Raw genomic sequence first — 72,089 nt, forward strand, 5'->3', positions numbered from 1 at the left:
CTATTGATCAATGTGCTAGTCAACTAGAGGCTCACTAGGGACATGTTGTGGTCTATGTATTCACACATGTATTACGATTTCCGGATAACACAATTATAGCATGAACAATAGACAGTTATCACGAACAAGGAAATATAATAATAACCATTTTATTATTACCTCTAGGGCATATTTCTAATAGTATCCCACTTGCACTAGAGTCAATAACCTAGTTACATTGTGATGAATCGAACACCCATAGAGTTCTGGTGTTGATCATGCTTTGCACGTGGAAGAGGTTTAGTCAACGGATCTGCGACATTCAGGTCCGTATGCACTTTACAAATCTCTATGTCTCCATCTTGAACATTTTCACGAATGGAGTTGAAGCGACGCTTGGTATGCCTGGTCTTCTTGTGAAACCTGGGCTCCTTGGCAAGGGCAATAGCTCCACTGTTGTCACAGAAGAGAGTCATCGGGCCCGACGCATTGGGAATAACTCCTAGGTCGGTAATGAACTCCTTCATCCAGATTGCTTCATGTGCTGCCTCCGAGGCTGCCATGTACTCCGCTTCACATGTAGATCCCGCCACGACGCTTTGCTTGCAACTGCACCAGCTGACTCCCCCACCATTCAAAATATACACGTATCCGGTTTGTGACTTAGAGTCATCCAGATCTGTGTCGAAGCTAGCATCGACGTAACCCTTTACGAAGAGCTCTTCGTCACCTCCATAAACAAGAAACATATCCTTAGTCCTTTTCAGGTACTTCAGGATGTTCTTGACCGCTGTCCAGTGTTCCATGCCAGGATTACTTTGGTACCTTCCTACCAAACTTACGGCAAGGTTTACATCAGGTATGGTACACAGCATGGCATACATAATAGACCCTATGGCCGAGGCATAGGGGACGACACTCATCTTTTCTCTATCTTCTGCCGTGGTCGGGCATTGAGCCGTGCTCAATTTCACACCTTGCAATACAGGCAAGAACCCCTTCTTGGACTGATCCATATTGAACTTCTTCAATATCTTGTCAAGGTATGTGCTTTGTGAAAGACCTATGAGGCGTCTCGATCTATCTCTATAGATCTTGATGCCTAATATGTAAGCAGCTTCTCCAAGGTCCTTCATTGAAAAACACTTATTCAAGTAGGCCTTTATGCTTTCCAAGAATTCTATATCATTTCCCATCAATAGTATGTCATCCACATATAATATGAGAAATGCTACAGAGCTCCCACTCACTTTCTTGTAAACACAGGCTTCTCCATAAGTCTGTGTAAACCCAAACGCTTTGATCATCTCATCAAAGCGAATGTTCCAACTCCGAGATGCCTGCACCAGCCCATAGATTGAGCGCTGGAGCTTGCATACCTTGTCAGCATTCTTAGGATCGACAAAACCTTCGGGCTGCATCATATACAATTCTTCCTTAAGGAAGCCGTTAAGGAATGCCGTTTTGACGTCCATTTGCCATATTTCATAATCGTAGAATGCGGCAATTGCTAACATGATTCAGACGGACTTCAGCTTCGCTACGGGTGAGAAGGTCTCATCGTAGTCAACTCCTTGAACTTGTCGATAACCCTTAGCGACGAGTCGAGCTTTATAGATGGTAACATTCCCATCCGCGTCCGTCTTCTTCTTAAAGATCCATTTATTTTCTATCGCTCGCCGATCATCGGGCAAGTCTGTCAAAGTCCATACTTTGTTTTCATACATGGATCCTATCTCGGATTGCATGGCTTCAAGCCATTTGTTGGAATCTGGGCCTGCCATTGCTTCTTCATAGTTTGAAGGTTCATTGTTGTCCAACAACATGATTTCCAGGACAGGGTTTCCGTACCACTTTGGTGCGGAACGTGTCCTTGTGGACCTACGAAGTTCAGTGGTAACTTGATCATGATCGTCATCATTAACTTCCTCTCTAGTCGGTGCAGGCACCACAGAAACATTTTCTTGTGCCGCGCTACTTTCTGGTTCGAGAGGGGTCATCTCATCAAGTTCCACTTTCCTCCCACTTACTTCTTTCAAGAGAAACTCTTTCTCTAGAAAGGACCCGTTCTTGGCAACGAAGATCTTGCCTTCGGATCTGAGGTAGAAGGTATACCCAATTGTTTCCTTAGGGTATCCTATGAAGACACATTTTTCCAACTTGGGTTCAAGCTTTTCAGGTTGAAGTTTCTTGACATAAGCATCGCATCCCCAAACTTTAAGAAACGACAGCTTAGGTTTCTTTCCAAACCATAATTCATACGGTGTCGTCTCAACGGATTTCGACGGAGCCCTATTTAAAGTGAATGCGGCAGTCTCTAAAGCATAACCCCAAAATGATAGCGGTAGATCGGTAAGAGACATCATAGATCGCACCATATCCAATAGAGTGCGATTACGACATTCAGACACACCATTACGCTGAGGTGTTCCAGGCGGCATGAGTTGTGAAACAATTCCACATTTCCTTAAGTGTGTGCCAAATTCGTGACTCAAATATTCCCCTCCACGATCTGATCGTAAGAACTTTATTTTCCTGTCACGTTGATTCTCAACCTCACTCTGAAATTCCTTGAACTTTTCAAAGGTCTCAGGCTTGTGTTTCATTAAGTAGACATACCCATATCTACTCAAGTCATCAGTGAGGGTGAGAACATAACGATAGCCACCGCGAGCCTCAACGCTCATTGGACCGCACACATCAGTATGTATGATTTCCAATAAGTTGGTTGCTCGCTCCATTGTTCCGGAGAACGGAGTCTTGGTCATTTTGCCCATGAGGCATGGTTCGCACGTGTCAAATGATTCATAATCAAGAGACTCCAAAAGTCCATCTGCATGGAGTTTCTTCATGCGTTTGACACCAATGTGACCAAGGCGGCAGTGCCACAAGTATGTGGGACTATCATTATCAACCTTACATTTCTTGGCATTCACACTATGAATATGTGTAACATCACGTTCGAGATTCATTAAGAATAAACCATTGACCAGCGGGGCATGACCATAAAACATGTCTCTCATATAAATAGAACAACCATTATTCTCGGATTTAAATGAGTAGCCATCTCGCATCAAACGAGATCCAGATACAATGTTCATGCTCAAAGCTGGCACTAAATAACAATTTTTGAGGTTTAAAACTAATCCCGTAGGTAAATGTAGAGGTAGCGTGCCGACGGCGATCACATCGACCTTGGAACCATTCCCGACGCGCATCATCACCTCGTCCTTCGCCAGTCTCCACTTATTCCGCAGCTCCTGTTTTGAGTTACAAATATGAGCAACCGCACCGGTATCAAATACCCAGGAGCTACTACGAGCGCTGGTTAGGTACACATCAATAACATGTATATCACATATACCTTTGGTATTGCCGACCTTCTTATCCGCTAAGTACTTGGGGCAGTTCCGCTTCCAGTGACCGTTTCCCTTGAAGTAAAAGCACTCAATCTCAGGCTTGGGTCCATGCTTTGGCTTCTTCCCGGCAACTGGCTTACCGGGCGCGGCAACTCCCTTGCTGTCCTTCTTGAAGTTCTTCTTACCCTTGCCTTTCTTGAACTTAGTGGTTTTATTCACTATCAACACTTGATGTTCCTTCTTGATCTCCACCTCCGCTAATTTCAGCATTGAATATACCTCAGGAATGGTCTTTTCCATCCCCTGCATATTGAAGTTCATCACAAAGCTCTTGTAGCTAGGTGGGAGCGACTGAAGGATTCTGTCAACGACCGCATCATCCGGGAGATTAACTCCCAACTGAGATAAGCGGTTGTGCAACCCAGACATTTTGAGTGTGTGCTCGCTGACAGAACTAGTCTCCTCCATCTTACAACTGTAGAACTTGTCGGAGACTTCATATCTCTCGACCCGGGCATGAGCTTGGAAAACCATTTTCAGCTCTTGGAACATCTCATATGCTCCGTGCTGCTCAAAACACTTTTGGAGCCCCAGTTCTAAGCTGTAAAGCATGCCGCACTGAACCAGGGAGTAATCATCACTACGCGACTGCCAGGCGTTCATAACGTCTTGAGTTGTTGGGAAAACAAGTGCATCACCTAGCGGTGCTTCAAGGACATATGCTTTCTTGGCAGCTATGAGGATAATCCTCAGGTTACGGACCCAGTCCGTGTAGTTGCTACCATCGTCTTTCAGCTTGGTTTTCTCTAGGAACGCGTTGAAGTTGAGGGCAACATTAGCATGGGCCATTTGATCTACAAGACATATTGCAAAGTTTTAGACTATGTTCATGATAATTAAGTTCATCTAATCAAATTATTTAATGAACTCCCACTCAGATAGACATCCCTTTAGCCATCTAAGTGATACATGATCCGAGTCAACTAGGCCGTGTCCGATCATCACGTGAGACGGACTAGTCATCATCGGTGAACATCTTCATGTTGATCATATCTTCTATATGACTCATGTTCGACCTTTCGGTCTTCCATGTTCCGAGGCCATGTCTGTACATGCTAGGCTCGTCAAGTCAACCTAAGTGTATTGCGTGTGTAAATCTGGCTTACACCCGTTGTATGTGAACGTTAGAACCTATCACACCCGATCATCATGTGGTGCTTCGGAACAACGGACCTTAGCAACGGTGCACAGTTAGAGGGAACACAATTCTTGATATTTTAATGAGGGATCATCTTATTTATGCTACCGTCGTTCTAAGCAAATAAGATGTAAAAACATGATAAACATCACATGCAATCAAATAGTGACATGATATGGCCAATATCATTTTGCTCCTTTTGATCTCCATCTTCGGGGCGCCATGATCATCATCGTCATCGGCATGACACCATGATCTCCATCATCGTGTCTTCATGAAGTTGTCTCGTCAACTATTACTTCTACTACTATGGCTAACAGTTTAGCAATAAAGTAAAGTAATTACATGACATTTATGTTGACACACAGGTCATAAATAAATTAAGACAACTCCTATGGCTCCTGCCGGTTGTCATACTCATCAACATGCAAGTCGTGATTCCTATTACAAGAACATGATCAATCTCATACATCACATATATCATTCATCACATCCTTTTGGCCATATCACATCACACGACATATGCTGCAAAAACAAGTTAGCCGTCCTCTAATTGTTGTTGCAAATTTTTACGTGGCTGCTATAGGTTTCTTAGCAAGAACGTTTCTTACCTACGCCAAAACCACAACGTGATATGCCAATTTCTATTTACCCTTCATAAGGACCCTTTTCATCGAATCCGATTCGACTAAAGTGGGAGAGACAGACACCCGCTAGCCACCTTATGCAACTAGTGCATGTCAGTCGGTTGAACCTGTCTCACGTAAGCGTACGTGTAAGGTCGGTCCGGGCCGCTTCATCCCACGATGCCGCCGAATCAAGATAAGACTAGTAACGGCAAGTAAATTGACAAAATCAATGCCCACAACAACTTGTGTTCTACTCGTGCATAGAAACTACGCATAGACCTAGCTCATGATGCCACTGTTGGGGATCGTTGCAGAAATTAAAAAATTTCTACGCATCACCAAGATCAATCTATGGAGCTTACTAGCAACGAGAGGGGAGTGCATCTTCATACCTTTGAAGATCGAGATGCAGAAGCGTTGCAAGAACGCGGTCGGTGGAGTCATACACGAAGCGATTCAGATCGCGGCCGAATCCGATCTAAGCACCGAACAACGATGCCTCCACGTTCGACACACGTGCAGCCCGGTGACGTCTCCCGCGCCTTGATCCAGCAAGGAGAGAGGGAGAGGTTGGGGAAGACTCCGTCCAGTAGCAGCACGACGGCGTGGTGGTGGAGGAGCGTGGCACTCCAGCAGGGCTTCGCCAAGCACTGCGAGAGACGAGGAGGGAGAGGGGTAGGGCTGCGCCAAGAGAGAGGGAGACTCGTGTCTCTGGCAGCCCCAAAACCCCCACTATATATAGGGAAAGGGGAGGGGGCCGGTCCCCTAGATCCATCTAGAGGGGGGTGGCGGCCCCTCGGGGGGGGGCAGCGGCCCCCTTAGGGTTTCCAACTAGGGGGGGCGCCCGCCCCGCCGGGGGGCAGCGGCCCCCTAGGGTTTCCAACCCTAGGCGCCTTGGGCCCTTGGGGGGGTGCACCAGCCCACTAAGGGGCTGGTTCCCACCCAACTACAGCCCATTAGGTCCTTCAGGGCAGGTGGACCCTCCCGGTGGACCCCCGGAACCCCTTCGGTGGTCCCGGTACAATACCGATAAACCCCAAAACCTTTCCGGTGACTGAAACTAGACTTCCCATATATAAATCATCACCTCCGGACCATTCCAGAACTCCTCGTGACGTCTGGGATCTCATCCGGGACTCCGAACAACATTCGGTAACCATGTACATCTATTCCCTAAAACCCTAGCGTCATCGAACCTTAAGTGTGTAGACCCTACGGGTTCGGGAACTATGCAGACATGACCGAGACATCTCTCCGGCCAATAACCAACAGCGGGATCTGGATACCCATGTTGGCTCCCACATGTTCCACGATGATCTCATCGGATGAACCACGATGTCAAGGATTCAATCAATCCCGTATACGATTCCCTTTGTCTACCGGTATGGCACTTGCCCGAGATTCGATCGTTGGTATACCGATACCTTGTTCAATCTCGTTACGGCAAGTCTCTTTACTCATTCTGTAACACATCATCCCGTGACCAACCCCTTAGTCACATTGAGCTCATTACGATGATGTCTTACCGAGTGGGCCCAGAGATACCTCTTCATCATACGGAGTGACAAATCTCAGTCTCGATTCGTGCCAACCCAACAGATACTTTTGAGGATACTCGTAGTGTACCTTTATAGCCACCCAGTTACGTTGTGACGTTTGGCACACCCAAAGTACCCTTACGGTATCCGGGAGTTGCACAATCTCATGGTCTAAGGAAAAGATACTTGACATTAGAAAAGCTTTAGCAGACGAACTACACGATCTTGTGCTATGCTTAGGATTGGGTCTTGTCCATCACATCATTATCCTAATGATGTGATCCCGTTATCAATGACATCCTATGTCCATGGTTAGGAAACCGTAACCATCTATTGATCAACGTGCTAGTCAAATAGAGGCTCACTAGGGACATGTTGTGGTCTATGTATTCACACATGTATTACGATTTTCGGATAACACAATTATAGCATGAACAATAGACAATTATCATGAACAAGGAAATATAATAATAACCATTTTATTATTGCCTCTAGGGCATATTTCCAACATAGTAATGGCGCACCGTTGGACATAGTAATGGCGCACTACCAGGTGCGCCATTATTATCTGATATACTAATGGCGCACCAGAGGTGCGCCATTAGTATTTGTTACTAGTGGCGTGGTAATAGTGGCGCACCTATAGTGCGCCATTAATGGCCAAAATAGGTGTGCCACTAACATGCCTTTTTCTAGTAGTGACTTTCCGCGCCCACTTTCTTTGGCAACAACACAATTAGTGCACAGTTTAGTTTAGAGAATCATCGTCCATCTCCCATGAAGAGTTTGATGAGAGCCGCCATGATGTCATTTTTTATAATGCCCCACGCCCTCTGAAAGAAGGCGCCGATGTATCCATCAGAACCTGGAGCTCGATCTGGATGTAACTCTTTAATTACTGACCACACTTCCTCTTTAGTGAAGATAGCCTCGATGCCCTGTAGATCTATCTGTTGCATGCCCAACTACTCCAGATACAGGGTGTGCTCTCTAGCGCGGGCCGTCCCAATGAAGAAGTAGAAGGAGTCAGAAAAGACCTCCTCCATCCTCTCCTGATCTGTCACTATCTCTTCACCATGCTTAATATGTGGGATGAATTTTTTTGCTCTCCGCCCAGCAAATGCTTGAAAGAATTTAGTGTTCGCATCTCCTTCCTTAAGCCATCTGAAGTGTGACCTCTGTCTATCAATGATACGCAAGCCCAAGAAGTGCCAGTTTCAAGGTGCGCCTCAACCACCCTTCTAGTTTCATAAGTTGTCTCACGTCTGAAGCCTTATCCAATATGAAAATGATCCATGTGGCATGGCCATTTGCAGCTTGATATTGCTGTTTTTGTGTTGTCCTAGTGTTTCTCATCAGCGTGTCCAGCCTCTTAAACGGGTCAGTGATGCGGTCATCACATACCCATGCATCACGAACGGCCTCTTCGAACCCCTCCAATCTAGTCCAAAACAGCTCGAACCGGAACCTTTTTCTATGCATGAATGAAGCATTAGTGGTGAGATGTAGCAGAGAATGATCCGAAACTCCGGATGAAAGGGCTTGGAGAAGACTCTCACTATGCTTCAAATCCCAATCCATGAAAAACTAGAATGCGATCAATCTTGGTCAAGGTAGCCAGCTCCTCTTCATTAGACCAAGTGAACCTTCTCCCATAACATAGACTTTAGATATGCAATACTTAGAGCAATGTGATTTAGCAAAACTGTTTAAAAAAAAACCCAAACAGCCGAGCCGAGCCGAGCCGAGCCGTAGTTTCTGCTGTTCCGTCTCGTGCCGCCTCCTCCTTCCTCCCTCCTTTCTTCCTTCTCTCTCTCTCTCCTCTCCTTCCGCTTCCTTCTCCGCCACCTCAAACACCAAAAAATTAGCAGCGACCCCAAAAAACCAGAGATCTTTTCGCACCAAAAAATTTGAGGAAAAAAATACGAGGGCGAAACCCTAGCGAGGGGCGAATTCCTCCGCGCATTGCCTCCCCCCGCGCGCGTCGCGTGCCGGAGCTGGGTCGTGGGGTCGCCGGCGGCCGCGGCGGCGCGGGCGAGGCGTCGTTGGTAGTGCTCCTCGGTCGCTGGTTGCGCTTGAGCAGGCGGACGCGATCAGGAAGGGGGGTGCCGCAGCCTAGGCCGCCGGAGACGGCGGCAACGGGGAGGAGGAGGAAATGGCGCTGTTCCGGAGGCTGTTCTACCGGAAGCCGCCGGATCGGCTCCTCGAGATCGCAGACCGCGTCTACGGTAACCCCGCCCGCCTCGTCCTCTTGAAATGTTGGGGCAATTCGCCAAGGATACAAGGGGGCATGGAATTGCTCGCGATTTTTTTCATTATAGCTCTTTTAGCCTCATAAATTTAGCTGTTTTACGTAATAATTTGGTCTATACGGGAAGAAACTGCTAGTACAAGATTTTATTCTTTTTCCCCACATTTTATCACCAATGTCTACATTATGTACGTGCTGCATTAGTTACTTTTTTAAACACCATTCTAGTTTACTTAGGCCAATGCAAATGAATGTGCTGTTCTAACCTATGGAAAAGAACAAGTAGCTGTATAGCTAAGGCAAAACAGGCGCACGATCACTATCGTGCAGTTATAGTTTGAGAACTAGAACAAGACTGAAGCGGGGAGACAAAACTACGACATGAATGTGCTGCTCCTTTTTCCAATCACAACACTTAAATCTTGTGAATCGTATAGGTTTTCAATATGTTACTGAACTGTGCGAACAGAGGCTCCAAAAATTATCATGTAGTGCTGCTATTCCCATATCTGATTGTTTTCAACAAGTAGTGCCTGCCAGCCTTGCACCATGCTGCTAAAATCTTCGTGAATATGCTTACAGTTACAAGTCCAGTTTGACATGAAGAGAAAATGACTGGTCTGTTCAATGCTTGCAGTATTCGATTGTTGCTTCTCAACAGAAACCATGGATCAATTCAAATACAAGAATTACCTGGACAGCATTGTGTTGCAGCTCCGTGAGCAGTTTGCAGATTCTTCATTGATGGTATTAAACTTCAGAGATGAAGGAAAAAGTCTGGTTTCAGGCTTGTTCTCCCTGTACAGAATTACAGTCAAAGATTACCCCTGCCAATACTTAGGATGTCCATTGCTTCCTTTGGACATCGTCATCCACTTCCTCAGGCTGAGCGAGAGGTGGCTTATGTTTGAAGGGAAGCAAAATATTCTGCTAATGCACTGTGAGAAAGGCGGATGGCCAGTGTTGGCATTTATGCTTGCAGCTCTTCTTCTGTACCGGAAACAATACAATGGGGAACAAAGAACTCTGGACATGGTGTACAAGCAAGCACCGAAGGAGCTTCTTCAGATGTTAACAACATTAAATCCACAGCCTTCTCATGTTCGATATCTACAGTACATATGCAGAATGGACTACGAGTTGGGGTTGCCCACACAACCTATTCCTTTCACCCTGGATTGTGTAATTCTTAGAGGAGTACCAAATTTCGATGGAGTAGGTGGTTGTAGGCCAATAGTTCGAGTGTATGGGCAGGATATTCTAACGCTTGATAGAGGTCGCAATGCTCTTGCAACACCATTCAAAGCCAAGAAACATGTTAGGCGTTACAGACAGGTACCATCAAGCTCAGCTTAGATCTTGATCATTCTGCTATTTGTGTTAGTTACTTGTTAACTATCGCTGCAGGCAGACAACATGCCGGTGAAGTTAAATGTGGGATCATGCGTCCAAGGTGATGTGGTCCTTGAATGCTTGCATGTGGATGATGGCCTAGAAAATGAAAGGCTAATGTTTAGGGTGATGTTCAATACTTTCTTTATCCAGTCTCACATTTTACAGTTGAACTTTGAGCACATTGATGTCTCTTGGGATGCTGATCACCGGTTCATAAAGAACTTCAAAGCAGAGGTAGGCCGTGCTTTTTTCTTACATGTCTGGGGCAACTTATTATCAAATCGATTAATGTTAATTGCAAGTGCATGCCTGAACCAGGTACTCTTTTCAGAGTTTGATGCTGAATCTGATGCGTCTTCCGAAATTGCATCTGGTGATGATGATGATGACGACGACGACGACTGTGGTGATGAGATAGAAGTTGGCTCTGCTGATGAGTTCTTTGAAGCAGAAGAAATCTTCAGTAGTCTTGACTTACATGATGGACACAAGGATGCTGATTTTCGTTCCATAGCTTCTTCAGATCGTACTTCAAGCATTGAAGCTAGGAAAATCTCACCATTTTCCAGTCTTGAGCTGAGCAGTGATGATATTGATGGATCACCAGAAAGTAAAACCGATGACATGAATATGTCATTTGGAATACTAAATGATGAAAATGCATGCACATCTGTTGACACCAATATTATGCATGAAGATATAACGAGAGTAGTGTCAAGTTTGGAAAGTACAACAGATGGAGGCAGAGACAACATCAATTCGAGTTCTGCTACCTACATAGATAAAGATGATGGCTGCACAGTTGAAAACAGTGATTCAAGGCAGGACAGGACAGTGGATCCCAAGCAAGACTTGAGTCATACTGATAACGTGCTGGTCAAAGAGGTGATTATATTGGAAACCAATAGTCCAAAGGACATTCAGATGATCAAAGAAGTAATCATATCTGAAGTCACCACTCCAAAACAAGTGCTGGAGGGCGAGATTGAATTAGGCAATGCAGTCCACAATTCAGAAAGCATCATATTGACGGAGGCTGATAGTACTGAAGGACTTAACATTGACATTGCTCTCAAACAGGATGAGGGAGATAGTCCAAGAGAAGAATGCGTTACTTCTGTCAATGGCACCAAACAAGAAAACAACAGTAATACGGATCAGCCTAGCATCAGTGAAACAAACGTACTAGTGATTGAGCCCGCAGATCAGAATAACAGGATGGAGCCTCCAGTGGTAGGGAGGCCACACCTGCAGAGCACAAGTGCTACCCTGATTTTAAATTCTGGTGAGCAAAAGATTAAGCAGTCTGATGCTTCCAATAACAATGGAACTGCAGAACAAACAGAGGGAACGGAAGCTTCCGTATCCAACTCGACAGGCCAACCTTTGAATATTTCTTCTGTGAATATGCTACCTGAAGGTTTTAGCCTGGAAGCAAATGGCGCTCTAACTCATGCCAGTGCAAGTACAGTTACAGCTGACTCGTCTCGACTGGCGCTAAAGAAAAAAACTTTTCTTCCTTTGTCAACACAACGTATTTTTGCTCCATTTTCTCCCAGGCGTAATGTGCTCCGTTCAGCATCGACAGATTTGTCCTTTCTATCTCCATTGCAAACAGAATCTAATCAGAACTCTGTTCCTTCTACAAGCGGGAGGGATGTTGTTGCTACACCTTCAGTGTCTCCACCGCCCCCATCCTCTACATCTCTGAGATCATCCCTAGTAAATCCCCCTCTACGACCAATCAAAACTGTTTCATCTTTACCTTCATCTTCATCATTGGAAGCATATATAGAGATGTCAGCTTCCTATTCTCCATTATCACATGTTAACCCTCATCGTCCCTTGATACCATTATCACCACCTCGACAACCTTACCCAGCAAAGACACATGAAAAAGATTTACATCCAGGTAGTCTATCTTTTCCTGTTTTGCCTGCTTCCAACAGGTATGCATCTCACCCTCCAGCGCCATCCCCACCTCCTCCTTCACATACACTTTGTACTAAAATTAATTCAAGCACCTCAATATCTCATCATGCACAAAGAAGAGAAAAAGGGTCTTGCTCCTCTAGTCCTCGTAAACAAACTATTCTCAACCTAGGTTTTTCCTCTCTAACTTTACCATCCAAAAGTAGTATAGTGATGACAGACTTTATCTTAGGAGCCTCTGATTTTATAGACACGGAAGTAACAAACAGAAGAAATATACCAACTGACATGGATGTTCCAACTACCAGTGAAGATACAAAGTATTTCTTTCACATGCCTCATTCTTTATCTCCCAAAACTTCTCAACATAGTACACCACAGTCTCCACCTCTGCTTCCTCTACTGCCACAACTACCATTGCCAATTACAGATAGTGAATCAGTACCACTTATAAGCTCAAAGTCTTCTTCAGATTGTTCATATAAAGAAGCAGCAACACCACCAGGAAAACAACCCCCCTCTCAACCTCCACTTCTTGGAGCAAATGATCCTTCAAGTTCAAAATTTAAAGAGGAAGTACCTCATGAACAGCCTTTAGATCCTCCTTTGGAAGCATGCAAGGAGTTCTCGCGGCATGAACTGATCAATGAAACCCCACCCTCCGCAGTTCATATAAAAGAACATGGAGCCATTCCAACCCCACCACATCCACCCAGCTGGCATAGGGGAATTTCACCTGTTCATATACTTACACGTCAACCCCGTCACCCACCTTCAACACCACCTGCAGCCCCGCCTTTGCCACCACACTTGTCTTTACTCCCATCTCTAGAACCTTTGCCCTCACCTTCAGTTACACCCTCAACACAATCCTTGTCATCTCCCCATTTACCTCAAACACCAGCTCTTCATATAAATGATATATCATCCCCGTCTGCCCCACCGCCTCCTCCACCTCCGCCTAGAGAGCATGAAGTAATTTGCCCTTTGCCTCCAATTTCACCTAAAAGGCATGATGTACCCTCACCTCCACCACCACCTCCTTTTGGACAACATCAAGCACTTTTGCCTCCTTCCATTTCCCAGGATCATGTAATAGCTCCACCTCCACCTCTAACAAGGGATGCTGGAATTCTGCAGCCACCACCACCTCCACCTAGAGAGAGTGCTGGGAATTTCCCTCCTCATCCTATTGAAGGAAGCCCATCTCCAGCTCTACTAGAATGTCAAGTTGGAGCTCCAATTCCGCCATCACCTCCTTTTTGTGAAGGAAAGGAAAGAATTCCACCTCCAATTTCTCTTGAAGGAAATAAAACAACTCCACAGCCTTCTCTTATTAGAGGACGAGAAGGAACTCCACTGCAAGATGGATTTCAAGGTGGAGCTCCGCCTCCAACACCACCTCTTGGAGTGCATGGAGGGGCTCCATCGCCACCGCCACCACCTCCTGTAGCATGTGGAGTGGCTCCACCGCCGCCGCCACTTCCCGGAGGATACGAAGGGCCGCCTCCACCTCCTCTGCTACCTCCTGGTGCACATAGTGGAGCTCCACCGCGGCCACCACTTCCCGGAGGATACAAAGTGGCACCTCCACCTCCTCCGCTACCACCTGGAGCCTATGGTGGGGCTGCACCACCGCCGCTGCCACCTCCCGGAGGATATGGAGGGGCACCTCCACCTCCTCCACCTGGAGGAATCGGAGGAGTTCCACCTCCACCACCGCCTATTGGAGGGATAGGAGGTACTCCAACTCCTCCACCTCCTGCAGGATTTCGAGGTGGAGCTCCGTCTCCTCCTCCTCCTCCCGGAGGATATGGCGGGACTCCTCCACCACCTCCTCCTAGAGGGCATGGAGGAGTAGGTGCCCCCCCTCCCCCACCAGGTGCACCTGCTCCTCCAATGCCCCCCGGAATACCTGGTGGCCCCCCTCCACCTCCTGGAGTACCTGGTGGCCCCCCTCCACCTCCTGGTGGACGAGGTGGCCCCCCTCCACCTGGTGCAAGAGGTCTTCGTTCCTTGGGCGCAACCTCACTTACTGTAGCACGGAAGTCATCTCTAAAACCACTGCACTGGGTCAAAGTAACAAGAGCAATGCAAGGAAGTGTATGGGCAGAAATTCAAAAGCAAGATGCTGATAGGTACTCTCTGTTATTTCAATTGTTTGTTTGCCAGAAGATATAAATTCTCGTAACTTGCTCTGATGATCGAATGTCGCTATCAGCTCAATTCTCGCAAAATATATATTTAGTGCATTCTTATTCTGCTAACTGATAGCACCATCTATGCAGCGATTCTGAGTTCGATGTGAGTGAACTGGCATCTCTTTTCACTATTGCTCCAAAGGCAAAAGGTGGCGCAAAATCAGAAGGGGCTGGAAAATCTCTTGGTTCCAAAACTGATAAGATTCACCTGGTAACTTGTTCCAACAATTTCATCCAGCTCTGCTATGCTATTGGATTCTGTAGTGGCATCAAAGTTTATAGTGCATAGCATGTCAGCATCAAGAAATTTCCTATATTTTTCTGCACTAAAAAAACTGTAATATCCTTTCGGAAGGCAGGTCCATACAATGTAGACAGAGTGCAGCACTCTATTCAATTTTATAGAATGTTAATTACTTTAGGTTTAAACAAGCATTATACTATGCTTGCTCTTTAACATACTCGCTCCGTCCCAAAAAGCTTGTCTTAGATTTGTCTAGATACGGATGTATCTAGATACGGGTAACATGATATATCACATGTAAGGTCGCACAGAAGTAGTGTAAACTGTCTCCAAGTTACCATGTGAGACTGAAGTCATGGTAATGTTGAGACCATGCAAGCTGCAATGGCCTTTTTCGTGAACTAAACTTAGTGTAGGGAAAGAACATAGATGGTGTTTACACTTGGTTTTGCTTTTGTAGCATGTCTTAATTTTTAGCTACCTCAAAGTATGCTTAATTTTCTGACTCTAAGCTGCTTGCATTGGACTTTTTTAGTTATATTTCCTTTCTGACAACAAAACTTATGTCCTTGTGGTGCAAATAAAAACCCTGAAAGTTTTGTTCATGTCCTTGGAAAATCCGCAGATGGATATAAGACGGGCAAATAACACAGAGATCATGTTGACGAAAATCAAAATGCCACTCTCCGAAATGATGGTAAGTATCTCGCTACTAGCTGACGTCTCTTTGTTTCTAGAGAACATGCAAACAGCACATGCACATATTTTCACCGAGTAGGGAGCAGACATGCGTACAAGGGAGCTTAGCGGCAAAGTCGGCAAGACAAACGCCATAAGCAACCCTGGTAGGTGGTAGCAAAGAGGGCACATACTATCATTGGAAGGGCAAACCTGTTGATTGCTCAACTTCCTTCTAGTTAGTGTAGAAGATCCAGCATAGTTTGTTTTCATCAGTTTTATTGAAGTGTTAGCATGAAGATTGGGTATTAACTCAAATAAATTATCAGTGATGTAGAATAGAGGAGGGGCGTACCAGCCAGTGGCTCAATGTAGTGTGTGTGATGCTGTGCAGCTCACCAGACATGTCTGGCTGCCCTCTTCTAGGTCAGCCCCAATGGGCCTGGGCCACTTGGGCCAGCAATACATGGCCACACATTCAACACTCCCCGTCAAGAGGGGTGATAGATATCTATCATTCCCATCTTGTCACACGCTAAGCTGCATTCTCTGGTTCCCAGTCCTTTAGTCAAGCAATCTGCAATTTGTTGTCCTGAGCTCACATACCCTATCTTGATAATCTCAGCATCCAGCTTTTCTTTGATAAAGAATCTGTCAATCTCCACATGTTTGGTTCTATCATGTTGAACCGGGCTGTTTGCTATATTAATTGCCGGCTTGTTGTCACACCATACATTCATGCAACTGGTCTTCAATATCTTCAGCTCTTCTAATAGATTCCTTATCCATAACAACTCACTCAGTCCCTGAGACATGGCTCTGTATTCAGCCTCTGCAGTTGATTTGAAACAACAGGTTGTTTCTTGCTTCTCCAAGACACTAGATTTCCTCCTACAAAGACACAATAGCCTGAAGTTGATCTCGTGTCATCCAGGCAGCTAGCCCAATCAGCATCACAATAACCATCTACAACAAGGTGTCCATAACTCTTGAAAAACATTCCTTTCCCAGGAGTACCTTTCAAGTATCTCAAGATTCTATGTACCGCCTCAAGATGTTCACTTCTAGGCTCATGCATGTATCTGCTCACAACACTTACTGCTAATGCAATGTCTGGTCGTGTATGACTATGACGCAAGTACAACAATCTCCCAACTAATCTTCGATATCTCTCCTTATTCACTGGCTCTCCTGACTGGGCTGTCAATTTGTGGTTTTGATCTATTGGAGTTGATGCTGCCCGACATACTAGCATTCCTACATCGCTTAGGAGATCTAAAGTATACTTCCTCTGAGATAGCGCAATCCCCTTCGCAGACCCGACCACTTCTATGCCCAGGAAGTATTTGAGTCGGCCCAGATCTTTGACTTCAAAGGCCTTACCCAAACACTCTTTCAGTCTTGCTATTTCTTCTTTGTCATCCCCTGTGATAATAATATCATCCACATATACGGCAAGTATAGTGATTTTCCCTTGTTTATGTCTGTAGAACAGTGTATGATCACCGTTACACTGCCCATACTCCATACTACATACAACACGTCTGAACTTGTCAAACCATGCTCTCGGAGACTGTTTCAGACCATACAGAGATTTCCTTAACCTGCATACCTTGCCAACAGTCTCAGACGTAGAGAACCTGGGATCTCCATGTAGACCTCCTTCAGGTCCCCATGCAAGAAAGCATTCTTCACATCAAGTTGATGTACGGACCGCCCGAAATTCGCTGCACAAGAGATCTGGATCCTCAGTGTTCATCTTTGCTACTGGAGCAAAGGTCTCATCATAGTCAATGCCGTAGGTCTAGCTGTACCCCCCTCGCCACAAGCCTGCTTTGTACCTTTCAATCTTCCCTTCTGCATCCTGCTTCACAGTGTATACCTACTTGCAGCTGACTGCCTTCTTTCCTGTTGGAAGAGGTGTTAGTACCCATGTCTTGTTCTTACATGATGCCTCCAGCTCCTCTATCATAGCTGCTCGCCACTTTGGATCCACTTTTGCTGCCTTCCAATCAGTTGGAAGAGACACCAGCTGAAGAGAAGCAACAAATGCTTTGTGGCTCGAGATAATGCTTCATAGGAAACATGATTTCCAATATATTGGCATGAACCCATACTTTGGCGCTGGTATCCCTGATTTTGCTCGAGTACCTTTTCTCAAAGCAATTGGCAAGTCCTCTGTGTCAGATGAGCTTGCATTGCTACCTTGCTGCTCCCCCCTGCATCTGTGTTGGTTGCTCCCCCCTGAACATGATGCTGTCATCTTGAATATACTTGAGGATTACGCTCCTCATTCACCTTCTGCCACCTATGAGAAGCATCACCTTGCTTCCGTGAATACACCTTTAGCTGCTCCTCTTGCTCTGCTGTCCACCTCGGTACACAACCGATCTGGGTGGGAGTACCGTCTGCCTGACTCGGCACCCCATCAGTCACAATCGGTCCTTCACTCTGTGGTGTTATCATTTTCTGGGGCTGCTGCTCGCTTCGCTGTACCGGAATATCACCCTCAATTGGTTGCTGCAGCACCGAATCGGCACCACCACCACTCTCCCCCTCTTGACCTGTCACAGTAGACTGGGTATTTTTTTTCGAGAAAACGCAAAAGGCCTTTGCGTTTCATTTCATTGAAAAGGTGGGGTGTACAAGTACAATCCTCCTAGGAGGCTGGAATTACATAGCAGGCGCTAGGATCAGTGGACATCCCATGACTGCAGCAAGACGACCCTGAGTCCTTGGGCCCCTGCTGTGACCCAGGAGCTGATCTCTGCTTTGATCTTGTCCAGGATCTGTTCGGGAGATGGTCTAGCTTGCTCGAAGACACAATCATTTCTGTGCTTCCAGAGCATCCACGGCACTAGTAGGGCGACGGACTGCAGGGCTTTGCGCAATCCTGGTGGCGTGGCCTCCTTCGCGCAGCCACCAGTCCATGAGGTTGGCCTCGTGCTTCGGGACAGGGGCCGGGATGCGTGGCCATGTCAGGGTTGCGTGCCATGTCTGACTGGCAAAGGGGCACGCGAGCAGCAGGTGTTGGATCGTCTCGGGTGCTTGGTCGCAAAGGAGGCAGCGGGGGTGGTGCTGTAGCCCTCGACGAGCAAGCCTGTTTGCGGTCCAACACCGGTCTTGGTTAGCCAACCAGTGAAAAAATTTCACCCGCGGTGGCGCCCAGCTCTTCCAAATGAGCTTCCAGGAGTGGCAGGCAGTCGATCCCTGGAAAGTGGCCAAGTAGCATGATTGCGTGGAGTAAGTCCCGTTTGCAGACCATTTCCAGCGCAGCTTGTCCGGCTCGTTGGAGAGTGTAGTGCGCATCACGTCCTGCCACAGCAGCAAGTATTGCCTGATCTTGTGGACCCCGAGGGTGCCATGAATGTCGCGCGCCCACGCGTTCCCGGCGAGGCCGGCAGCCACAGTTATCGACTTGCGGCGTCGCTTGGGGATACACTCGTAGAGCAGGGGCGCGATCTCTCGGACGGATTGCCCGTGCAGCCATCGGTCCTCCTAGAAAAGGGCAATCGAGCCGTCTCCAAGCACCATGGATGTGGATGCGAAGAAAAGGGCTCGCTCATCGGCGGTGAACTGCAGGTCTAGGCCCTGCCACGCGCGCTCGCTGTCCGTGCGGGCAAACCAGAGCCAGCGCAAGCGCAGCGCCAGCCTGACACGCTCCAGGTCGCGAACTCCGAGTCCGCCATATTCGACCAGACGGCAAACATGTCTCCAGTTGACGTGGCAGTGTCCCCCGTTTGCAGCCGCGCGTCCTGCCCAGAGAAACCCTCGCTGGATCCTTTCGATTTGTCGTAGTGTTTTCTTTGGGGGCGCTAGTGCCAGCATTTGATGGACGGGAATGGCACTTAGCACTGATCTCACCATGGCCAGCCGCCCGGCTCTATTCATCAGCCACGCCTTCCAAGCTGGAAGTTGCCCAGCCACCGAGTCGACAAGGGGTTGCATCATGGCAACCGAGGGACGGCGCGTCGTCAACGGGATGCTGAGGTATTTGATAGGAAGGTCCGCAACTGGGCATCCCAGCTGCTCTATCAGTGTTGTGGTCTCATCGGTGCCATGAAGGACCGTGGCTGAGCTTTTGGCATAGTTCACCTGTAGGCCAGAGGCCATGCCGAACAGGTGAAGTATCCCTTTGACTGCGTCGACATCCCCAGGTGTGGCGTTGCAAAATAGCATCACGTCGTCGGCGTAGAGTGAGATAGCCGGGATGTCGCGTCGAGGGTAAAATGGTTCGGATTCCCTAAGATCAGTATGGTCAAGACTTTCAAGTAATCCACTAAGATCAGTTTTCTCACCATAAAATGGTTCGGATTCCCTAAAGGTGACATCCATGCTCACAAAGGTCCTCCGTTCAGAAGGACTCCAACACTTGTAGCTGCGCTGCCCAGAAGGGTACCCAGTGAAGATACACTTGACAGCTTGTGGATCCAATTTGCCCACAGATGGCCTGTGATCCCTGACAAAGCAGACACAACTGGACAGCTTGGGAGGAACCACAAAATCATTCTTTCCCAGAAGTAACTCAGAAGGTGACTTCATACCCAATATTCTCGATGATGTGCGATTGATCAGGTGTGTCGCAACCATCACTGCTTCACACCACAAGAATTTTGGCACATACATTGTAAACATCAGTGATCGAGCAACCTCCAGAATATGTCGATTCTTCCTTTCTACCACTCCATTCTGAAGAGTGTCCGGACATGAGGTTTGATGCAAAATCCCTTGCTCTGATAAGAAAGTCCCAAACACTTTGTTCACATACTCGGTGCCATTATCACTTCTTATCACATGTACCTCAACATTGAAGTGATTTTTCACATAGGCATAGAAAGTCTTGAAGCATTGGAAAGTTTCATCCTTGTGACGCATTTAGATCCATGTCATACGTGAGTGGCAATCAATAAAGGTCACAAAATACTTTGCACCACTAACTGACACCACCGGACTTGTCCACACATCCGAGTGAACAAGCATGAATTGGGATATACTTCTAAGAGCATCTCCAGCCGTTCGGCCCCCTGGGGCTTGAAATAGCGCCGCCTGGGGGCGAACTGGCGATAAATTCGGCTTGGGGGCCGTGGGTTTTCCAGCCGCCGCCCCAAGGTCGCCCCAGGCGCCGTTTTTTAAAAGCATACTCGGCCAAAATTCGGCCAAACACGACGCAGAATTGGGCGAAATTTAGGCGTTCCATTGATTTTTGTACATATTTAAAACATAATTTGAAAAAAAACAGCATTGACTACTACTACTACGCCGCGCCGCCTTGAGCCTACACGCCGAAGATCTTGCAGAAGGCGCTGTAGTCCCCGCCGTCGTCGTCCTCCTCCTTCACGCCTCCGCCGTCCTTGCTACACCCCTGCCCTGGGTCGCCTTGGCGGATGGGTTTGGTTGGCGGCGGTGCCTCGTCGTCGCTGTCCTCAAGGACGTTGACGCCGCCCTCGTCGCGACCGCGGCGCCAGGCGGCGATCTCCTAGAGGGCGCGGCGCTGGTGCTCCATCTCCAGCTGTACGTAGTCCTCCCGCGCCCACTTGAGGGAGGTCTCGTCGGCAGCGGCCATGTCCTCATGTTCCTTCACAGCGACGAGCCCTGTCTCCATCTTCGGCTAGGCGGGAGGAGGGAGCAGGGGGGCCACGACCGCCCTCATTGATGACGAGGGCGCCGCTGCGGGTGCGTCGCCCGAGCGGCGTCTCCACGGGCTCGGCCTTGACGTTGGCGAGCGCCGGCGACCCGGAGGAGCGGGAGGAGGAAGAGGACCCGCCCGCCATGCGCCTCGGCAGCCAAGAGCTGCCGCTCCGGCGGGGGGCCGGGGCCGGGGCCGCCGGGTACTCGAGCGGCGGCTCGTTGCCACCCTTGAGGTACTCTAGGACGGCGTGGAGCGTGCGTCCGGGGGTGCCCCACCACAGGCGGCACCCGTCGGTGTTGAAACGGCCCCTCACCGGCGCGTTGTTGGTGGAGGCGAGCTGCTCCTCGTGGCGGCGTTGGAAGTACGCCGTCCAGAACGCGTGGTTGCTGGCGGTGTACTTCGGAAGGTCCCGCACCTCCTCTGGCAGAGATGCCCGAACGCGCTCGATCTTGGCGGGGCGGCGGTCGTCGCTCGGTGTCGGGGGGACGGGGATGCCTCCGGCGCTGAGCCTCCATGAGCCCGGCACGCGCATGTCAGGCGGCGCTGGGTAGTTCGCCTCGTGGAGGAGGTAGGCCTCCCACTCGTGCAGGTGGCGGTGGCCGAATCCGTTGGCCGCCGCTCCATCGCCGTTTAATCGCTCTCCCATCGGTGGTTGTAAACGCGGCAGCTGTTGACGGGGAGAGAGAGGCGAGATGTGGGGCGCCGGCAGCGAGAGAGGGGCTGTGAGCGAAGGAGTGTACGTCCACCGGCGAGGAAGGGGGCGGCTTTTATAGTGGCCGGTGGCGGCGAGCGGGCGGAAGACGTGTGTACGCGTGCCGGGATGGGGCAGGGCGTGCGTCGGCGCGTCTTCATTGCGCCGCCCGTGAGGAATCAATGGAAGGCTGATCGCCGGCAGCCTTGGCAGATTCCCCGCGGGAAAACGAGGCGATGAGGACGACGAAAAGCGGCTGGTCGCTGACTCGGCGGGTCCACCGGGCTTTGGCGCCAAAATTGTTTCCCCCGGCGCCCCCGCGTGCCGGGTTCGGCCTGGGTCCGCCGACGCCAAATTCGGCCCTAACCGGCGAAAAGTGGGCTTCTGGGGGCGCGACTGGGCCCTTTTTTTAGCGCCGGCGATAAAAAAGGGCCTTGGGGGGGGGGGGGGGGGAGTGGAGATGCTCTAAGTCCCTTACTCACATAAGACGTCCTCGTGTGTTTTGCAAACTCACACGCATCACATTGCAGCTTGTTCTTATCTACTCCATGCATTACATCAGGGAACAACTGGAACATTTTATCAAAGGATACATGACCCATTCTGTAGTGATGTTTCATGGCCCCGGACTCTCTTTCTTCCACAATTGCCGCAAACACTGGGCTGCCCATCTGACCAAGCCCCTCACGGTCCATGTACCACAGTCCCCTACACCTTATTCCAGTCCCCATCCTCCTTCCAATCGGCCTGTCCGTAAGCAAGCACATTCCTCTGTCAACTGTTATCGGTCCACCTGGTCAATTAGAGCACTCATAGACAACAGATTGACCGGGAAAGCTGGCACATGTAGGACCGAAGATAACTTAATATCAAGTGTAGATTGAACTGTCCCAATGCCCTTAATAGGTTGCGATGTCCTGTCAGCAGTACATATCGTGTTACTCTGAGAGGGAGTGAGCTGATCATATGACTCAAATTCTCTGAAGTCCCCTGCAACATGTTTAGACGCACCAGAGTCAAGAATCCACTCCGGATCAGTTCTGTGAGTAGCAATTGTGGCCTTTTCAGTGTCACCTTCATTTGTACGGAAAAAAGAGGCCGAACTTTTCCTCTCCTCGATGACCTCCGCCTCTTTGACATCCCTGATAAAGGTTGTCGTGTTCCTCATGCGAGCCACCCTTGCGCGTGCAACATCAAAGGCCGCTTCGGCGGAGGCCAGATGTGCACACAGCACAGCTTCCTCCTTGATGGCGGCGAGCAGGGCATCCTCCAAGTCTCTGCTTGGCACATTTCCTCCTCTCAGCTCTTCATCTCCGACGTGCCTTCCTCCTTCCTCTGCACCACACGAACATCTATCATCCGACCGCACCGAATCCATGACCGTGACCTCACCACCTGTCGTCTTCCTCCCTCAACTCTGCAAACAATAGCAGCAACAAGCAACCTCCACAGCTTTCCTCTCCTCTGCCAACAACCACAGCAGCACTAGCAGCCCTCAAGTGCAAGCAGCAGCTGTAGCAGATCAGCAGTGCAGACCACCACCAGCAACAACAGCACAATATTCAGCAGTGCCACTATTCAGCACTTCAGCAACCAGCAAGCAGCAGCACCAAGCACAGTCGCAGCTCGCCATCTTCCTCTGCCACAGCAGCCTCCTTCTCCTCAAACAGCAGCAACAGCAGCACTCAGTCTCCTTCTCCCCTGCTCCTCCCGCAGCAGCTCCCCCTCAGCGCAGATCCCCGCACCTCGGTCCTGACCCGCAGCATGGACCCGCACCTCCTCTGCAGCCGCACCTCCCGTGCAGCAACCACCCGAGCAGCCTCTCTTCCTCTTCAGCCGCCCGAGGACGAGGAAGAGCTCGAGCAGGGGTTCTGCCTTGGGTCCAAGAAGCAGCCACCCACGCAGCCCTGCCTGGCCGCTCTCCGCGTCACGCGCGCAGCACGCCGCCACCGCCGCCGCCGATTTGAGCCCCGCCGCAGCCTCCTCGCCGGACCCCACCGCCGGCTAGCTACTAGACGACCGTGGCGTCTGATACCATGTAGAACAGAGGAGGGGCGTACGAGCCAGTGGCTCAATGCAGTGTGTGTGATGCCGTGCAGCTCACCAGACATGTCTGGCTGCACTCTTCTAGGTCAGCCCCAATGGGCCTGGGCCACTTGGACCAGCAATACATGGCCACACATTCAACAAGTGAGTTATAGGGAAATTTAGTTTTGCCACTGGGTTCTTTCACCCGAAAATTTGCTTGGAAGTTCTTTGCATATTTGTTTTTCAGAATCACATTCTTTTGGTGAACTTGAGAACTCAGTTCATGGCTAAAGCTGCTTCATTTTAAAAAACCATCTCCCTGTTTTTTATGTGAACTTTACACCAATTTAATTCTGGTTTTTTAGCGAGTTGAGTCAATAGTCAAATAAGTTTAAAGTGTGCTGTTAATTCAGGAAATCTTCCCGCAAAAATAATAATCAGAAAATCATTCTTTTTTTCATAATTAAATCACGTGACTGCATATATTTTTTACATAGTAATTGTACTTTCTCTACCGATATGTCTTTACTTTCTCTGCTCATAATAGAGTGCTGCTCTGGCCTTGGACGATTCAATTTTAGACGCTGATCAGGTTGAAAATCTCATAAAGTTTTGCCCAACAAAAGAGGAAATGGATCTTCTAAAGGTTGTTTCCAAACTAACACTTCCTTGAATTTTCCCCTTGTCTCTAGTATAATCATGAACAATTTTTTTTCTACGTATTTTGTAAATTTGGCTGGCAGAACTTTACAGGAGACAAGGAAACTCTTGGAAAGTGTGAACAGGTAAATCTATATCTTTTGGCTTACACGCATTACTCTAATGCAAATATCATGTTTCATCTAAGTTTACCTGCTTATCACATAATTTATAGCTTCCTTCTCTTATATATTTCTCTGGTCATATTTTATCTGAATTGAAGTTTTAAATGACATTTTACATTTGTACCTCAGTTTACCTTACTATTTATCTTTTTCCTATATATGCAGTTCTTTCTAGAATTGATGAAGGTGCCAAGGATTGAATCTAAGTTTAGGATATTTGCTTTCAAGATTCAGTTTCAGACACAGGTCATACACTGTTAAGTTTTAGAGATTAAGGTCATTTGTGTTGCTCATGGCTTTCTCACTCTCCACTTATTTATTTCCTGCTTAGATTAGGGATGTTAGAAAGAATTTGCTGACCGTGGCAGCGGCTTGTGAGGAGGTAAACATTCTAACAACTAAGGTTTCTCACATTCAGTATTCATGTTTAGCACGCGAGAACTCATTTCTGATATGCCAATCAGCTCAGAGGCTCTGAGAAGCTGAAGGTGATCATGAAGAACATTCTGTTAATTGGGAACACATTAAATGAAGGGACACCAAGAGGTAATGTCTTCGCTGATTTCTAACTATCCTATTAGACTATTAGTTGGGAAGAATGCTCCAACTATCTATTGTACGGTACTATTTTGGGGAGTAGATTGTGTTAGAGTTATAATATAAGTCATGTACCCCTTTGTATTTATCCCGTTGTATAAGGGGTTTCCTGCATATGTTCCACACCTGTACATGTATATATATCGGCCTATGGCCTCATGGGAATATAAGTTGCTTATTCCTAACATGGTATTAGAGCTAGGTCAACTTTTTTTTGCACGTTGCAACTCGTGCTGTTGATCCACCTCGCGCCGTTACCCTCGTCTGTGGTCGCCGCTGGTCCTTCGTGCCTGCTCCTCTCCCCCTGCAGGTCAACGCCAGGACGGCGTGATCCCTCGTCCCGCCCGCTCACTGCTGGATCGCCAGGACCAGGCTGACCCGTGCCGCACTCGCGTCCTCATAGGATCCCAGTCGCCGCCCGATCGAGCTGTCCCTCTGTTGCCGATCTCCGCTGCACTCGCGTCCTCACCGGATCCCAGTCGCTGTCCTCGCCGGATTCCGCTGCCGATCTCCGCTGCTCGCCGGTTCTAGTCAGCCGTCCGCCCGATCTACTGATTCCCTAGTTGCTCTGCTCAGCTTTGCCGGCGTCCCGTCCGACTGTGCTCTCGATCTGGCCGTTGGGCTCGATCTGTTGTTCTCCAGCCGGATCAAGCTCTCGCGTCAGATTCTGTAAAAAAAAAATGTCTGCTGCATCGGGCTATGTTGCTGTCCCTCGCTGTCCGGTGATCTTCGATGGTACTAACTACACCGAGTTCGCTGGCTTCATGCGCATTCACATGCGTGGCATCCGTCTCTGGGGTGTTCTTTCTGGCGAGGTCTGCTGTCCGCCACGTCCGGTTCCTCCGGTGGCCCCTACTCCGCCGACTCCACTGGTTCTTCCTACGGATGCTAATCAGGTCGCCAAGGATGCGGCTAAGCTTGCTGATGAGGCTGCTGATCGTGCTTATGATGAGAGGGTTTTGGCTTATGAGGAGGCTCTTCAGACGTATCATGGTGCTTTGTCTGTTTACACCCAGTGGCTTGATGATGATGCTTGTGCTGCAGCTGTTCTCACTGCTAGTGTTCTGCCTCAGTTTGCTTCTGAGTTTCTGGGTCTTCCTACTGTCTTTCAGATGTGGACCTGTCTTCGTCAGCGCTATGAGCCCTCTGGTGATGCCTTATACCTTTCTGTGGTTCGTCAGGAGCATGCTCTTCAGCAGGGTGACTCTACTGTTGATGACTTTTATGCATAGAGTTCTGCTATCTGGCGCCAACTTGATTCTCTCCGCAGTGCTGGTTGTCGTACTTGCCCCTGCTGTCAGGCTGTCCAGGCCAATTTGGAGTTTCATCGCGTCTACGAGTTCCTGTCTCGGCTCCGTAAGGAGTTTGAGCCCCGGCGTGCTCAGTTGTTTGCTCGTGGCCGTATTTCTCTCATGGAGGCGCTTTCAGAGATTCGTGCTGAGGAGACTCGCTTACGTGGTGCTGGTTTGCTGGAGGTTCCCTCTGTGCTCGCTACTCGGGCTTCTTCCACTCCACCTGCTGCACCGCCTCATTCTCGCTCGAGTGCTCCGCCGCTCTTGCCCACTCCTTCTGGAGGCTCAGGTCGCCCCCGTCCACATTGTGACTACTGCAACAATGATGGTCATATTGAGTCCCAGTGCTACACAAAGCGGAAACACCTGCGCAAGGCGCGATCCTCCTCCTGAGGGACTTCGTCATCTCCCTCGACAGCTTCAGCCATTGCTTTGGGAGTTGGACTGGCTTCATGTTCCTTCCGCTGCCACCACCATCGCCAGTCCCTCCGCTGTTGTCGCCTCTGTTACTGGTTCCTTCAAGCAGTGGCATCATCGACTTGGTCATCTGTGTGGTTCTCGGTTATCGTCTTTAGTTCGTCGAGGTCTTCTGGGGTCTGTCTCAGGAGATGTCTCTTTAGAGTGTCAGGGTTGTCGTCTTGGCAAGCAGATTCAGTTACCATATTCACATAGTGGGTCAGTGTCTAAGCGTCCTTTTGATTTAGTCCATTCTGATGTATGGGATCCGGCTCCTTTCGCTTCGAAAGGTGGTCATAAATACTATATTATTTTCATCGATGATTTTTCTCGTTACACATGGCTTTATTTCATGACTTCTCGTAGTGAGGTGTTGTCTATTTATAAGCGTTTTGCTGCCATGGTTCATACTCAGTTCTCTTCACCCATTCGTGTTTTTCGTGCTGACTCCGCTGGCGAGTATATCTCTAAGATGTTGCGTGGTGTCCTTGCTGAGCAGGGTACTCTTGCCCAGTTCTCTTGTCCTGGTGCTCATGCTCAGAATGGCGTGTCTGAGCGCAAGCATCGTCACCTTCTTGAGACGGCTCGTGCGATGATGATCGCCGCCTCTCTTCCGCCTCATTTTTGGGCCGAGGCTATCTCCACTTCCGCCTATCTCATCAACCTTCAGCCGTCTACTGCTTTGCAGGGTGGTGTTCCTTTTGAGCGTCTTTTTGATCGTTCTCCTGATTATTCGATGCTTCGCTTGTTTGGTTGTGTTTGCTATGTTCTTCTTGCCCCTCGCGAACGCACCAAACTGACCGCTCAGTCTGTTGAGTGTGTCTTCTTAGGCTACAGTGATGAACATAAGGGCTATCGTTGTTGGGATCCTATCGGTCGTCGGATGCGTATCTCTCGAGACGTGACTTTTGATGAGTCTCGTCCTTTCTACCCACGCCCATCTTCATCGATTTTTTCCGTGGAGGATATCTCTTTCCTCACTTTTCCTGACTCACCTATCACCCCCGTCGCGCCTGTGCCTATTCGTTCCACTCCCTCTGCTTCTCCACCCCTCGTCGATCTGCAGCCACCATCTTCCCCGGTCTCCTCACCTAGCATGTCACCAGATTCTACACCTTCATCTCCGGTGACTTCTTCGTCGCCACCCCCGATTCTACCTTGGCGATTCCTCCTTCTATTGTTCCATCTTTTCCTCAGCATTACACTCGTCGTTCACGACCTGTGGATGCTTCCTTGGATGAGTCGTCCTCTTCCTCTCAGCCTACTTATGGCTTGCGTTCTCGTCCTCCTCCGCCTGTTGATCGCTTTGGATTTCCCACCGCTGGTGCTGCTGTTCTTGAGCCGACTTCTTACCGTCAGGCTGTTGTTCATCCTGAATGGCAGTTTGCGATGGCAGAGGAGATTGCTGCTCTTGAACGCACTGGTACCTGGGATCTTGTTTCTCTTCCTCCCGGAGTCCGTCCCATCACTTGTAAGTGGGTCTACAAGGTTAAGACTCGCTCCGATGGTTCTCTTGAGCGTCACAAAGCTCGTCTCGTGGCTCGTGGTTTTCAGCAGGAGCATGGTCGTGATTATGACGAGACTTTTGCTCCTGTGGCCCATATGACCACTATTCGTACACTTCTTGCCGTTGCCTCTGCACGCCACTGGTCTATATCTCAGCTTGATGTTAAGAATGCCTTTCTTAATGGTGAGCTGCGTGAGGAGGTGTACATGCAGCCACCCCCTGGGTATTCTGTTCCTGATGGCATGGTATGTCGTCTTCGTCGCTCTCTCTATGGCCTTAAGCAAGCCCCTCGCACCTGGTTTGAGCGTTTTGCCTCTGTGGTCACTACTGCTGGTTTTTCAGCAAGTGCTCATGATCCAGCCTTGTTTCTTCACCTTTCTCCTCGTGGTCGGACTCTTCTTCTTCTCTATGTTGATGACATGGTCATCACTGGGGATGACCCTGAGTATATTGCCTTTGTAAAGGCCCGTCTTAATGAGCAGTTTCTTATGTCTGATCTTGGACCTCTTCGCTACTTTCTTGGGATTGAAGTCTCTTCTACCTCTGATGGCTTTTTTATATCCCAGGAAAAGTATATCCAGGATCTTCTTGCTCGTGCTGCTCTTACTGACGGGCGCATTGTTGAGACTCCTATGGAGCTCAATGTTCACCTCCGTGCTACTGATGGTGATCCTCTCCCTGACCCGACGCGTTATCGTCATCTTGTTGGCAGTCTTGTCTATCTAGTTGTCACTCGTCCGGACATCTCTTATCCGGTTCATATTCTGAGTCAGTTTGTCTCTGCTCCCACATCGGTTCACTATAGTCATCTCCTTCGTGTTCTCCGATATCTTCGGGGCACGATCTCTCACCGTCTATTCTTTCCTAGCTCCAGTTCTTTACAGCTTCAGGCCTATTCGGATGCTACGTGGGCTAGTGATCCTTCTGATCGCCGTTCACTTTCTGCTTACTGTGTTTTTCTTGGTGGTTCTCTCATTGCCTGGAAGACGAAGAAACAGATTGCAGTTTCCCGTTCGAGTGCTGAGGCTGAGTTGCGAGCCATGGCTCTTTTGACGGCAGAGGTGACTTGGTTACGGTGGTTACTTCAGGATTTTGGTGTTTCTGTCACTACACCGACTCTGCTCTTATCTGACAGTACGGGTGCTATTAGCATTGCGCGCGATCCTGTGAAGCATGAGCTCACCAAGCATATTGGTGTTGATGCTTTCTATGTGCGCGCTGCTGTGCAGGATCAGGTTTTTGCTCTTCAGTATGTGCCTTCCGAGTTACAGTTGGCAGATTTCCTGACGAAGGCCCAGACTAGAGCACAACATGGCTTTTATCTCTCCAAACTCAGTGTTGTTCATCCACCATGAGTTTGAGGGGGGGTGTTAGAGTTATAATATAAGTCATGTACCCCTTTGTATTTATCTCATTGTATAAGGGGTTTCCTGCATATGTTCCACACCTGTACATGTATATATATCGGCCTATGGCCTCATGGGAATATAAGTTGCTTATTCCTAACAGATTGAAACTGTATCAATACCAGTTTATTGCATCTTCAGGAGGTTTTGTTTACCAAACAATTTTATCCTCTGCCTCATATCTTCTTTTTAATTTCAATTTCTTTTTTGCTGTCCCCTTGCAGGCCAGGCTGTTGGTTTCCGCTTGGACAGTATCCTAAAACTTGTAGAGACCCGTGCAACCAGCAGTAGAACAACACTAATGCACTTTCTTTGCAAGGTATGGATTGATTGATTAAAAAATGAGGAAAATAACATTATATAGTTAGCTGATTCATGTTAATCCACGTAGAACCCCAATCCAGATCATGCAAACTAGTTTGTGGTTTGGCAATGATCTGCTTTGTGCCAGTTGAGAATGGGGGATGGCAAACACCATTGACGATAACCTGATGGCAAGGTGCAGTAGAGGATGGATGCTCGAGACTCGATAGGCAAAGTGAGAACAAGGAGGGGTGCTTGATTGGCTGGGGCAGGCCCACCTCAATTCGAAATGAATACACAATTTCTTTTGTGTAAACATACATGTGTATTGGCAAAAACTGATAAATAGCCTAAATCGACTCAACAGCCTAAATAGGCTTTATCTCTTGCCTCCCATGCCCCACTTGCCATCCCATGAAGTCCCGTGGTGCTCTCAGCGCTTCCTGATCTCACCTGGCCATCTGATGACTGGTAATTCACCGCTCTGGCTCGAGGCAAATCCGATTTTTCTGGTCCATATGAATCCAGTTGCAGCCTCGAATATGGTTTGCAAAGACAGGGGGGGGGGGGGGGGGGTTGCTGTTGTTGTTCTGTCTGTACAGAATGATGCCCTCATGGTCAGACTTCATAAATTCTACAGTAAGGAGAAGATTCCATGGGTTAGCCTGGTATGGTGATATTATGAGGACAACAGCACCCCCCATCCTTCCAGTCGTGTGGGTTCTTTTGGTGGCCTGATGTCTTCAGCCTCGTGACAAGTACAAAAGAATCGCCAAATATTAATAGAGGCGACAAAAAAAATCCTTTTTAGTTGATCCTTGAATTGAGCGGCCTCTCTGTTAGGACAACAGCATCACCTCCTCCTTCCACTCATGCGGGTTCTTTTTGGTGGTGTTGATGTCTTCGGCCTTCCCAGGGTTCAAATGACACCAATGATTTTTCACTAGCCTACTTTAGAGGTAACAAAATACTCTTACAAACACGCAATGCTACCACTATACTTACAAATATGACACCAGCAATAATTTTTTCTGGCTTCGCCCCTGGGCCTCTGTGACAAGTAAAAAAGAATCGCCAGATGTCATATTAATAGAGGCGGCAAACATCTCCTTTGTACATGATCCTTGAATCGAGCGGCCTCCCTGTGAGCTTTATGCCAGACTTCACTCTTTCACCACAAATGACCAGCTTAGCTTTTTGGATGATCAGCCTAGCTGTCAATATCCTTCACATGATTCGCCTTCTGCTTTCTAGTCAAGCCTACAATGAGCTGCTTTACCTCCATCAACATCTTAACAGAATCTACCTTCATGATCTCAGTAATGATGTCTGGAGCTGCATCTGGGGTCAAAAAATTGTCCAAGGTAAAAACTAAATAAGTCTCCAAGGATCCCATGTTATCTTAAATGGCTCTGGGCCTGCAACTGCAAGTGCAATCCTAAAGTCAAGGCCTTTTCCTGGCTCCTACTCCAAGACCGACTTAACACCAGAGACATGTTAATCAGAAGGAACTAGATTTTACAGTTCCACCTGCGTGCTTTGTGGACCCGATACTCTAGAAACTCACGATTATCTGTTCTTTCATTACTTAAGCAAGGCTTGTGGCTTGCTGGTATTACCTGCACACTAATTGGCCTCCCTCGTGCTATAGAGCACATCTCAAGAGTTGGCACACCTATTTCTCGAAGCCGTTTTGCTTGAAATCTTTACCCTAATGTAATCTTTGAGCAAACTAGACCCTCCTTTGCTTCGTGGAAGATTAACTTTCTCAAGGACTGCCAGCTACTTTTGTATAGGTTTAAAAAGTAGGCTAAGGCTCAGTTTACTATTGCTGAACTGTGATGAGCTTAACTTATTTTATAATCTGCTCGAAAAAATAACCACAAGAGCAGGGTAAATTGGTTAGCCAAACAGCAAAAGGGGCAAAAGCTGGTCGGAAAAGCTGGATTATCATAATCAACCGCAATGCCAAATGCAGCCTAAGAGTCTAAGACCCCTATGCTTAACTGGCTGGATTCTTTAGCTTAGTATCCCATGTAGCCATCTTGTTGTAGAGATCAACTCACAGGGTTTCCAGTAAATATTGTACATTAGTTGTAATTTTTCTGTTTATTAATAAGTTCACTGTTGGGGCCTCGCTACAGTTTCCTCAAAAAGACAGGCAATTCAATCTGAAAATATTGGAATTATCTGTATGCATATACTAGGCCATGTCTGAAGATACTCGTATTAACAAAGGAGAATCTGAATCATGGTTATAAGTAATTCGATATGATTTTACATTGATTTCAAATCGCAGGATATTATTATTGACCAGGTCCTATTTTTTGTAATGTAGATTTGTTTATAATTCAAACTCTTGTGAATCTATAGACAATTGGCTAGTTTAGTGTTGAATCGTAGATCATGATATGGGTGTTGTAAACGTAGACGCGGACCTTAGAATCACAATGTGTTATAAATTTGAAGAAAATCAATCGCCAATATTTTTCTTGGTTCATGGCTTCATGCTGCATATTTTGCATTCATACAGTATGTTTCAAAACTTAATGACTGGTTTAAGTGTTCTTCAGTCCCTTGCAGGAAAGTCACCAGAACTACTGGATTTTCATGAGGATCTAGTTAGCTTGGAAGCTGCTTCGAAGGTATTGTGCATGCTGACTAATATGGATGACTTGCATTGATAATATTTACTAAATATTCTGGAGTTATTTAAACAGTTGCAATTGAAAGCATTGGCGGAGGAACAGCAGGCAGTTGTAAAAGGGCTAGAGAAAGTTGAACAGGAACTAACTGCTTCAGAAACTGATGGGCCAGTTTCTGATGTTTTTCGAAAGGTACATTTCCCATCCTTCTGAGACCATTTGCTTTTAATGAAGTGTTTTGGTAGCTATTTTGTATTTTTCAATGTTTTCTTGTATGGTGCTCTATATATTTGTTGCTTCAATGCAATGTAGACTTTAAAGGAGTTCCTTGATGATTCTGGTGCTGATGTACGTGCCCTATCAGCACTCTACGCTGATGTAGTAAGCCTTTCGTGCCCCTCCCTGCTTTCATTACTAATAGTGTACACTTCAAATTTGCCCACTTTTGACGTACAAGTGCTGACAGGGTAGAAGTGCAGATGCAATTTCCCTTTATTTTGGAGAAGACCCTGCAAAATACCCTTTTGAGCAAGGTAATTTCCATGCCAAATTATCAATTGAATCAGTCTATGTGAGATGGTTCTAAATGAATGTATATTTTATTTCCTCCTTTTCCAATTATGCTTGTGAAGTTTTAGTGAAGATAGTGTGTTGTCACCATTGATGCACTAAGATGATAGAGTGTGAAACTAGAGACTATGGATGTGTTTGGTCTGATTTAAAATGGTATAGGCAGACTGCACCTGCCCTTCACCAAGACAACGATACATTTTCAGTTTTTCTTCTGCAATAAGTTAATCAACGCTTCACCTGGAAGTGTGGAGCCAGGGCTGAGAAAACTTCTTGAGATTCATTGGTCGATGTTATAACGAGCTAAAGGCGAGATTTTGAACCTCGGCTGGATTAATGAGGATTCTCTCCCAAGTACTCCTAGCTATACTTCTTTGTGGTGATTTTGGCTTATTGCTACCTGTCTCCAGTTTTATCAATACTGGTTGAGTGGTTGCCTGGTTGGGATCACCATTTACCTGATCGTCTGATCTGCTTGACTGGTTGCTTATTTGCCTCTAGAATACTCCTATAGTTTGCTCCTTATCAGATCTGCTGTAGCTATTTCCCTCTTCAGTTTGCTCTCTTTGAGCCAGTAAATATCAAATGGCAAACATACATGTCTATGAACTACAACAGTTCCTTTTATGCGATTTATGACCTGCTTTATCATTTAATCGATGTTAAATGTCTTTCTTTCACTTTGAAATTAAAAAATGTCATCAATGTCCTAAACTCCTCCTTGCATGTCCTCATCTATCTCCAAAATAAAGCAAGCATTTGCTAGTAATTTGATATCCCTCTTATCTCTCACTCATACTGAATCTTGAAAACTATGCAGTTGCTTCCACCCTTCTGACCTTTGTGGGGTTATTTCGGAAGGCGCACGAGGAGAATCTCAAGCAGATTGAGGCTGAGAGGAAGAAAGCGCTGAAAGAAGCGGAAAAGGAAGCAAGCCAGGACAGAACTCCTGTAAAATCGAAAGATGGAAATGTAGGATCACCAAGGTCGCCCTTCAAATGATATCTGTCCCGAAACATGGACACGGTCATCAGATTTTCCTCAGCAGACGACCTCTGCCAGCCATGCAGACCTTCAGGAGGCTGGACTGTCACCAGATGCATGACTTCCTTGGGGACATCTCATGCCTACAAGACAAGGTAACATACAATTATGCATATGCTCTGTTTCATCCTAACTCGTGAAATGTTCTTCTCGGTATAACCCTAACCTAGAATCACTTATTTGGTTTCGTACAGATACTTCCGGTTGGACATCCACGTTTGATAGCCCATGACACTGTACAAAGCTAACCCAGCACCTAACGTAGGTCCATGTGTACAGATTTCTTATTAGATTTTCCCCCATTTGTTTTACACTAGCAGTAGCAGCAGGAGTAGGCCAGTGGTTGTAAATTAGGAAAATGAAAGAAATGTAAGCAATGATTTGTAGTCTAGAAGAAATAGAAAAGGATTAGTGTTTACCACAGGAAATTTTGCTACCAACAGATTAGGCGGTTTTGAAGCGATAGATAGGTTGACACACAACACTATAGCTCAACCAGGTGATTCTACAATATATGTACTTTCTGTAACCGCTATGCACAGTCATGTTTTCGATTTGTTGCCAAATCATGCATCGAGGTGCTTGTGCATGAACCCTGTCTTGAAAGAGCAACACATGTGGTTGTTCTCCTGATCAACTGAAGTGATAGCTTCAGTGTTTTTGTCTGATGATGTGCAAAACGGAAAATGGTCCTCTGTTGCTAATTCACACTGCACTCTCTTCTCTTCTGCTCCCTCCACTGTCCCCTAATCAGTAATTTCATCTGTGGTGGTGTATGGAACTGCATTTTATGCTGTAATTGTTCTTTTTTGTGGTCCGTGGAACTGCATTTTCTGTTGAAGTTACAGAATTACTGGCATTTTTTTTCCTTTTTTGTGTGGTCTGTGGAACTGCATTTTCTGTTGAATTTGCAGCATTACTGGCAAAAAAATTCTGCCGTGAAACTGGCAGTAATGCTGTAATTTCAATGCTCCGTATCTGGCAGTAAGCCTATGTTCGAACACAGAAATTCAAACCTGACAGATGTGATCACCGGTGCAGAGCTTGAGATAGTCTTCTGTACTAGATAATGTCTTCAACAATGGTCCATGTGAAACAAGCTTTACCCGGAAGTTTTCAACCAAAACAGAAGTACAGAATGCTGAACCCACCCATATCATTCTCCTTTTTTTGTTTGCACGGTGCAAAATCCACTGGTTATTTATTTCAGTTTGACGGAGTATTTTTTTTCTGCTGTACAATAGAACCATCTTTTACACTTCATTTCCACGCCAACAGAAAAAAAAGGAAGCAAACGAATAAAACTATTCAGAAAAAAGGGAAATAAAGTAGAGCTATCCCAGTTTACTACTGTAGTATGTTTCTCTGGACCGTCTGATGAGACCCTCCCAAGAGTTTCTCAGAATCACAAAGCTACGCGGCTATTGTTTGTCTATGCCTGGAGGTCGCCCTTCTCCTCGGGCTCCAGCTCTCTCAGCTCATCGGCCTCGCTCCTCCTGCAGCTCCGGTAGAACATGCAGCTGATGATGATCTCCAGCACCACGCAGAGCGCGTGGATGTAGGCGATCGAGAAGGCCTCGCCGGCGACCCCCGGCGCCAGCCTCCCGGCCTTCCGGCGCTGCGACACCACCCGCAGCTGAAACAGCGCCTCGGCCGCCGCCATGCCCAGGTTGGTGGGCAGCGCCAGCGCCAGCGCCGTGGGCACGCGGCCCCTGATGAGGACGCACGCCCTGAGCACCGCGGCGTGCCCGGCGCAGCGCTCCTCCATGGCGGCCACCACGACGGCGAGGTTGCAGACGACGGTGGCGACGCCGACGGCCACGGAGTATACGATGGCGCCCGCGGCGGAGAGCGCGAGCTTGGACGAGCGGGAGGTGAAGCCCAGCAGGTCGGCGGCGCCGAAGGCCAGGAAGAGCAGCGAGAAGGCGGCGGCGTTGGCGGAGAGCATGGCGAAGGAGCCGACGAGGTGCGTGGCCACGAGCGCCGGGTACGCGCGCGCCACGGCGCCGCAGGGCGGGAGCGACATGCGCCCCCGCCGCCGCCGCTCGTGCGCCGGGTCCGCGCGGAGCACGCCGGCGACGCAGGCCTTGGCGAGCAGCAGGACGGTGAGCGCCACGGGCAGCGTGGCCGCGTACGTGAACACGGTCTGCGACAGCTTGCCGTTGAGCAGCGCGAAGAAGGGCGACGGCGGGAACCCCGCGGCGTGGAACATCCCCCGGAGCCGCGACGACACGCCGCGCAGCACCGCCCCCGACGAGGACGTGGAGGAGGACGCGGCGGCCTGGGACGCGAGTACGGCCGCGGAGAAGGGCAGCGCGAGCATGGCCGCCACGGGGCTGAAGCAGTGGTAGCCGTTGAAGAAGGCCGCCACGGCCGCCCTCATCACCCTCCCGGCCTTCCACGACGACGCGCCGCCATAGTACCCACCAGTCAGCAGCCCTCCTCTCCTCACCATGACGCGAGTCTCTTCCTACGAGGTGATAGAGGTCGGGCACAGGCAGCAATGAGCAATGAGCAATGCGGTGCTGTGTTGTGTAGCTCGAGTGGCGGAGTTTTTATGGTGGGTTGCGATGGTTGGCGGGAGGTCAAGACTCAAGAGGAGGAAGGAGGAGGAGTGTGTGAGAGTTGATCCGGGCCAACCACCGGCGGAAGGAACTGACACCGTAACTGCAAGAGGAAGAAATCAGAGATGGACAGGAGGAGGACCGGAGAAGAAGCAATCCACTCCTATGCCGAATTATTAATATACTCCTATATAGTACTGTGTGCGAGTACTGATTAGGCTAGAAATTAATCATCGCCATTTTTATCCGACGAGCGAGCGTTTCTTTCCTTTTCTTTCCGTTCCTTGCCTGTTATGTGCATACAAAAGAGGCGCATTGTGTTTGCCAAACGAAAAAAAGAAAAGAAAAGAAGAGAGGCGCATTGTAGGTGACGTGCGTGCGTGCGTCGGGTGCGAGCTAGATAGCTAGGTAGGCGATGGATGCATGCAGATCGAGCGGTGCGGGTGACGACGAAGGGGTTTCTTGCATCACATCCCACTCAATGGAGGGATATGTGTGCAGCTTTCGGACGGACGTGGAGGGGGCCTGGCGGTGGAACCGTGGCAGCGATGGTTCCGACGTTGCATATGCCCTGCGTTTCTTGCATCACAAGTTATTTTACCCACTCGATCCCATGTTTTACTTTTTTTTTGCGGGGAATATCCCATGTTTTACTTTAACATTTTTTTTGGGCGAACGATCCGAAACTCTTTATTAATCAAAATACCAGCATTATGATAAAATTCATAAACAAAAAAGGAAATACAATCCAGTCCCACAGCGTACACACCACCGGGCCGAAAAAAAAAGCTTCGGGCCTACATTCGGAGGAGGGATGGCAACATAGAAAGAACCCTAACCGCCTTTGGCTTGCGTCTGTTTGCATGCATGCCCTAGAAACTCTCTCCGCTCGCGACTTGTGTCACCAAGTCAGGTTCTCTCTCCTTTTTGTTAGTCAAGCGAAAATCAGCTTAACTAATGATTTAGAAACGCTTACAAATATTCTAGCTAGATTTAAAATAGCAATTGAAAAATTAAGATTGTTCACTAGCCAACCACCCAAACTTCACCTCATTTGCACAAATGTACTGGGAAAGGAATATCACGTTTGCTTGTTTACCGAAGTTTGAAACTATCCAGAAAGTCCAAAATATTTACCAAAAATAAACCATAATTCATTATGTTGGTTGTTTAAATTTCATCTCATTTGCAGCAACAACTCAGAAGAAAATCTTTTGAGTTGGTATCTCAAAAATTGAGAGAAAGTCTAGCTTATTCATTTTTTAAATAAAATAAAAATCAAGCATAATTTACTGAGTCGGATGTTCAAATTTCTGCTAAGGAGAAAATTGCTTTTCAAGTCACTACCTCAAATTCGAATGTGGAGAAAGAGGAGAGTGAATATAATGTACAAGCTGGAAGAGGCTCGAAATTTAAACAATTTTGAGATTTGGGGAAGGAGGTAAACCTCATCATGGGCAGCCCAACCCGACGGCCTGGTCGGAGGAGGTATCTCTGCCCCTCAGGGTAAAATTTATGGGTGTAAAGGAATGAAATTCAAGAAAGTCCTCAACTGCTCCCGAGCACCAATGAGCTCGCGATGAAGAGTAAATTCAAAAATTCTGATTTGGTTTAGCAAACTTTGACAAATTTCATCATGGAAGACATTCGTGAAAGTTGCGGCAAACAAAAAATCAGCACTCCAAAATGTTTTTGAAAATGGTATTTTGGAGCATGAAATTTGTTTTTTTCCTTGCTACGACTTCCACTATTGTGATTTCAGGATGAAACTTTGTAAGCACTCAGATGTTTGCCATAAAAAAAACTAATTATGCTTTTACTGTTTATCCAGGCTTATTTGAGCTCGAGCTAAGAATAGCCGTGTCCTGAATATTCACTTGTAGCATGCACTACATTGAAGCAATATTTCCCCTTTTCCACAATATATTAGAATTTCTTGTGGACATGCTGTGTGCAGAACAAGAATAGGACACACACACCCAAAAAAAAAAAGTCCGCTAGGGTCAAAGTGGGACGACGGAGTACAACTGTCACTCTCGCTGTTGGGTGAAATTAGGCCAGACACCGAATTCCACCACCGGCCCATGCACTCAATTGGCGGTTGCCACGGTTGGTCATTTTGATATAATAATCAGTTGGCCTAGTGCTGGTGCTGGTTCTCCAGCTTTATTTACCCAACATTAGACTATTATTATTAGTTTATCTGGATGGAGGTTAGTTATGTTGCTTGCTTGCATGTGCTTCACTTGGAATGGAAGCTACCTCAGACTCTTCAGAGTCATACGCAACTATAGCCATCTGTTATTTTATTTTTATTTCGATTTGAGGAACGAGCACTGCATGTAGTTGACAAATGATAAGGCAACATGTGTGCTTAAGTTAAATTAAGGGCTGAGGCAGCATGCATATATGATATCCCTAACATGCTATCTATCTCAAAATATGTTTTGTTTAATGCAATTTCCTCCATTATCCGACCCCCACTTGAATGTCAAAATACCTTTCGTTAATCTGGCACCTTTGATTTTTTTTTTCATGGGATTCAATATGATATTTTTTTTGCTATATAGATGTTCCATTTGAAGATTAAGACATTTTCTCGTAAGCCACCCTGAACTCAATTGTGAAGGAAAATAAACTATTGAGTTTAATCTCTTTGGGCGGAAAAAAATCCTATATATGGGCCATGACCCTTAAGCTCATTATTTTCTTACGAGAAACCGCTAAAAGCACTGCCTTCGAAGGAAATGATCTTTTATGTACACAGTGCCTAAGGATGTGTTTGGTTGATTGCATCGTATTTAGTCACTATGCATACTTGTCCTACTAGGGTTTGGTTACGTATATGCAGACAAAAACAATTATCTGTATGTTGATTGGTTGCCTGCATATCCTCTTCCTGCATCATAGCGACGCCTCTACCAGTAGCGGAGCTACACAATTTTTGCTGGGCGGGCCAAGCTGAAGGAACGCGTTGATTTTCTCCCACATGACCCAACTTTTGCCTTCATTATTCACTGTTTTGGTCGTGGATTGGGCGGGCCACGACCATGTTTTGTTTCAACTAAGCTCCGCCTCTGGCCTCTACGCACTGTGTTTAGTTGCTCGCATTGTATGTGCTCATACGAGTGCATGTTAGTTGGTTGCATACGAGCATAGAGTTGTGCTCACCTTGTACCCTACTTGATGAGCTTACCCACTACTACTACACCTTACACACGATCACACCGAGCACACGAACACCACAACACTGCAATGACGATGAACCGGACGAAGATGATGAAGTTCTTCAATCTAAACTGACGATCCACCTTGCCAACTTCAACACTGTTGCATGCCTGCTTTCACATAAACTTGGAGTAAGCTTCTTCTGCCGCCTGCCTACTCTTATCCTAGGAGTGCACAAGATCAATAATTGAAGCAGAAAGCAATGGAGCACACAAGCATCAAGCAATGGAGCAGAAGAGCAATAGTAAGCATGCATGATCATACGGCATAGCAAGTTCAGCCTAGCACTACTATGGTGTCATCCTACCACCACATCCAAAAGAGGGTGTAATCCTACCACCGCAAGTTTGTGACCACCGTGAGGGGTTAGTATTGTTGGGGAACGGAAGCGTTAGGTTAACGCGGTTGATGTAGTCGAACGTCTTCACTATCCAACCGATCCTAGTACCGAACGTACGGCACCTCCGTGTTCACCACACGTTCAGCTCGATGACGTCCCTCGAACTCTTGATCCAGCAGAGGGTCGAGGGAGAGTTCCGTCAGCACGACGGCATGGTGACGGTGATGGTGATGTGATCCGCGCAGGGCTTCGCCTAAGCACTACGATGCTATGACCGGAGGCGTAAACTGTGGAGGGGGGCACCGCACACGGCTAAGAACAATTGTTGTGCCTTTGGGGTGCCCCCCGCCCCAGTATAAAAAGGAGGAGGGGGGAGGCCGGCCGGCCCTAAGGGGCGCGCCAATTGGGGGGGAGTCGCACTAGGACTCCTAGTCCTAGTCGGCTCCCCCCTTCCTTCCAACGAAGAGGGGGAAGGGGGAAAGAGGGGGAGAGGGAGAAGGAAAAGGGGGGCCGCGCCCCCCACCCCTTGTCCAATTCGGACTGGGTAGGGGAAGGCGCCACCTTTTGTGGCCTGCCTCCCTCTCTCCACTATGGCCCATGAGGCCCATTAACTTTCCCGGGGGGTTCTGGTAACCTCCCGGTACTCCGAAAAATCCCCGAACCTCTTCGGAACCATTCCGGTGCCCATATATAACCTTCCAATATATGAATCTTTACCTCTCGATCATTTCGAGACTCCTCGGCATGTCCGTGATCTCACCCGGGACTCCGAAAAAACTTCAGTCACCAAAACACATAACTCATAATACAAATCGTCATCGAACGTTAAGCGTGCGGACCCTACGGGTTCGAGAACTATGTAGACATGACCGAGACACATCTCCGGTCAATAACCAATAGCGGAACCAGGATGCTCATATTGGTTCCTACATATTCTACGAAGATCTTTATCGGTCAAACCGCATAAACAACATATGTTATTCCCTTTGTCATCGGTATGTTACTTGCCCGAGATTCGATCGTCGGTATCTTCATATCTAGTTCAATCTCGTTACCGGCAAGTCTCTTTACTCGTTCCGTAATGCATCATTCTGCAACTAACTCATTAGTCACATTGCTTGCAAGGCTTATAGTGATGTGCATTACCGAGAGGGCCCAGAGATACCTCTCCGAAACTCGGAGTGACAAATCCTAATCTCGATCTATGCCAACCCAACAAACACCTTCAGAGACACCTGTAGAGCATCTTTATAATCACTGCTACCTCTTGAGCACTGCGTTGGTTTTCCCTTGAAGAGGAAAGGGTGATGCAGCAAAGTAGCGTAAGTATTTCCCTTAGTTTTTGAGAAACAAGGTATCAATCCAGTAGGAGGCCACGCTCAAGTCCCTTGTACCTACACAAACAAATAAGAACCTTGCAACCAACACGATAAAGGGGTTGTCAATCCCTTCACGGCCACTTGCAAAAGTGAGATCTGATAGAGATGATAAGATAATATTTTTGGTATTTTTATGATAAAGATAAAAAGTAAAGATTGCAAAATAAACAGCAATAAAAATAGCTTGTTGACGGAAGATTAATATGATGGAAAATAGACCCCGGGGGCATAGGTTTCACTAGTGGCTTCTCTCAAGATAGCATAAGTATTACGGTGGGTAAACAAATTACTGTCGAGCAATTGATATAATTGAGCATAGTTATGAGAATATCTAGGTATGATCATGTATATAGGCATCACGTCCGTGACAAGTAGACCGACTCCTGCCTGCATCTACTACTATTACTCCACACATCGACCACTATCCAGCATGCATCTAGAGTATTAAGTTCATAAGAACAGAGTGACGCTTTAAGCAAGATGACATGATGTAGAGGGATAAACTCATGCAATATGATATAAATCCCATCTTGTTATCCTTGATGGCAACAATACAATACGTGTCATTTCCCCTACTGTCACTGGGATCGAGCACCGCAAGATTGAACCCAAAGCTAAGCACTTCTCCCATTGCAAGAAAGATCAATCTAGTAGGCCAAACCAAACTGATAATTCGAAGAGACTTGCAAAGATAACCAATCATACATAAAAGAATTCAGAGAAGATTCAAATATTGTTCATAGATAATCTGGATCATAAACCCACAATTCATCGGATCTCGACAAACACACCACAAAATAAGATTACATCGAATAGATCTCCAACAGAATCGAGGAGAACTTTGTATTGAGATCCAAAGAGAGAGAAGAAGCCATCTACCTAATAACTATGGACTCGAAGGTCTGAGGTAAACTACTCACACATCATCGGAGAGGCTAGGGTGTTGATGTAGAAGCCCTTCGTGATCAATGCCCCCTCCGGTGGAGCGCCGGAAAAGGCCCCAAGATGGGATCTCACGGGTACAGAAGGTTGCGGCGGTGGAACTAGGTTTTCGTGGTGCTCCTCGATGGTTTGGGGGTACGTAGGTATATATAGGAGGAAGAAGTAGGTCGGTGGAGCCACGAGGGGCCCACGAGGGTGGAGGGCGCGCCCAGGGGGTAGGCGCGCCCCCTGCCTCATGGCCTCCTTGTTGGTTGCTTGACGTCCACTCCAAGTCCTCTGGATCACGTTTGTTCCAAAAATCACGCTCCTGAAGGTTTCATTCCGTTTGGACTCCGTTTGATATTCTTTTTCTGCGAAACACTGAAATAGGCAAAAAAACAGCAATTTGGGATGGGCCTCCGGTTAATAGGTTAGTCCCAAAATAATATAAAAGTGTATAAATAAGCCCATTAAACATCCAAAACAGAATATATAATAGCATGGAACAATAAAAAATTATAGATACGTTGGAGACGTATCAAGCATCCCCAAGCTTAATTCCTGCTCGTCCTTGAGTAGATAAATGATAAAAACAGAATTTTTGATGTGGAATGCTACCAAGCATATTCTTCAATGTAATTTTCTATATTGTGGCATGAATGTTCAGATCCGAAAGATTCAAGATAAAAGTTTAATATTGACATAAAAATAATAATACTTCAAGCATACTAACTAAGCAATTATGTCTTCTCAAAATAACATAGCCAAAGAAAGCTCATCCCTACAAAATCATATAGTTTGGCCATGCTTCATTTTCGTCACACAAGATGCTCTCATCTTGCACAACCCCGATGACAAGCCAAGCAATTGTTTCATACTTTAGTAATCTCAAACTTTTTTCAACTTCTACGCAATACATGAGCGTGAGCCATGGATATAGCACTATGGGTGGAATAGAATATAATGATGGGGGTTGTGTGGAGAAGACAAAAAAGGAGAAAGTCTCACATTGACGCGGCTAATCAACGGGCTAGGGAGATGCCCATCGATTGATGTCAATGCAAGGAGTAGGGATTGCCATGCAACAGATGCACTAGAGCTATAAATGTATGAAAGCTCAACAAAAGGAACTAAGTGGGTGTGCATCCAACTTGCTTGCTCACGAAGACCTAGGGCATTTGAGGAAGCCCATTGTTGGAATATACAAGCCAAGTTCTATAATGAAAAATTCCCACTAGTATATGAAAATGACAAAACAAGAGACTCTCTATCATAAAAATCATGGTGCTACTTTAAAGCACAAGTGTCGAAAAAGGATAGTAGCATTGCCCCTTTTTTGGGCCTTTTTTTTATTTGGCCTTTCTTCTTTTTTTTGGGACAATGCTCTATGAATGATGATCATCACACTTCTATTTAGTTACAACTCAATGATTATAACTCGATACTAGAACAAAGTATGACTCTATATGAATGCCTCCGGTGGTGTACCGGGATGGGCAATGAATCAAGAGTGACATGTATGAAAAATTATGAATGGTGGCGTTGCCACAAATACGATGTCAACTACATGATCATGCAAGGCAATATGACAATGATGAAGCGTGTCATGATAAACGGAACAGTGGAAAGTTGCATGGCAATATATCTCGGAATGGCTATGGAAATGCCATAATAGGTAGGTATGGTGGCTGTTTTGAGGAAGATATAAGGAGGTTTATGTGTGATAGAGCGTATCGTATCACGGGGTTTGGATGCACCGGCGAAGTTTGCACCAACTCTCAAGGTGAGAAAGGGCAATGCACGGTACCGAAGAGGCTAGCAATGATGGAAGGTTGACAGTGCGTTTAATCCATGGACTCAACATTAGTCATAAAGAACTCACATACTTATTGCAAAAATCTACAAGTCATCAAAAACCAAGCACTACGCGCATGCTCCTAGGGGGATAGATTGGTAGGAAAAGATCATCGCTCGTCCCCGACCGCCACTCATAAGGATGACAATCAAAGAACACCTCATGTTTCAAATTTGTTACATAATGTTTACCATACGTGCATGCTACGGGACTTGCAAACTTCAACACAAGTATTTCTCAATTTCACAATTACTCTACTAGAACAACTTTAATATTACCACCTCCATATCTCAAAACAATCATCAAGTATCAAACTTCTCCTAGTATTCAACGCACTTATATGGAAATTTTTATTATGCTCATCTTGGATCCCTATCATATTAGGACTAATTTCACAATTAAAGAAAATTACCATGCTGTTTAAGACTCTCAAAATAATATAAGTGAAGCATGAGAGATCAATAATTTCTATAAAATAAAACCACCGCCGTGCTCTAAAAAATATAAGTGAAGCACTAGAGCAAAAACTATATAGCTCAAAAGATATAAGTGAAGCACATAGAGTATTCTAGTAAATTCCGAATCATGTGTGTCTCTCTCAAAAGGTGTGTACAACAAGGATGATTGTGGTAAACTAAAAAGCAAAGACTCAAATCATACAAGACGCTCCAAGCAAAACACATATCATGTGGTGAATAAAAATATAGCCCCAAGTAAAGTTACCGATAGACGAAGACAAAAGAGGGGATGCCTTCCGGGGCATCCCCAAGCTTAGGCTTTTGGTTGTCCTTGAATTTTACCTTGGGGTGCCATGTGCATCCCCAAGCTTAGGCTCTTGCCAATCCTTGTTCTATAATCCATCAAATCGTTACCCAAAACTTGAAAACTTCACAACACAGAACTTAACAGAAAATCTCGTGAGCTCCGTTAGTGAAAGAAAACAAAACACCACTTCAAGGTACTGTAATGAACTCATTCTTTATTTATATTGGTGTTAAACCTACTGTATTCCAACTTCTCTATGGTTTATAAACTCTTTTACTAGCCATAGATTCATCAAAATAAGCAAAGAACACACGAAAAACAGAATTTGTCAAAAACAGAACAGTATGTAGTAATTGTTTTCTCCCAACACCAGGCCAAGGGAGACGACGAAGTGTTCTCCCAACGAACCTTCCCAGGCCGGAAAGAGGCGCCAAAGGGCGAAGCCCCTGTCGCCGAGCACCAGGGGGAGTCAATTCCCATGGAAACTGGGGGTGAGGGCCGTATCCAATTCGGCCCTCAATCGGACTCGATTCCGGAGACCGGCACGGCTCCAGGATCCGGCACGCAGCCTCCTTCGAAAGGAGGGGGTGTGTCTATTCCTCCGGTGACCCCTGTCCAACCAGGGGCACCAGGTATTCTGCTGGAAACGCTGCGAGGCACTTCCATTATGGAGGAGCACCGTGTTCTTATGGGCACGGTGATTGAAAGGGTTCAGTCCGCTAATAGCGGACTGACCGAAGTCTGTAGCAGCCTGCTGACAAGTTTTGAGGTAAGCGACACAGAAGGAAAAAGTCCCGATATGGACAGTAGCCCCTGAGACACTGTCCGGTGCTCGGAAAGAGAGACCGGACAGGGGATCAATACTTTATTTATAGGAGACTAACCTTATATGAATGGATAAGCAGGCGTCGCTGCTAGCCGCGACCTCGCATACTGCCGAAGTCTCTGAACTGAAGCAGAGGCTGGAGCGAGCCGAGAACGAGCTCGGCGAGGTGAAGACTCAGCTCCAGGTGAAGCAAGGTATGAAAACGACTTGCTGTGTTTTCGGAAGGAATAAGCAGTGTACATTGACCGGATTGTCATAATATGTGTAGGGGCGGCGACCGAGGTCGATGCCCTAAAAAAGGCTCTGGCCGAAGCCGAGGGGAAGGCTGTCGAGCAGCAAGCCGCCCGGAGAAAGCTCGAGGCCCGGGTCAAGGAGGTCCAGCAGGAGCTCCAAGATGCGGTGAAAAAATGCGAGGCCTTAGAGCATGATGCATCGGTTCAAGGGGCCGAACTCGCCAAGGCTTGTAGGAGTGTGGAGACCGCACGAAATGAGGCCCAGGCCGCCCTCCAGGAGATCCAGGAGGCCAAGAAGATCACAGCGGGTAAGGCATTTAAGCTGCGAAGTAAGTATGCGGAGAAGCAGTACCTTTTACTAACCCGGATTCGGAGTTCCCCAAGGGCGTTTGCGGATTTACCATGCAGCGTACCAGACGTTGCGGAGTTCTACCAAGCCAAAGGAGGGGGTTCTATGGAGGCTCTATTCTGGTCGCAGTATGCAACGCCAGAGCATCCCGTGCCCTTCACTGATCGGCTGAAACAGCTGGTGGAGCTGCACAGGGTGGCCGAACTAGCCATGAAGGATTTGATGATCCAGCTGTGGCCAACCGAAGCTGTGCCCGGCAGCTACTTCGGACTCGTGAGGCGACTAGTGGAGGCCTGTCCGCGGCTGGATAGCGTCAAGCGCTCAGCCTACATCGAAGGTGCCCGCATGGCCTTCGCCCATTGCAAGATGTGGTGGGCGAAGATGAACGCCGTCAACGTGGCCAGAGGGCCGCCAGAGGGCAAGGAGCACCACACACCCGAACGATATTTTGCGGATGTCCTAGAAGGGTCTCGACTTGCAGCAGCGCAATGTGGGCAAGACATTATTTTCGAATGAATACATTCGAGTTGTCCTTTGCCTTGTATTATGAAAACAAAGCCTGTTTTGTAATATAATTTCATTATGCTTTAATTGTTTCCTCCCGTGCGGCCGTGTTGTATGCAATCTGAGGGTTGGCCAGTCGTCGGCTTCTGCCCTCGCGTAGGTAGTACGGAGGTGTTCGGGATGGAATCTAAACAATCTTGATCCAATTGTATGGTCCTTGAAGGAGTTGTTTAGCGCAACGAACAAGGCAATCAGACTATACGGCTTAAACGCCCTCACTTAGCCATAGGAGTTTTATAATAAAGCATGGGCGCAGCCCCTGGTCCAAGCCAGGGTGATGTCAGCATCTGATCGGGAAGTGTCGATCCTTCGCATAACGCGGAGAAAATCTCCAACGATTTTGTAACCCTCGAACAGCTGACCAGCTCTCGCCGTATCACGACAGTTAGTTTTCGGCTTTCTCTACTGAGGTGCTCATCCGGTCAAGGCCAGGGCACAATCACAGTAGTTCTCCCTTTACTACCCTAGCCGATGTAGCGGAACGTAGGGTAGCAAGCACAGGAGCCGGGCAACCCAACTATTGACCAAAGACATGATTCGGAGCCAATGCATATAATGCTAAATTCGGGGTGCCGAACTTATCTATAAGAAGTGTTCGGGCTTTGCTGCCGTATTGTGGGGCGACAAGTAGCCCCTGGCGAATAGAAACATACAAAAGAGTACCGATGCAGCCGATAAGCAGATCGAAATAAAATGAAGTAAGAAGCGAAAACCACAGAAACTGGGCCACAAACCATTTTTATTATAACTGGATGGATACGTCAAGGCGTATCTTGTACAGACGGTGCGATAAGTATCCGGGCTATTTAACATGCCGGAATCAATAGGGCGCAGCGTGCGGGTCCTGAGAAATAACTATGAATACCGTCAAGAAGAACGTATAGAGGTTACCCTACACACCTGTGCTGCTTGCCTCCATTGTATGCCAATCCTTTGAAAGGACTTGTGATCAAGCCCGTGGAAAAAGGTACCTGAAACAAGAAGAAAAAGTGAAAGTATGAGTGTCCGGGATCGGTCTGGCCGAACTGTAGGTCCTGGATTAGCTTGTGCCTCCGTCGATGTCCATGGAATTTTGAGTGCGTAATTGTGTACACGTGGTACGAATGCCACTACCTCATCGGGACTGGGACGGAGGCCGAATTGCTAATCAAGCTCTTGACGAGCCGTTCCATCCTGTTGCAGTGTAGTCCGGAACCTCTTAATGACGTCCGAGGGCTCGACAGTCGTACTATGGTGCTGCTTGAGAAGGCCGCTCTGTGCTTCTGCTGCTAGGGCGGCGGTGTGCTCCTCTGTTTGGAGGGAGCACTCCGTATTGCCATTGACTGTTATGACGCCGCGTGGACCGGGCATCTTAAGCTTGAGTTAAGCATAGTGTGGCACTACATTGAATCTAGCAAATGCGGTTCGTCCGAGCAGTGCGTGATAGCCGCTGCAAAAGGGGACGATATCGAAGATTAACTCTTCGCTTCGGAAGTTGTCCGGAGAACCGAAAACCACCTCCAGCGTGATTGAGCGCGTACAGCGGGCCTCTACGCCTGGTATGACTCCTTTAAAGGTAGTTTTTGTTGGTTTGATTCGTGAGGGGTTAATGCCCATCTTCCGCACTGTGTCCTGATAAAGCAGGTTGAGGCTGCTACCACCATCCATCAGGACTCGTGTTAGGTGAAACCCGTCAATAATTGGGTCGAGGACTAGTGCGGTTGAACCGCCATGGCGGATACTAGTCGGGTGATCTTGACGATCGAAGGTGATCGGGAATGATGACCACGGATTGAATTTGGGGGCGACTGGCTCTACCGCGTAGACGTCCCTAAGTGCTTGCTTGCGCTCCTTTTTGGGGATGTGTGTAGCGTATATCATGTTCACCATTTTGACTTGAGGGGGAAATTTCTTCTGTCCCCCAGTGTTTGGCTGCCGGGGCTCTTCGTCCTCGTCCTCACTTGTGATCCATTTTCTTTGTTTTCAGCGTTTAACTTGCCAGCCTGTTTGAAAACCCAACAGTCTCAGTTGGTGTGATTGGCTTGTTTGTCTGGGGTGCCATGTATCTGGCACGGACGGTCGAGTATGCGGTCTAGGCTGGAAGGTCCTTCATTGTTTCTTTTGTAGGGCTTCTTCCGTTGGCCGGACTTGGAGCCACTGAATCCGGCGTTAACTGTGGTGTCATTGGTGTTGTCGCCATTGCTTTGGCGTTTGTGTCTATTGCGCCGGAGCTTGCTGGTGCTGTTCTTGGCCTCGGAGGGGCCTGCCTCGCTGGCTGTGTTCTTGCTATGAGCCAGCCAGCTGTCCTGCAAAAGCGGGTCATGAGTCCCGTAAGGGCTGCCATAGACTTCGACTTTTCTTGGTCGAGGTGGCGTGCTAGCCATTCGTCACGGATGCTGTGTTTGAAGGCTGCTAGGGCCTCAGCATCCGGACAGTCAATGATCTAGTTCTTTTTGGTTAGGAACCTAGTCCAGAATTTTGTGGCTGATTCTCCAGGTTGTTGAACTATGTGGCTTAAGTCGTCGGCGTCTGGTGGCCGGACATAGGTTCCTTGGAAGTTATCTAGGAAGGCTTCTTCCAAGTCCTCCCAGCTGCCGATAGAATTTTCAGGCAGGCTGTTAAGCCAGTGTCGAGCTGGCCCTTTGAGCTTTAGTGGGAGGTATTTAATGACGTGGAGGTCATCTCCTCTAGCCATATGGATGAGGAGAATGAAATCCTCGATCCATACTGCAGGATCGGTTGTGTCGTCGTATGATTCGATATTGATAGGCTCGAACCCCTCGGGGAATTCATGATCCAGTACCTCATCTGTGAAGCAGAGAGGGTGTGCGGCGCCTCTATATCGGGCCGCATCGCGGCGTAGCTCTGATGGAGTCCGTCTGCGGCATTCGGCCCGGGCGTGGTTAGGTTTGTCATGTTCGAATAGGTAGCTGTCGTCGTGCCTCGAGGCGCGTCCTCGCGATCCGTAGATCGATCTTGTATGTCCTGCTCTACTGTCCAGGGTTTGCCGGAGGTCGTGGTGTGATCCTGAATTCTTCCGTCTCTATTTTTACGGGGCGGTGGGCAGGTTGCTGTTCGGCCTGAGTTGTCGCTTTATCCCGACCGCGGGGTGGCCGGTCGGCTGCCCTGTCTCGACCACGTGGTGGTCGCTCCGCATTACGCGAGGGAGATATGTGCTCCAACGCCTCCTCACCGAATTGAGGTAGCAGTCTGCGTTTCGGGTAGCTCCTGGCTGGGCGCTTGAGGCCGTATTCTTCGGCTGTCAGGACATCGGTCCATCTGCCGACGAGCAGATCTTGTTCAGCTTGAAGCTGCTGCTATTTGTTTTTAAGGCTCCTTGCAGTGGCTATGAGCTGAAGCTTAAAGCGCTCCTGCTCCAGAGGATCCTCATGCATGATGAAGTCTTCGTTGCTGAGGCTTGTCTCCTCCTCGGAGGGTGGACGGTAACTATCGTCCTCCGAGTCATCTTCTATGGTCTGTTCATCAGGGTTATCTTGCCCGTTGTCATGTTCCTCCTGTTCGGATGCAGCTCCGACAGGGTCTTCATTGTTTTCGGCGTCACCCGGAGTACTATTTTCTCCGGTGCCAGTGTTGCCATCCTTTGAGCGACGGGGCTTAGAATGGCGTTTGGGCCGTCGGTGCTTGGATTGCGTCTCAGAGGGTTTATTCGCATCTGGCTCTTCTTTGTCGTCGCCAGATCCTTTAGGTGTATCAACCATGAACACGTCGTACGAAGAGGTGGCCGTCCAACGTCCAGTGAATGGCGGGTCTTGGCCTTGCTCCTTGTCGGCATCGTCGTCCATACCATCGATGTCTTCGGAGCCATAATCAAGCACGTCGGTTAAGTCATCGACAGTGGCTATGAAGTGGGTGGCGGGTGGGAAGCAAAATTCCTCGTCATCCGCCTCTAGCTCGAACCGAATGTAGTTCGGTTGTGAGTCCTCCTCCAAGGACAAGTTTTTTAAAGAGTTTAGTACGTCACCCAAAGGTGAATGCTGGAAGGTGTCTGTGGCGCTAAATTCGAAAATCGATAACCGATCCAGCTCGGTGTCCACAGGCATACCTGGTCTGGAACGTATAGCCGGAGACGAGTCCGGAGTTCCGTTGACGCAAACATTGCAGGATGTCGAGTCCGTGTGTGGCTCCAATGCCGCGGACTTTGTGGCCTCAGAGGGCACAATCTACTTCAGTTGTGAGGCCGTTGCAGCGACAGGATCCATCTCCTGGATGTAATCCGATAACAGATATAAGTCATGTTCATCGGGACGAGGGGGAGCGATCGCTGCGGTTTCAAACCCATTGAAGATCGAGTCTCGACGGGTATCCGCGACGTAGTTCAGGCTTCCAAATCTGACCTGGTGGCCAGGGGCATAGCTATCGATCTGCTCCAGATGGCCAAGTGAGTTGGCCCGCAGTACGAAGTCGCCGAACACAAAAATCTGTCCGGGGAGGAAGGTTCTTCCTTGGACAGCATCATTATCAATGATTGAAGGGGCCATCAAACCTTTTGTCGATGGCACAGTGGAACTCTCAATGAAAGCACCAATGTCGGTGTCAAAACCGGCAGATCTCGGGTAGGGGGTCCCGAACTGTGCGTCTAGGATCGATGGTAACAGGAGACGGGGGACACGATGTTTACCCAGGTTCGGGCCCTCTCTATGGAGGTAATACCCTACTTCCTGCTTGATTGATCTTGATGAATATGAGTGTTACAAGAGTTGATCTACCACGAGATCGTAACGGCTAAACCCTAGAAGTCTAGCCTGCATGACTATGGTAATGTGTATCTCTATCCGGACTACGCTCTCCGGTTTATATAGACACCGGAGAGATCTAGGGTTACATGGGGTCGGTTACATAAGAAGGAATCTTGATAATTGGTCGCCTAGCTTGCCTTCCACGCCAAGGAGAGTCCAATCCGGACACGGGTATAGTCTTCGGCCTTCATATCTTCATAGCCCATCAGTCCGGCCCAATGAATAACAGGCCGGACGCCCGAGGACCCCTTAGTCCAGGACTCCCTCACACGTCGTAACACATCTTCTGGTAATGCGGGTAATTTTGCTTCGAGGCGGAAAGCACCTCGCTCAGGTAGTAGACCAGGCGTTGGACTGCTTGGACCTTCTCCTTCTCTGGTCGCTCGACCACTATCACCGTGCTGACTGACCGTGAGGTCGCGGCGATATAGAGCAACAACGGCTCCTTCTCGGCTGGCGCGGCCAGGACTGGTGCGGTGGAGAGCATGCGCTTGAGATCCCGGAAAGCTTCATCCGCCTGGTCGTTCCATTCGAACGGCGTCGTCTTCTTCATAAGCTGGTATAGGGGCAAGGCCCTCTCGTCCAGCCGGATGAGAAACCGGCTGACCAAGGCCAAGCAGCCGGTGAACTTCTGGACATCGCGCAGCCGAGCCGGCTTGCGCATGCGCTTGATGGCCTTGATCTTCTCCGGGTTTGCCTCAATGCCGCGCTCCGAGACGAGGAAGCCGAGTAGCTTTTCGGCCGGGACGCCGAAAACGCATTTCTCCAGGTTGAGCTTGACCTTGTATTCGCGCAGGTTGGCGAAGGTCTCCTTCAAATCGTCGTGGAGCGTGAGGTGCTGCTTGGTCTTCACCATGATGTCATCCACGTAGACGTGGATGTTGTGGCCGAGTTGCGGCAGCAAGCATTTTCGCATGCAGCGCTGGAAAGTGGCGCCGGCGTTCTTCAAGCCGAACGACATGATGATGTAGCAATACGCCCCAAAGGGCGTGATGAAGGATGTCTTCAGGGCGTCGGCTGGATCCAGCTTGATCTGGTGGTAGCCGGAGTAAGCATCCAGGAAGGACAGGAGCTCACTGATACGTCTCCAACATATCTATAATTTTTGATTGCTCCATGCTATATTATATTCTGTTTTGGATGATTAATGGGCTTTGTTATACACTTTTATATTATTTTTGGGACTAACCTATTAACCGGAGTCCCAGCCCAAATTGCTGTTTTTTTGCCTATTTCAGAGTTTCGCAGAAAAAGAATTTCAAATGGAGTCCAAACGGAAGGAAACCTTCGGGAACGTGATTTTCGGAACAAACGTGATCCAGAGGACTTGGAGTCTACGTAAAGCAATCAACGAGGAGAGCACGAGGTAGGGGGCGCGCCCACCTCCCCCAGGCGCGCCCTCCACCCTCGTGGGGCCCACGTTGCTCCACCGACGTACTTCTTCCTCCTATATATACCTACGTACCTCCAAACCATCAGAGGCATCCACGAAAACCTAATTCCACATATGCAACCTTTTGTACCCGTGAGATCCCATCTTGGGGCCTTTTCCGGCGTCCTGCCCGAGGGGGCATTGATCACGGAGGGCTTCTACATCAACACCATAGCCTCTCCGATGATGTGTGAGTAGTTTACCTCAGACCTTCGGGTCCCTAGTTATTAGCTAGATTGCTTCTTCTCTCTCTTTGGATCTCAATACAAAGTTCTCCTCGATTCTCTTGGAGATCTATTTGATGTAACTCTTCTTTTGCGGTGTGTTTGTCGGGACCGATGAATTGTGGGTTTATGATCAAGATTATCTATGAACAATATTTGAATCTTCTCTGAATTCTTTTATGTATGATTGGTTATCTTTGCAAGTCTCTTCAAATTATCAGTTTGGTTTGGCCTACTAGATTGACCTTTCTTGCAATGGTGAAGTGCTTAGCTTTGGGTTCAATCTTGCGGTGTCCTTTCCCAGTGACAGTAGGGGCAGCAAGGCACATATTGTATTCTTGCCATCGAGGATAACAAGATGGGGTTTATATCATATTGCATGAGTTTATCCCTCTACATCATGTCATCATACTTAAAGCATTACTCTGTTCTTATGAACTTAATACTCTAGATGCATGCTGGATAGCGGTCGATGTGTGGAGTAATAGTAGTAGATGCAGGCAGGAGTCGGTCTACTTGTCACGGACGTGATGCCTATATACATGATCATACCTAGATATTCTCATAACTATGCTCAATTCTATCAATTGCTCGACAGTAATTTGTTCAGCCACCGTAATACTTATGCTATCTTGAGAGAATCCACTAGTGAAACCTATGGCCCCCGGGTCTATTCTCCATTATATTAATCTTCCAACACTTAGCTATTTTTATTGCCTTTTATTTTACTTTGCATGTTTATCATAAAAATACCAAAAATATTATCTTATCATATCTATCAGATCTCACTTTCGTAAGTTACCGTGAAGGGATTGACAACCCCTTTATCGCGTTGGTTGCGAGGTTCTAATTTGTTTGCGTAGGTGCGAGGGACTTGAGCGTGGCCTCCTACTGGATTGATACCTTGGTTCTCAAAACTGAGGGAAATACTTACGCTACTTTGCTGCATCACCCTTTCCTCTTCAAGGAAAAAACCAACACAGTGCTCAAGAGGTAGCAAGAAGGACTTCTGGCGCCGTTGCCGGGGAGTCTACGCAAAAGTCAACATACCAAGTACCCATCACAAACCCTTATCCCCCGCATTACATTATTTGCCATTTGCCTCTCGTTTTCCTCTCCCCCACTTCACCTTTGCCATTTTATTCGCCCTCTTTTTCCCTTCGCCTCTTTCTCGCTCGCCTTTTTGTTTGGTCGTGTGTTGGATTGCTTGCTTGTCACGATGGCTCAAGATAATACTAAATTGTGTGACTTTACCAATACCGACAACAATGATTTTCTTAGCACTCCGATTGCTCCTTTTACCGATGCTGAATCTTGTGAAATTAATGCTGCTTTGTTGAATCTTGTCATGAAAGATCAATTCGCCGGCCTTCCTAGTGAAGATGCCGCTACCCATCTAAATAGCTTCGTTGATTTGTGTGATATGCAAAAGAAGAAAGATGTGCCCAATGATATTGTTAAATTGAAGCTATTTCCTTTTTCGCTTAGAGATCGTGCTAAAGCTTGGTTTTCGTCTTTGCCTAAAAATAGCATTGATTCTTGGAATAAGTGCAAATATGCTTTTATCTCTAAGTATTTTCCTCCTGCTAAGATCATCTCTCTTAGAAACGATATTATGAATTTTAAGAAACTTGATCATGAACATGTTGCACAAGCTTGGGAGAGGATGAAATTAATGATACGTAATTGCCCTACTCATGGTTTGAATTTGTGGATGATTATACAAAAATTTTATGCCGGATTGAATTTTGCTTCTAGAAATCTTTTAGATTCGGCCGCGGGAGGCACTTTTATGGAAATCACCTTAGGAGAAGCTACTAAACTCCTAGATAATATTATGGTTAATTATTCTCAATGGCACACCGAAAGATCTACTAATAAAAAAGTGCATGCAATAGAAGAAATTAATGTTTTGACTGGAAAGATGGATGAACTTATGAAATTATTTGCTAATAAGAGTGTTTCTTCTGATCCTAATGATATGCCTTTGTCTACTTTGATTGAGAATAATAATGAATCTATGGATGTGAATTTTGTTGGTAGGAATAATTTTGGTAACAACGCGTATAGAGGAAACTTTAATCCTAGGCCGTATCCTAGTAATTATGGTAATTCCTACAACAACTGTTATGGAAATTTTAATAAGATTCCCTCTGAATTTGAGACTAGTGTTAAAGAATTTATGATTTCGCAAAAGAATTTCAATGCTTTGCTTGAAGAAAAATTGCCTAAGATTGATGAATTGGCTAGGAACATGGATAGAATTTCTCTTGATGTTGATTCTTTGAAACTTAGATCTATTCCACCTAAGCATGATATCAATGAGTCTCTCAAAGCCATGAGAATTTCCATTGATGAGTGCAAAGAAAGAACCGCTAGGATGCGTGCTAATAAAGATTGCTTTGTAAAAGCGTGTTCTTCTAATATTTATGAGAATAAAGATGTAGATCTAAAAGTTATTGATGTGTCCCCTATTAAATCTTTGTTTTGCAATATGAATCTTGATAATGATGGGACTGAAGATGAGTCACCTTTACCTAGAAGGCGTTCCAAAAATTCGGAGTTTTTAGATCTTGATGCAAAAATTGGTAAAAGTGAGACTGAAGAGGTCAAAACTTTAGATATCAATGAACCCACTATCTTGGATTTCAAGGAATTTAATTATGATAATTGCTCTTTGATAGATTGTATTTCCTTGTTGCAATCCGTGCTAAATTCTCCTCATGCTTATAGTCAAAATAAAGCTTTTACTAAACATATCGTTGATGCTTTAATGCAATCTTATGAAGAAAAACTTGAGTTGGAAGTTCCTATCCCTAGAGAACTTTATGATGAGTGGGAACCTACTATTAAAATTAAAATTAAATATCATGGATGCTATGCTTTGTGTGATTTTGGGTGCTAGTGTTTCTACGATTCCAAAAACTTTATGTGATTTGCTAGGTTTTCGTGAATTTGATGATTGTTCTTTAAACTTGCACCTTGCGGATTCCACCATTAAGAAACCTATGGGAAGAATTAATGATGTTCTTATTGTTGCAAATAGGAACTATGTTCCTGTATATTTTATTGTTCTTGATATAGATTGCAATCCTTCATGTCCTATTATTCTTGGTAGACCTTTCCTTAGAACGATTGGTGCAATCATTGATATGAAGGAAGGAAATATTAGATTCCAATTTCTGTTAAAGAAAGGCATGGAACACTTCCCTAGAAAGAAAATTAAATTGCCATATGAATCTATTATGAGATCCACTTATGGATTGCCTACCAAAGATGACCTAGATCTATCCGTGTTTTTATGCCTAGCTAGGGGTGTTAAACGATAGCGCTTGTTGGGAGGCAACCCAATTTTATTTTTAGTTTTTTTTTCTTTTTGCTTCTGTTTAGGAATAAATCTTTGATCTAGCCTCTGGTTAGATTTTTTTTATGTTTTAATTAGTGTTTGTGCCAAGTTAAACCTATAGGATCTTCTTGGATGATAGTTATTTGATCTTGCTGAAAATTCCAGAAACTTTCTGTTCACGAAAACAATTGTTAAAATCACCAGAACGTGATAAAATATTGATTCCAGTTGCAGCAGATCAATAAACAAATTGTTTAGGTCTTCCTATTTAGGTAGATTTGTTTCAGTTCCAGAAGTTTGCGTTAGTTACAGATTACTACAGACTGTTCTGTTTTTGACAGATTCTGTTTTTCGTGTGTTGTTTGCTTATTTTGATGAATCTATGGCTAGTAAAATAGTTTATAAACCATAGAGAAGTTGGAATACAGTAGGTTTAACACCAATATAAATAAAGAATGAGTTCATTACAGTACCTTGAAGTGGTGTTTTGTTTTCTTTCGCTAACGGAGCTTACGAGATTTTCTGTTAAGTTTTGTGTTGTGAAGTTTTCAAGTTTTGGGTAAATATTTGATTGATTATGGAACAAGGAGTGGCAAGAGCCTAAGCTTGGGGATTCCCATGGCACCCCAAGTTAATCTAAGGACATCAAAAAGCCAAAGCTTGGGGATGCCCCGGAAGGCATCCCCTCTTTCGTCTTCGTCCATCGGTAACTTTACTTGGAGCTATATTTTTATTCACCACATGATAAGTGTTTTGCTTGGAGCGTCTTGTATGATTTGAGTCTTTAATTTTTAGTTTTCCACAATCATCCTTGCTGTACACACCTTTTGAGAGAGACACACATGATTCGGAATTTATTAGAATACTCTATGCGCTTTGCTTATATCTTTTGAGCTATATAGTTTTGCTCTAGTGCTTCACTTATATCTTTTAGAGGACGGAGGTGGTTTTGTTTTATAGAAACTATTGTTCTCTCATGCTTCACTTATATTATTTTGAGAGTTCTACAAAACAGCATGGTAATTTGCTTAAATTGGGAAATCAGTCCTAATATGCTTGGTATTCAAGATTAGTAAAAAATTTCTTATGAGTGTGTTGAATACTAAGAGAAGTTTGATGATTGATGATTGTTTTGAGATATGGAGGTAGTGATATTAAAGTTGTGCTAGTTGAGTAGTTGTGAACTCGAGAAATACTTGCGTTGAAGTTTGTAAGTCCCGTAGCATGCACGTATGGTAAACGTTATGTAACAAATTTGAAACATGAGGTGTTCTTTGATTGTCCTCCTTATGAGTGGCGGTCAGGGACGAGCGATGGTCTTCTCCTACCAATCTGTCCCCCTAGGAGCATGCGCGTAGTGCTTGGTTTTTGATGACTTGTAGATTTTTGCAATAAGTATGTGAGTTCTTTATGACTAATGTTGAGTCCATGGATTATACGCACTTTTACCCTTCCATCATTCCTAGCCTCTTCGGTACCATGCATTGCCCTTTCTCACCTTGAGAGTTGGTGCAAACTTCGCCGGTGCATCCAAACCCCGTGATATGATACGCTCTATCACACATAAACCTCCTTATATCTTCCTAAAAACAGCCACCATACCTACCTATTATGGCATTTCCATAGCCATTCCGAGATATATTGCCATGCAACTTTCCACCGTTTCGTTTATCATGACACGTTCATCATTGTCATATTGCCTTGCATGATCATGTAGTTGACATCGTATTTGTGGCATAGCCACCGTTCATAATTTTTCATACATGTCACTCTTGATTCATTGCCCATCCCGGTACACCGCCGGAGGTATTCATATTGAGTCATACTTTGTTCTAGTATCGAGTTGTAATCATTGAGTTGTAAATTAATAGAAGTGTGATGATCATCATTCATAGAGCATTGTCCCAATCAAAAAAAGAGAAAGGCCAAATAAAAAAAGGAAGGCCCAAAAAAAGGGAGAACATAAAAAGGGGTAATGCTACTATCCTTTTTCCACACTTGTGCTTCAAAGTAGCACCATGATCTTCATGATAGAGAGTCTCTTGTTTTGTCACTTTCATATACTAGTGGGAATTTTTCATTATAGAACTTGGCTTGTATATTCCAACAATGGGCTTCCTCAAATGCCCTAGGTCTTCGTGAGCAAGCAAGTTCGATGCACACCCACCTAGTTTCTTTTGTTGAGCTTTCATACATTTATAGCTCTAGTGCATCTGTTGCATGGCAATCCCTACTCCTTGCATTAACATCAATCGATGGGCATGTCCTTAGCCCGTTGATTAACCGCGTTGATGTGAGACTTTCTCCTTTTTTGTCTTCTACACATAACCCCCATCATTATATTCTATTCCACCCATAGTGCTATATCCATGGCTCACGCTCATGTATTGCGTGAAGGTTGAAAAAGTTTGAGATTACTAAAGTATGAAACAATTGTTTGGCTTGTCATCGGGGTTGTGCATGATGAGAGCATTCTTGTGTGACGAAAATGGAGCATGAGCAAACTATATGATTTTGTAGGGATGAACTTTCTTTGGCCATGTTATTTTGAGAAGACATAATTGCTTAGTTAGTATGCTTGAAGTATTATTACTTTTATGTTAATATTAAAATTTTATCTTGAATCTTTCGGATCTGAATATTCATACCACAATTAAGAGGGTTACATTAAAAAATTATGCCAAGTAGCATTCCACATCAAAAATTCTATTTTTATCATTTACCTACTCGAGGACGAGCAGGAATTAAGCTTGGGGTTTGATACGTCTCCAACGTATCTATAATTTTTGATTGCTCCATGCTATATTATATTCTGTTTTGGATGATTAATGGGCTTTGTTATACACTTTTATATTATTTTTGGGACTAACCTATTAACCGGAGGCCCAGCCCAAATTGCTGTTTTTTTGCCTATTTCAGAGTTTCGCAGAAAAAGAATATCAAACGGAGTCCAAACGGAATGAAACCTTCGGGAACGTGATTTTTGGAACAAACGTGATCCAGAGGACTTGGAGTCTACGTAAAGCAATCAACGAGGACAGCACGAGGTAGGGGGGCGCGCCCACCTCCCCCAGGCGCGCCCTCCACCCTCGTGGGGCCCACGTTGCTCCACCGACGTACTTCTTCCTCCTATATATACCTACGTACCCCCAAACCATCAGAGGCATCCACGAAAACCTAATTCCACCGCGGAAACCTTCTGTACCCATGAGATCCCATCTTGGGGCCTTTTCCGGCGTCCTGCCGGAGGGGGCATTGATCACGGAGGGCTTCTACATCAACACCATAGCCTCTCCGATGATGTGTGAGTAGTTTACCTCAGACCTTTGGGTCCATAGTTATTAGCTAGATGGCTTCTTCTCTCTCTTTGGATCTCAATACAAAGTTCTCCTCGATTCTCTTGGAGATCTATTTGATGTAACTCTTCTTTTGCGGTGTGTTTGTCAGGACCGATGAATTGTGGGTTTATGATCAAGATTATGTATGAACAATATTTGAATCTTCTCTGAATTCTTTTATGTATGATTGGTTATCTTTGCAAGTCTCTTCAAATTATCAGTTTGGTCTGGCCTACTAGATTGATCTTTCTTGCAATGGAAGAAGTGCTTAGCTTTGGGTTCAATCTTGCGGTGTCCTTTCCCAGTGACAGTAGGGGCAGCAAGGCACGTATTGTATTGTTGCCATCGAGGATAACAAGATGGGGTTTATATCATATTGCATGAGTTTATCCCTCTACATCATGTCATCTTGCTTAAGGCGTTACTCCGTTCTTATGAACTTAATACTCTAGATGCATGCTGGATAGCGGTCGATGTGTGGAGTAATAGTAGTAGATGCAGGCAGGAGTCGGTCTACTTGTCACGGACGTGATGCCTATATACATGATCATACCTAGATATTCTCATAACTATGCTCAATTCTATCAATTGCTCGACAGTAATTTGTTCACCCACCGTAATACTTATGCTATCTTGAGAGAATCCACTAGTGAAACCTATGGGCCTCGGGTCTATTCTCCATCATATTAATCTTCCAACACTTAGCTATTTTTATTGCCTTTTATTTTACTTTGCATCTTTATCATAAAAATACCAAAAATATTATCTTATCATATCTATCAGATCTCACTTTCGTAAGTGACCGTGAAGGGATTGACAACCCCTTTATCGCGTTGGTTGCGAGGTTCTAATTTGTTTGTGTAGGTGCGAGGGACTTGAGCGTGGCCTCCTACTGGATTGATACCTTGGTTCTCAAAACTGAGGGAAATACTTACGCTACTTTGCTGCATCACCCTTTCCTCTTCAAGGGAAAAACCAATGCAGTGCTCAAGAGGTAGCACTCACACCCGGCAGTGGAGTCGATGACTTGGTCGATCCGCGGGAGGGCGAATGGGTCTTTGGGGTAGGCCTTGTTTAGGCTGGTGTAGTCGATGCACATGCACTAGGTCTTATTCTACTTCAGGACGAGGACTGGGTTGGCTAGCCACTCGGGGTGAAACACTTCCATGGTGAAGCCGGCCGCCGAGAGCTTGGCGACCTCTTCACCGATGGTCCTTCTCTTCTCTTTGGAATAGCGTCGTAGGGGTTGACGGACAGGCTTGGCGTCCTTGCGGACGTAGAGTTTGTGCTCGGCGTACTTCCTCGGGATACCTGGCATGTCCTTTGGGGTCCATGCGAAGATATCCCGATTCTCATGGAGGAAGTCGACGAGCTCGCCTTCCTATTTGCTGTCGAGGCGGGTGCCCACGACAATGTACTTGCTGCAGCTGGGGTCTTCCAGGTTCAGCTTCACCTTCTTGGTCTCCTTGGAGGGCTTGAACGTGGCCTCATCGACCGGCTCCTCAGTCGGGATCTACGCGGCCGACGCCTCTTGGGCCAGGACGACGATCTGGTCGAGTTGGCGCCGCTCCTCGGCTATGACCAGCGACTCGGCCAGCTTGGCGCCGTCTCGGGCGCAGTCCAGGGACCGGCGGTAGTCGCCGGTGACGGAGATGAGGCCCTTTGGACCCGGCAGCTTCATCTTCAGGTAGGCGTAGTGGGGGACCGCCATGAACTTGGCGAGCGCGGGCCGGCCCAGCAGTGCGTGGTATGCGCTGGATAGGTCCACCACCTCGAAGCAGATCGGCTCGCGTCGAAAGTGGCTGCTGTCGCCGAACAGGACGTCGAGTCGGATCCGGCCGATCGGCGAGCAGGAGAGGCTGGGAACGATGCCGTGGAAGATCGTCCGGGTCGGCTCCAGGTCCTTGGCCTCGAGGCCGAGTTTGGTCATGGTGTCGCGGTAGAGGATGTTGATGCTGCTGCCGCCGTCGACGAGAACCCGGGAGAACTTGCAGGTGCACCGGGGTGATAACCCACAAGTATAGGGGATCACAACAGTTTTCGAGGGTAGAGTATTCAACCCAAATTTATTGATTCGACACAAGGGGAGCCAAAGAATATTCTCAAGTATTAGCAGTTGAGTTGTCAATTCAACCACACCTGGATAACTTAGTATCTGCAGCAAAGTATTTGGTAACAAAGTAATATGGAAGTAACGGTAACGATAGCAAAAGTAATATTTTTGGGTTTTGTAGTGATTGTAACAGTAGCAATGGAAAAGTAAATAGGCGAGAAACAATATGTGAAAAGCTCGTAGGCATTGGATCGGTGATGGAGAATTATGCCGGATGCGGTTCATCATGTAACAATCATAACATAGGGTGACACAGAACTAGCTCCAATTCATCAATGTAATGTAGGCATGTATTCCGAATATAGTCATACGTGCTTATGGAAAAGAACTTGCATGACATCTTTTGTCCTACCCTCCCGTGGCAGCGGGGTCCTAGCGGAAACTAAGGGATATTAAGGCCTCCTTTTAATAGAGTACCAGACCAAAGCATTAACACATAGTGAATACATGAACTCCTCAAACTATGGTCATCACCGGGAGTGGTCCCGATTATTGTCACTTCGGGGTTGCCGGATCATAACACATAGTAGGTGACTATAGACTTGCAAGATAGGATCAAGAACTCACATATATTCATGAAAACATAATAGGTTCAGATCTGAAATCATGGCACTCGGGCCCTAGTGACAAGCATTAAGCATAGCAAAGTCATAGCAACATCAATCTCAGAATATAGTGGATACTAGGGATCAAACCCTAACAAAACTAACTCGATTACATGATAAATCTCATCCAACCCATCACCGTCCAGCAAGCCTACGATGGAATTACTCACGCACGGCGGTGAGCATCATGAAATTGGTGATGGAGGATGGTTGATTATGACGATGGCGACGGATTCCCCTCTCCGGAGCCCCGAACGGACTCCAAATCAGCCCCCCGAGAGGTTTTTGGGCTTGGCGGCGGCTCTGTATCGTAAAACGCGATGAATCCTTCTCCCTGCTTTTTTTCTCCCCGAACACGAATATATGGAGTTGGAATTGAGGTCGGTGGAGCATCAGGGGGCCCACAAGGCAGGGGGCGCGCCCCCACCCTCGTGGACAGGTGGAGGCCCCCCTGACGTGGATTCTTCTTCCAGTATTTTTTATATTTTCCAAAAATAAGTTCCATGGAGTTTCAGGTCATTCCGAGAACGTTTGTTTCTGCACATAAATAACACCATGGAAAGTCTGCTGAAAACAGCGTCAGTCCGGGTTAGTTCCATTCAAATCATGCAAGTTAGAGTCCAAAACAAGGGCAAAAGTGTTTGGAAAAGTAGATACGAGGGAGACGTATCAACTCCCCCAAGCTTAAACCTTTGCTTGTCCTCAAGCAATTCAGTTGATAAACTGAAAGTGAGAAAGAAAAACTTTTACAAACTCTGTTTGCTCTTGTTGTTGTAAATATGTAAAGCCAGCATTCAAGCTTTCAGCAAAGATTATAACTAACCATATTCACAATAACATTTAGGTCTCATGTTTACTCATGTCAATGGCATAATCAACTAGCGAGCAATAATAATAAATCTCGGATGACAACACTTTCTCAAAACAATCATGATATGATATAACAAGATGGTATCTCGATAGCCCTTTCTGAGACCGCAAAACATAAATGCAGAGCACCTTTAAAGATCAAGGACTGACTAGACATTGTAATTCATGGTAAAAGAGATCCAATCATAGTCATACCCAATATAAATTAACAGTAATGGATGCAAATGACAGCGGTGCTCTCCAGCTGGTGCTTTTTAATAATAGGGTGATGACTCAACATAAAAGTAAATAGATAGGCCCTTCGCAGAGGGAAGCGGGGATTTGTAGAGGTGCCAGAGCTCGATTTTAAAGCAGAGATAAATAATATTTTGAGCGGCATACTTTCATTTTCAACATAACAACCAAGAGATGGCGATATCTTCCATGCTACACACATTATAGGCGGTTCCCAAACAGAATGGTAAAGTTTATACTCCCCCTCCACCAACAAGCATCAATCCATGGCTTGCTCGAAACAGCGAGTGCCTCCAACTAGCAACAGCCCCGGGGGAGTTTTGTTTGCAATTAATTTGATTTGATTTGCATAAAGCATGGGACTGGGCATCCCGGTGACCAGCCATTTTCTCGTGAGTGAGGAGCGGAGTCCACTCCTCTTGAGAATAACCCGCCTAACATGGAAGATGCGGACAACCCTAGTTGATACATGAGCTATTCGAGCATACAAAACAGAATTTCATTTGAAGGTTTTGAGTTTGGCACTTACAAATTTACTTGGAACGACAGGTAGATACCGCATATAGGAAGGTATAGTGGACTCATATGGAATAACTTTGGGGTTTAAGGGACTGGATGCACAAGCAGTATTCCCGCTTAGTACAAGTGAAGGCTAGAAAAAGACTGGGAAGCGACCAACTAGAGAGCGACAACAGTCATGAACATGCATTAAAATTAGTATACATTGAGTGCAAGCATGAGTAGGATATAATCCACCATGAACATAAATATCGTAAGGCTATGTTGATTTGTTTCAACTACATGTGTGAACATGTGCCAAGTTAAGTCACTTAAATCATTCAAAGGAGGATACCACCCCACTATACCACATCACAACCATTTTAATAGCATGTTGGCACGCAAGGTAAACCATTATAACTCATAGCTAATTAAGCATGGCATAAGCAACTATAATATCTAATTGTCATTGCAAACATGTTCATTCATAATAAGCTGAATCAAGAATGATGAACTAATCATATTTACAAAAACAAGAGAGGTCGAGTTCATACCAGGTTCTCTCATCTCAGTCAGTCCATCATATATCGTCATAATTGCCTTTCACTTGCACGACCGAACGATGTGAATAATAATAGTGCACGTGCATTGGACTAAGCTGGAATCTGCGAGCATTCAATAAATAGGAGGAGACAAGGCAACATGGGCTCTTGGTTAAATCAACAATAATGCATATAAGAGCCACTTCAACAATTTAATTATGGTCTTCTCCTATCAACCCCCAAAGAAACGAAAAGAAATAAAACTATTTACACGGGAAAGCTCCCAACAAGCAAAAGAAGAACGGGAAATCTTTTTGGGTTTTCTTTTTAATTATTACTACTATAGCAAGAAGGTAAACTAACTAAAAGCTACAACTATTTTTTTGGTTTTTCTTAAGGTTTATCAAACACACAAGAAGAAAGTATAAAAAGGAAATAAACTAACATGGATATCATAGTGAAAAAGTATGAGCACCGACATCTAGCAATGAGTGTGTAAACATAAATGTAATGTCGGCGAGAAATACGTACTCCCCCAAGCTTAGGCTTTTGGCCTAAGTTGGTTTAGTGCCATGGATGGCCTGGAGGATATCCAAAGTTGTAGTTGGGGTCGTACTAAGATGCAACGGTCATTGCATCGTGTGCTGCAGCTTGGAGGCGAGCTATCTCAGCTCTCCTCTTATACTCCTCTGCCTCCTCTCTGGTTATAAAATATCTCCCTTTTGCCTGAAAGTCAAAGAAAGTAGAAGCAGGGAGAGCGGCGTGATAGGTGCGTCGTTTGTCAAAGATTAGTCGGTACTGGAGGAACTGATCATTCCTCTCAACAAAATGATGACGAACCATAGCCTCATAATCCAAATAAGTAGGAGGCAACTCAATATCATCCTCACGTATGGCTATACCCAGAAAATTAGCTATACGGGTTGCATAAATTCCACCAAAGAAATCTCCATGTAATCTATTATTATGCAACCTACGTGCAACAATGGCTCCCAAATTATAATTCTTATCTCTTAACACAGTGCTCCTGAGAACACTGAGGTCAGGGACACACATATGACATGCTTCATCCATATCATTTATGCACCTACCTATGAAGAGAGCAAAATAATGTATAGCAGGAAAATGAATGCTCCCTATGGTAGCTTGTGCTATGTCTCTAGATTCCCCCACAGTTATACTAGCAAGAGAATCTCTAAATTCATATTTGCGGGGTTCACTAGCACTACCCCATTGTGGAAGTTTGCAAGCAGTGGTAAAATCCTCTAAGTCCATAGTAAAAGATTTTTCATAAAGATCAAACAGGACAGTTTGGGAATTGCGTGAATATGAAAATTCAAACCTCCTCACAAAGGAACTAGTGAGATAATGGTACTGGGGGCACTTTTCTGCCTCAAAGCTCACAAGATCAGCGTTACGCAAATATGCGTTAAATTCTTCCTTAATTCCCGCTTGATCCATGAAGTCCTCCGAAGGCCATTCACAAGGCTGCAAGGGAGCGTCCCTTGGTGGTTTATCATCAGCATCACGCATTGCAGGCCTGGGTCCTTGTTTCCTTGAAGAACCACCTTGGTACATTTTCCTAAGCATATTTCTTCCTCTGAAAATTTTCTGAAATTTTTAGTAACTTCAAATAAAAGTGAGCCAAGCTCAACAAAATTGATAGCAACTACTCCTACAAGTGCCTAGAGCCTATATCATGCATTAGAACTACTTGGAACCATATAAATTTGACATGCAAGCTCGAGAACATGGTCACCTAGGCAGCACAAATTTGCAATAAATAAAGCACTAGAACAAAAACTAATTGGACCAATGGAGGAGTCACATACCAAGGAACAATCCCCCCAAGCAGTTTTGTGAGAGGTGCTTTGAGCAAGGAGATCGAAAATCGCAGCAAAATGAGCTAGAACTCGTGCTTGAGCTGGATGGTGATTTTTTTGGAGGAAGAAGAAGTGTGTGGGTGCAGGAATAAGTGGAGGAGAGCCACCATGGGCCCACGAGGCAGGGGGGCGTGCCCAGGGGGGTGGGCGCGCCCTCCACCCTCGTGGCCAGGTGCTTGCTCCCCCTGCTGTGTTCTCAGTGCCAGATATTCTCAAATATTTTAGAAAAAATCATATTTCATTTTCGGGGCATTTGGAGAACTTTTATTTTTGGGGTATTTTTATATTGCACGGATAATTCAGAAAACAGACAGAAAAATACTATTTTTACTTTATTTCAACTAAATAACAGAAAGTAAAAGGAGGGTACAGAAGGTTGTGTCTTCTAACTTCATCCATCTCATGCTCATCAAAAGGAATCCTCTAACAGGGTTGATCAAGTCTTGTTAACAAACTCATTTCGAATAACATGGAACCGGAGAAATTTCAAATAACACTATGTTACCTCAACGGGGATATGCACATCCCCAATAATAAGAATATCATATCTCTTTTTGACAGTAGGAAGAGGAAATTCAAAACCTCCAAAAATAATCGGTGGAATTTTTCCAATAGAATTGATACTGTGGACTTGAGGTTGTTTCCTCGGAAAGTGTACTGTATGCTCATTACCATTAACATGAAAAGTGACATTGCCTTTGTTGCAATCAATAACAGCCCCTGCAGTGTTCAAAAAGGGTCTTCCAAGAATAATAGACATACTATCGTCCTCGGGAATATCAAGAATAACAAAGTCCGTTAAAATAGTAACGTTTGCAACCACAACAGGCACATCCTCACAAATACCGATAGGTATAGCAGTTGATTTGTCAGCCATTTGCAAAGATATTTCAGTAGGTGTCAACTTATTCAAATCAAGTCTACGATATAAAGAGAGAGGCATAACACTAACACCGGCTCCAAGATCACATAAAGCAGTTTCAACATAATTTCTTTTAATGGAGCATGGTATAGTGGGTACTCCTAGATCTCCAAGTTTCTTAGGTATTCCACCCTTAAAAGTATAATTAGCAAGCATGGTGGAAATTTCAGCTTCCGGTATCTTTCTTTTATTAGTAACAATATCTTTCATATACTTAGCACAATGATTCATTTTGAGCATATCAGTTAATCGCATACACAAAAAGATAGGTCTAATCATTTCAGCAAAGTGCTCAAAATCCTCATCATCCTTTTTCTTGGATGGTATGGGAGGAAAAGGCATGGGTTTTTGAACCCATGGTTCTCTTTCTTTACCATGTTTCCTAGCAACAAAGTCTCTCTTATCATAACGTTGATTCTTTGATTGTGGGTTATCAAGATCAACAGCAGGTTCAGTTTCTACATCATTATCATTACTAGGTTGAGCGTCATCATGAACATCATCATTAACATTATCACTAGGTTCATGTTCATTACCAGATTGTGTTTCAGCATCAGAAATATAAATATCATTTGGATTCTCAGGTGTGTCTACAACAGGTTCACTAGGAGCATGCAAAGTCCTATCATTTTTCTTTTTCTTCTTTTTAGAAGGACTAGGTGCATCAATATTATTTCTCTGAGAATCTTGTTCAATTCTCTTAGGGTGGCCTTCAGGATACAAAGGTTCCTTTGTCATTTTACCAGTTCTAGTAGCCACTCCAAGCTATAAAGGCTTCTTGATGAACTATAACATGCAAGGGATGGAAAAGACAATTCCCGAGCTCTTCGCAATGCTTAAGGCTTCGGAGGTATAAATCAAGAAGGAGCATCAAGTGTTGATGGTTAACAAGACCACTAGTTTCAAGAAAAAGGGCAAAGGGAAGAAGGGGAACTTCAAAAAGAATAGCAAACAAGTTGCTGCTCCGGGGAAGAAGCCCAAGTCTGGACCTAAGCCTGAAACTAAGTGCTTCTACTGCAAAGGGACTGGTCACTAGAAGCAGAACTGCCCCAAGTATTTGGCGGATAAGAAGGATGGCAAAGTGAAAGGTATATTTGATATACATGTTATTGGTGTGTACCTTACTAATGCTCGTAGTAGCGCCTGGGTATTTGATACTGGTTCTGTTGCTCATATTTGCAACTCGAAACAAGAGCTATGGATTAAATGAAGATTGGTAAGGATGAGGTGATGATGCGCGTCGGAAATGGTTCCATGGTCGATGTGATCGCCATCGGCAGGCTACCTCTGCATCTACCTTCGGGATTAGTTTTAGACCTAAATAATTGTTGTTTGGTGCCAGCGTTGAGCATGAACATTATATATGGATCTTGTTTGATGCGAGACGGTTATTCATTTAAATCAGAGAATAATGGTTGTTCTATTTATATGAGTAATATCTTTTATGGTCATGCACCCTTGATGAGTGGTCTATTTTTGTTGAATCTCGATTGTAGTGATACACATATTCATAATATTGAAGCCAAAAGATGCAAAGTTAGTAATGATAGTGCAACTTATTTGTGGCACTGCCGTTTAGGTCATATTGGTGTAAAGCACATGAAGAAACTCCATGCTGATGGGCTTTTGGAATCACTTGATTATGAATCACTTGATGCTTGCGAACCATGCCTCATGGGCTAGATGACTAAGACTCTGTTCTCCGGAACAATGGAGCGAGCAACTGACTTATTGGAATTAATACATACAGATGTATGCGGTCCAATGAGTGTTGAGGTTCGCGGCGTGTATTGTTATTTTCTGACCTTCACAGATGATTTGAGCAGATTTGGGTATATCTACTTGATGAAACATAAGTCTGAAACATTTGAAAGGTTCAAAGAATTTCAGAGTGAAGTGGAAAATCATCGTAACAAGAAAATAAAGTTTCTACGATCTGATCGTGGAGGTGAATATTTGAGTTATGAGTTTGGTCTTCATTTGAAACAATGTGGAATAGTTTCGCAATTCACGACACCTAGAACACCACAGCGTAATGGTGTGTCCGAACGTCGTACCTATACTTTATTAGATATGGTGCGATCTATGATGTCTCTTACCGATTTACCACTATCGTTTTGGGGTTATGCTTTAGAGACGGCTGCATTCATGTTAAATAGGGCACCATCTAAATCCGTTGAGACGACTCCATATGAACTGTGGTTTGGCAAGAAACCTAAGCTGTCGTTTCTTAAAGTTTAGGGTTGTGATGCTTATGTGAAAAAGTTTCAACCCGATAAGCTCGAACCCAAATCAGAGAAATGCGTCTTCATAGGATACCCAAAGGAAACTGTTGGGTACACCTTCTATCACAGATCTGAAGGCAAGATATTCGTTGCTAAGAATGGATCCTTTCTAGAGAAGGAGTTTCTCTCGAAAGAAGTGAGTGGGAGGAAAGTAGAACTTGATGAGGTAATTGTACCTTCTCACGAATTGGAAAGTAGTTCATCATAGAAATCAGTTCCAATGATGCCTACACCAGTTAGTGAGAAAGTTAATGATGATGATCATGAAACTTTAGATCAAGTTACTAGCAAACCTCGTAGGTCAACCAGAGTACGGTCCGCACCAGAGTGGTACGGTAATCCTGTTCTGAAAGTCATGTTACTAGACCATGATGAACCTACGAACTATGAGGAAGCGATGATGAGCCCAGATTCCGCAAAATGGCTTGAGGCCATGAAATCTGAGATGGGATCCATGTATGAGAACAAAGTGTGGACTTTGGTTGACTTGCCCGATGATCGACAAGCCATAGAGAATAAATGGATCTTCAAGAAGAAGACTGACGCTGACGATAATGTTACTGTCTACAAAGCGCGACTTGTTGCAAAAGGTTTTTGACAAGTTCAAGGAGTTGACTACGATGAGACCTTCTCACCCGTAGCGATGCTTAAGTCTGTCCGAATCATGTTCGCAATTGCCGCATTTTATGATTATGAAATCTGGCAAATGGATGTCAAAACCGCATTCCTTAATGGATTTCTTAAAGAAGAGTTGTATATGATGCAACCAGAAGGTTTTGTCGATCCTAAAGGTGCTAACAAAGTGTGCAAGCTCCAGCGATCCATTTATGGACTGGTGCAAGCCTCTCGAAGTTGGAATATACACTTTGATAGTGTGATCAAAGCATATGGTTTTATACAGACTTTTGGAGAAGCATGTATTTACAAGAAAGTGAGTGGGAGCTCTATAGCATTTCTAATATTATATGTGGATGACATATTGTTGATTGGAAATAATACATAATTTCTGGATAGCATAAAAGGATACTTGAATAAGAATTTTTCAATGAAAGACCTTGGTGAAGCTGCTTATATATTGGGCATCAAGATCTATAGAGATAGATCAAGACGCTTAATTGGACTTTCACAAAGCACATACCTTGATAAAGTTTTGAAGAAGTTCAAAATGGATCAGTCAAAGAAAGGGTTCTTACCTATGTTACAAGGTGTGAAGTTGAGTCAGACTCAATGCCCGACCACTGCAGAAGATAGAGAGAAAATGAAAGTCATTCCCTATGCCTCAGCCATAGGTTCTATCATGTATGCAATGCTGTGTACCAAACCTGATGTGTGCCTTGCTATAAGTTTAGCAGGGAGGTACCAAAGTAATCCAGGAGTGGATCACTGGACATCGGTCAAGAACATCCTGAAATACCTGAAAAGGACTAAGGATATGTTTCTCGTTTATGGAGGTGACAAAGAGCTTGTCATAAATGGTTACGTCAATGCAAGCTTTGACACTGATCCGGATGACTCTAAGTCACAAACTGGATATGTATTTATATTGAATGGTGGAGCTATCAGTTGGTGCAGTTCCAAGCAGAGCGTCGTGGCGGGATCTACATGTGAAGCGGAGTACATAGCTGCTTCGGAAGTAGCAAA

The 72,089-nt window shown here is 46.0% G+C and overlaps 2 protein-coding genes across 13 annotated transcripts; one reads left to right on the forward strand and one right to left on the reverse strand.

The window, feature by feature from the left end:
• Positions 1-8,507: 8,507 nt before the first annotated feature.
• On the forward strand, positions 8,508-34,985 carry LOC123119655 (formin-like protein 12). 12 transcript variants are annotated; one of them, XM_044539521.1, is made up of 18 exons: positions 8,512-8,931; positions 9,592-10,289; positions 10,362-10,583; positions 10,668-14,419; positions 14,570-14,693; positions 15,352-15,423; positions 24,300-24,398; positions 24,496-24,537; positions 24,742-24,822; positions 24,908-24,958; positions 25,041-25,122; positions 30,059-30,153; positions 32,711-32,782; positions 32,858-32,974; positions 33,095-33,163; positions 33,249-33,315; positions 34,173-34,491; positions 34,591-34,985. In XM_044539521.1, the coding sequence occupies exons 1-17, from the start codon at positions 8,859-8,861 to the stop codon at positions 34,352-34,354; spliced, it is 5,898 nt and encodes a 1,965-aa protein (XP_044395456.1). In that variant the 5' UTR covers positions 8,512-8,858; the 3' UTR covers positions 34,355-34,491; positions 34,591-34,985. The 12 variants fall into 12 exon arrangements, with proteins under 12 accessions (XP_044395468.1, XP_044395457.1, XP_044395458.1 ...); XM_044539533.1 differs by having other exon boundaries at positions 8,508-8,931; positions 24,300-24,537; positions 32,721-32,782; XM_044539522.1 differs by lacking the exon at positions 34,591-34,985 and having other exon boundaries at positions 8,508-8,931; positions 33,254-33,315; positions 34,173-34,411.
• Positions 34,986-35,679: 694 nt separating this feature from the next.
• LOC123119657 (uncharacterized) lies at positions 35,680-37,217 on the reverse strand. The gene has a single exon (XM_044539534.1). The coding sequence runs from the start codon at positions 36,849-36,851 to the stop codon at positions 35,829-35,831; it is 1,023 nt and encodes a 340-aa protein (XP_044395469.1). The 5' UTR covers positions 36,852-37,217; the 3' UTR covers positions 35,680-35,828.
• Between the last annotated feature and the right edge of the window lie 34,872 nt (positions 37,218-72,089).

Source organism: Triticum aestivum, chromosome 5D, assembly GCF_018294505.1.
Source record: "Triticum aestivum cultivar Chinese Spring chromosome 5D, IWGSC CS RefSeq v2.1, whole genome shotgun sequence".
NCBI lineage: Eukaryota > Viridiplantae > Streptophyta > Magnoliopsida > Poales > Poaceae > Triticum > Triticum aestivum.

Bases quoted from the DNA above. Each gene is read 5' to 3' on its own strand.
- LOC123119657 (XM_044539534.1), bottom strand. From the start codon at position 36,851: ATGGTGAGGAGAGGAGGGCTGCTGACTGGTGGGTACTATGGCGGCGCG.
- LOC123119655 (XM_044539521.1), top strand. From the start codon at position 8,859: ATGGCGCTGTTCCGGAGGCTGTTCTACCGGAAGCCGCCGGATCGGCTC. The intron at 8,932-9,591 runs GTAACCCCGCCC...CAATGCTTGCAG, and splicing joins GATCGCAGACCGCGTCTACG to TATTCGATTGTTGCTTCTCA. The intron at 33,316-34,172 runs GTAATTTCCATG...AAAACTATGCAG, and splicing joins AAAATACCCTTTTGAGCAAG to TTGCTTCCACCCTTCTGACC.